The sequence below is a fragment of the Jatropha curcas genome, chromosome 9 (assembly GCF_041381405.1).
Source record: "Jatropha curcas cultivar XTBG-Jc1 chromosome 9, XTBG_Jcur_1.0, whole genome shotgun sequence".
NCBI classification, from domain to species: Eukaryota; Viridiplantae; Streptophyta; class Magnoliopsida; order Malpighiales; family Euphorbiaceae; genus Jatropha; species Jatropha curcas.
Genome location: NC_143159.1, coordinates 18,541,449 through 18,613,537, shown reverse-complemented (window position 1 = coordinate 18,613,537; position 72,089 = coordinate 18,541,449). Strand labels below are relative to the sequence as shown.

The 72,089-nt window shown below is 34.8% G+C and overlaps 1 protein-coding gene and 1 long non-coding RNA gene across 3 annotated transcripts; one reads left to right on the top strand and one right to left on the bottom strand.

The window, feature by feature from the left end:
• Nucleotides 1-15,489: 15,489 nt before the first annotated feature.
• On the bottom strand, nucleotides 15,490-30,191 carry LOC105631501 (DNAJ heat shock N-terminal domain-containing protein). The gene is made up of 11 exons (XM_012213677.4): nucleotides 29,554-30,191; nucleotides 29,137-29,453; nucleotides 28,670-28,747; nucleotides 28,371-28,473; nucleotides 27,405-27,493; nucleotides 26,809-26,920; nucleotides 25,669-25,722; nucleotides 25,528-25,576; nucleotides 16,432-16,529; nucleotides 16,103-16,215; nucleotides 15,490-15,991 (listed from the first exon to the last, which is right to left on the bottom strand). Exons 1-11 carry the CDS (start codon nucleotides 29,932-29,934, stop codon nucleotides 15,649-15,651), a joined length of 1,737 nt encoding a protein of 578 aa, XP_012069067.1. The 5' UTR covers nucleotides 29,935-30,191; the 3' UTR covers nucleotides 15,490-15,648.
• Nucleotides 30,192-35,999: 5,808 nt separating this feature from the next.
• Nucleotides 36,000-38,394, top strand: LOC105631585 (uncharacterized). 2 transcript variants are annotated; one of them, XR_002284113.3, is made up of 5 exons: nucleotides 36,000-36,288; nucleotides 36,451-36,576; nucleotides 37,366-37,449; nucleotides 37,625-37,997; nucleotides 38,178-38,394. It is a non-coding gene; the product is annotated as an uncharacterized LOC105631585 (long non-coding RNA). The 2 variants fall into 2 exon arrangements; XR_001046737.4 differs by having other exon boundaries at nucleotides 36,002-36,288; nucleotides 36,483-36,576.
• Nucleotides 38,395-72,089: the final 33,695 nt, after the last annotated feature.

The window sequence follows — 72,089 nt, the reverse complement described above, 5'->3', positions numbered from 1 at the left end:
GGCACTGGATATCTTTAAGAGGAATATTAATGTGTGGGTCAGTGCCCCCAGAGGTAAATTGTAAGGGCAAAGAGGAAATAGTCGAAACATCTACATTATTAAGGATTTGGGTATCAACTTGCACTAGTGGGATCTCAGTTGGAATATGGGAAATAATCGGTGAATTAAGGATTCCATTTAAATGAAGTTGTTGGTTGGAGGGGGTAGTGACAAATTGATTTGTCTTAATACTATGGGGAAGGTTTGAAGATCTGATCTCCTTTGGGGTTGGAGTCAGGTGGGGAGAGGGAGACACAGGCTGGCTTTTAACTAGTATAGTATTGGCTAAAGGGGACAGAGGAGGAGAAGGAACTCGATAATTATTGATCGCCTATTGAATTGTGACATTCATGCACCAGAGTTGATCAAGAATCGAGTCCTCCACTTTCTCAATTAAGGGCAGTAGCAGATGGAGGCGTGGAGCTTATTGGTTGAGTAACATTATCGGCTAGGCTACAATCAGTAAGGAAACTAGATTTGATAACCAACTTCCTCTTAGCTTCAGTGTCAACTTTGTCAAAAACAAAGACTTTTCTGTTGCATCTAAATGGGGATGCTCTCAGATTCTCTCCATATAACAACTTCAAAGTGTCTATTTCATCCTCATAGTCAGTATCCTCACATTGCTTGGAAGAATGTCCACATTTATCGCACACGTAACAAAAAGTTGTTAGGCTTTCATATTTTAGAGGAACCCAAGCCTTTTGTCTCCCAGGTTTATATTTGTACCTCTCACTAGAGCTTTCGAGAGGTCCAGTATTGCCTTAAACCGAATAAACTTACCCCATCCATTGCCTTCATCAATAAACCATTCCTTAAAGAGAGTAACTTTTGAACATATCAGCCTAGCCACAGTCTCATTCATGCATCTTAAAGGAAGATTATATGCTCTAACCCAAAACGGTGCCTTAGAAAAGTCGAGAGAGGAGATCATCACTATGCACTCCTATAGCACTAAAACATTTTTTTCACAAGTGCCAAGGTACATTATCTAGAACTGTTTCTGTGTCCTTCTAATAAGTAAATTGGAATAGAAACATATCCATCCTCCATTCTCATACAACCACCCTATGCGTTGCCTTCCATACTCTAACCATTGTCCATAAATGCAAACTTATTAAAGGCTTATTTGTCTATAGTTTCCCTGCCAAGCAAAGAGACTCATGTCTTTCTCCCTCTAAGACTAACTCTTCTACGATATTAATAAAATAAGCCTCAACTTCTATTGGTTGAAGAACCATATCCCCACTCATCTTCTACTAACCCACAATTGATTTTACGTCAAGGATATAGAGCTAGAGGACGAGGGTTGAATGCACCTACGCGGAAAGAAAAAATGAAACATGTTAGGGTTTAAGACAAATCAAAAAGATATTAGGGTTTAAAATAAAGAGGAGATATATGACATAGAGAGGGAGAAGGATAATAGCACAAGGGAAGAAACAAAAAAATAATGATGAATAAATTAACCAACTCGATGGGAAAGTAACAAATCTCTAAAGTGGAGAAACCCTAGCCGTATAAAAGCGATGAACCTAAACTCCCATAGAGGAGAGGACAATTTAGAGAGTTAGGGTTTTGATTTCAAATGATTGGGCAGATAAAATTCCAAATGAAGAGAAAAAAAATTCCTAAATTAACATCAAAGATTCGTCTCTGATCCAATCTTCATTTCCAAGAGATTTCTACGAAGTTCGAAGATCTAAAACTCGATTAAAAGCTACGTCTACTAATGTACATAAGGGTATTGGCCATTGAGCATTAGTTTTAAAGCATTAAATAAAGAATACACAGGTGCATGCATACACTAATTTTGTCTTTATTATAGAATTGTGTAGATTTAATTTGGTCTTTTTCAATCCAATGCCTAAAACTTGACACTATACATATTCATGATATATTTTCTATCTGCCAAGCATAAATTGCACTTATCAAAACACGATATCTGCACATGGTAAATTATCAAAATGCCCCTATGACACTGTAATTCACAAAAATCACTATAAATCATCTAGAATCATTATTAAATCATACTGATGCATAATTAGACTCTAAAATGATTTAATACATGCTAATGACATGTTATAGAAACGTGGATGTGACAAAAGTAGTCTAACAATTGATAATTTTCTGTAGCACTTCAGATTTGTCAAAGTGAAATAGCCTAAAATATGACCACTTTGCTCGACATTTTGCTTAAAGACAAATTGATTCTTATTGAAGACGCTATCATTTAAGGCGGTTGTTGGTGAACGTACTGTGTCAACACCCTAATTGAAAACTTAACAGACACAAAAGGCTTATTGAAGAAGATTTAGGCACCATATAAAAAGAAATCAAAAGAAACCCTAAAAGGGGGTAGCCATGAAAAGAGGCAGCAGACAACAAAATAGGAAAATAAAACAACAAATAGGGAGAGAACATAGATCACAAAGAGAGAAGAAAAGGGAAACCCATCAAGTAACTCGTGAAGATCTAAGGAACAAGAGCCATCGCTAGAATCAAATATCACCTCTCTAACACATTCATCAGAGTTTGAAATTTCTTTCCTACCAATCATCTAGTTTAACAGTGGCATATTTAATTTGGGGATAATCTTGTTTTTGTTCTTGTTTTTATTCTGTAAGAATTTCCTAATTGAGCATGAGTACCTATTAAATCTAGTTATGGGATTTATCTATTAGTCTTAATGTCACTTAACTGACTTTGATTATTTTTAATGAATGGTTTGTTTCTTGATTGAATATGTGTTTGCTTACTGATTGTGAATAAACAGGGCTCATTATTTACATCATCTTAGATATTTAAGAAGGTCAAGAGATACTACTTAATTATCAGATCTCACATCAATGAACCTAGAATATTAGATCTAGAGATATACTAATTCCTTTGAGGATTCCAGAAGTGTCACCGACTTAAGGGTTTTAATCAGTCTAATACCACGAGAGTGGGTATCTAATACATTCTTTATGCCTCGAGAAAGGATATTGAATATTTTAGGAATACTCCTCCTTGGAGAACAAATCATTTATAAATATAAATTGATAAGTTACAGTTACATTCGACTAATATGATATTCCAAAAGCTAGATTATTTAATAAATCAATACTTCCAAATATCGTTACTCATTTCCCTTGGTTGTTTGTTTAACTATTCAATTGAAATAATAAAATAGGTTCATTCTTTAAATTTCTTTTTTACAATTTAATTTCTTGATACCTATTTAACATGACGACTTACTCGATTAGTCCAATCCCTATGGAAATGATAATTTTTTTTATACTACTCTTGTGACTTGTATACTTGTGGAACGAACACCAAGCTCCATACTTTGCATCTTCTTCTATTTCAATATGCGATGCCTCAACACATTTGCATCCTTTACCTATTTATGTGTTGAAGTGAATGAACGGAAACAACCTTTGCAAACTATGCCACCAAAATCCAACAATGTATCCATGTGCATAAAAAACCTTTCTTTATTTCTTTCTTACATATTTAAAAGATGTGGATTGCACCACTATTTTATTAAGAAAAATAGTATTTCGTTCCTGAGGTTTACTATGATTATCTAAGTAGGCCCTGAGTTTTCTATAAATATTTATAACTTCCCTCAGATTTACTTCTATCACATAACTTAGTCCTTTCATCCAAAAAGCACACTTTTTACTGTTAATTTTTCATAAAACTATCCTAAATCCTCTAACTAACTAATCCTTTGAAGAAATAATTAAATAGTATCTTAATTGAATATCAAAATGTATATTGTTAGTTTACATTTGCTTTGATTTTACTCATCAAGTTTCTAAAGAGAAAGTGAAAGTAAAAAACTTTGATTCAAGCACAAAATAAAGACTTTAGAATGCAAAAATCATTACACGTTAGAGGCCCTTAATAGCAGCCAATATATTCAACCTCATAAAAGCAATTCTGAGATCGAAATATGCAATCAAAAATACTGTTGGTATTTTGAAATACTAAAACTACATATATGTATATTGGTACCATAACATTTAGAACGACAAAATGAGGTTACCAAATTCTCTAACCCACTGGAGACCCACCGAAACTTCGTTAAACCACCGTGCTAGCCACCTTGCACACTGGTCGCAGAACTATCAAGCCTATACATCAGATGATTTGAGATTCCATGAAGGGTTTGATTCTTTGATTAATTTTAACTATTCAACATCAATTTAGTTGGAATTTAGAAGAATCCCTTTTCAAAATTAACTTCACAAATCTCACCAATCACCACAAGAAACTAAAAATCGGAGGAGGGGATGGGGTCTAGGAGAAGAAGGTGATGTTTTGAGACCTACTTAACTGATTGCTTTTTCATAGGAAAAGGTTGGCTTTGTTAGAATTTAATGATTATTGCTACGATAGCAGTAAATCAGCAAAGCCTGCACTTTACAGCATCTTCAGCGTTGGGAAGAAGGGGAAAGCATCTTATTAACAGTTAGCGGTCGGACGAGGCTTCATCGGCCTGAGATCGATGAGATTGATCGGAAATGGGCAGTAGGTGATGGGTAGATGTTGTAATCGAGAGAGAGTTGGGTTACCTTCATCAGAATCTAACTAGAGGTGATTGAACGATGAGAAGAAAGTTTATAAAGGTAAATTTTGTCTTGTACTTTCAAATTAATGGAAAAAGTGTGTTTTTTTATGGAAGGACCAAATAGTACGAGAGAGGCAAATCTCAGGAACATTACAAATATTTTTATAAAAGATTGGACTACTTAAATAATTATGATAAACCTTAGAGACGAAATAATTATTTTTCCTTTTATTAGTATGCATCCATATGGCTGACAACTTGGCCTTTTCTGTGTATGGTATTGAAACGATCCGAAAAATCCTTTTCAAAAAAATTTTTCATTTAAAAATGTAATCATAAAACCTAACCAATGAAATCAACGGAAAAATATTTTATTAATACTGAATCGGACCCGTAAATCAGCCTGAATTTTTTGAAAATCAAGCGAAAAACTCAAAAACAAAGCAAAACCGGGTCAAATCTCTGAATTGAGCCAAATCGGTTCGAATCGAACTGAAATGGCCCAGAGAATTCTAGAAAGCCATTTTCATTTTTTCCCTTCTTCTTCACCAGGAGGGGGGCGCATTCTCTCTACGCCTCCCTTCCCGTTTTCGATCACCGCTCAATGAGAGCGAGGTGACGTTCGACTCGTCTGGTGTTGCGGGTCTCGTCTCCGGCCTCCTCTCACCCGGAAAGAGCTTCATTGATGCGAAATGGAGCTGTTCTTTCTTGACAATTGGCCTTCATCAACTTCCAGTGATTCACACCATTGCCGGTGATTGCAGCGTGAAGGGGGGCGCCGATCACTTCATCTCCTCAATGCAATCGTTTCTCCTCCCAATCACAGCAATGGACGTTAAAAAGGGAATTCGCCATGGATGGAAGCTCCAAGCACCTATCAAGTCAGATCCGTCCAATTAGAGGTCCCATCTCGCTCAATTGACATCGGAAATGGAACCATTAGCGAAATTTGATTGGAGTGGTGGTGTCCTTCCAAAATTATGGGCAAAAATTGACTTTCCAGCCTCCGTGGACGGTGGCAGTTCGGCGACCGACCGGCGAGCCTCCGGCGAGGTACTAAAGGACAGAATTTTCATCTCCTAGCGTGGATCGTGGAAATGTCATTCGATTTTCGATCAATTCATTCTAAGCCTAGTTTATTTTAATTTTTTATATAAATTCCAAGCTTAATGTATTGGGTAATTTAGTTGATTCCTAATAGATAATTAATTGTGGGACTTTGAAATTTTAGGTTGAAGTTTGTGATTTAGTTGGAGATTCTAGGAGGATTTAATCATAGATTTTAAAGGATAGAATTTGGAATTTTATTAGGTGCAATTAAGTGCGTATTTGGAGCTAACTAGCATTATAAAATAATTAGGATTATTGTTAGTATGATTTAAAATTAATTAAAGTCTTGGTTTTACACATACATATAAAATCTTGAATTAGCTGCTTTATAACATGAAATATGAACCCAATGGCAAGTAGTTGGCTATCTATTAACTAAATTGTAAATTAGTTGTTATTTGAAAATATATGGATACTTTAGACTAGAAGGATGTGGAGGTTAGGTAGATGTTTATGTTCATTAGTTACTTTATAAATCGGCTTAACCTTAGATAGCAAGGTAAAGAAGTCCTTGGTGTAAGTAGTAAACAGTCAATAATGATGCTTAAGCATGGAATATTAATAACTAAAGTTTTGTATTGTGATTAGATATTTATATTATTATTATTATTATTTGATATAGAGGATGGGTTATTTGGATTGACTGCCCGATGAATGAGCTGTGTGAATCGAGTAAGAGATTAAATGAATGATTATGGTTATGGAGGATGGGATGAGTTGATATGAATTGCCCGATGGATGGGCTTTGAAAATTTGTTATTGAATTATGGTTTGATCAAATTCTAGGGGAGATTCCGCCAAAATTTCGATAAAACCTAGGTTAGTCTTAATCAATAATTAAATTAATTGGTTTATTAGATTATTTCTTTAACTTAATACATAATAAATAAAGTTTTCTAATTATTTATTATTATTATTATTATTATTATTATTATTATTATTATTATTATTATTATTATTATTATTATTATTATTATTATTATTATTATTATTATTATTATTATTATTATTTATTTAGTTATTTATTTATTTATTTATTTTCAATGGATCAATTATTATAATAATATGTTGTTGATTACTATTTCTCTATTTAATTATAATTAACTATGAATGTCTACTTGTGTATTTGCATCATGTTAATCAATTGTTTTCTATGCTTGCATTTAATTGCAATACTTGATTAATTGTGTTGTGATAATGCTATGCCTTGTATGTGTAGAGTTGGGATGAAGTGGGTCACCATGGTTTGTGAGGGTGGTCTACGAGACCATTGGCCGTATGGGAGATCGGCGCCCCGTGTGCACCTGATGATATGATGTGGATAATATGGATAAACCACAGGGTGGCCTCCTGTTGGTATGGAAAAGAAAAGAGAGAATGGAAAAATAATGAGAGGGCTGGTCAAGTGAGGATTAGACCGGTCGGCCATGTATAAGAGATCGACTCCCTGGTACACACGTCATGAGAGGATGGGCCATGTGGGAGGATTGCTCATTGGGGGTTTTGGTGACGCTACTGACTAATTTCCATGTGATGTGATTATGTGAAGATGTTAATAATTGCGAGTGCTGTTGTTGTGCCATTTGTGTGACTTCCCGCGTGATCATATAACTGGTCGGATGACTAGATTTAATTATTTACACATTCGTGTGAATGCATGTGTTGTGCAATAATTATTATTCATTAATAAACTCACATCTCTTTTGTTTAATCTTTCAAGAATTAGATTCTTCTAAACCCAGTTAAAGCTCTGTCTCTTTCCTCGCAGAGCTAGAAAATAAATTTTAGAGTTAGCAATTAATTAAATAATGTAGCCATATGTACAAGAATCTATCTGCTTGTGAACTCCGCTGTTGTAGAATTTGTAAACTTTTAGTCGTGTATTAATGTAGATAAAATAATTCTGTGAGCCCATATTATAAAAGAGATGTATTGTAAATTTGGCTCGATCTGTGAAATGTTTAAGATGTTAAATTTTGGCCAAGATATAATATAATTACGAGATTTATTTTGCATAGTTATATGGGCTGAATGTTTGAAATTTATATTGAGAAAGTCAAATTTTAGTGATTCAGGCTTACTACGGGCCTCGGGGCCTTAAACTTACCTAGGCTCTAGTGCTGGTCCGGCCCATAGAAATGGATCGTGACAAAGTCGGTATTAGAGCTTAGGTTAGAATTCTAGGACACAACTGCGGAGTATAGGGAATTTCTTTGTGTTGGGATCGGCCGTAACCAACATAAGGAAAGGAGCTTTGGGACTTCTTTCTTAGGGATGGTGGATGCACTGAATCCTATGAAGGAAAAACCCATACCTATTATGTAAACCAATAGACCGTAGGAAGAGGCAAATTAAGGAGTTGAGTGAAAGTAGTGGCCAGTAGGATAAATCTATCACAATACCTGTAGAGGGTAGAGTAGGTATCAACTCTTAGAGGGAATATAGTAATACTTGGATGGTAGTGAATTGGCCTGATCACCCAGTACACTACTTTTCATGTGAACTCTATTCCTATCAGTAATCAACGTGTTTAGGCATTTAGCTCAACTACTGAATTTCTTTAGTGATTATTTAAAATATAAATTTTATCATTTTATTTGCTTGTTAATTTGAAATTTAAAATCCTATTTTTGATTTTGAATTTAAATTGTATTATGATAAATAATTTGAAATTGATTATTTATGTAGAAAGTTATTTCCGGAAGTTGTCTATTTATATCACGGGGCCGATTGGATGAGATAACTAGGTGAAATGATCATGAGTGTAGTTAGAACCTACAGGACGTTTGAAAAGAAGAATAAGATAAAGGGTGGTAATGATAATAACAATATTGATAAGTAAGCTGATAGTTGGAAGTTAAGTTAAGAACACGATTGTTGGAAAGGTTTGAGAGAACAACTTCGGTATAGGAATTTAAGTTACAATCAGATCTAGAGTATAGCACCGTTTAATGTATAAATGAATGAAATAACATCAGGAACGGATTTGAATGGTTTAAGGGTATAGGATTAATATATATAACAAGTTGTAATAAATGTTAGGAGCAAGTAGTAGAGAATTTGAGGAATTTACAAATACCTTGCTAGACTTGAATAAGAAAAGGATTGATTGGTTTCAAATAAAGGAAATAGGTAAGTTTGAACATGAATTAGTCATAAACTAACAATAGGTAGATGATAATCTTAAGTTAATAGTTCCACATAGGGAACTGAACATTTGGTTAATTAAGACTAATTAAAATGTTAGGACTATGGTTCGAAATTTTAGTCTAAGAAATGGATGGGAAAATGAAAAGTTAATGGTATATATAAGCTAGATAATAAGGAATTATTGAGATCAATTTGATGTGATATTTGGATGAAAAGACAACATTAGGTTGGGATGTAAAAATTTTATTGAAGACCTTTGTGTTGATGGTATTAGGTAAAAGTGAATATTTAGGGCAGGAAATAAATATTAGGGTGAATTATTGGTGAATAAATAAATCATTAATAATGATGATTGGTAGTACAAAAGGAATCAAGTAGACGAAATAAGTAATAAGAGGACTCTAATATCTTTAGGATGAATTAGTAAACAACATAGGTGTAATGGAAGGTTAGTTAAAGAGAAAAAGAGTTAAGAAAGCTGAAAGGTGAATTAGTAAAAGATGAATTGTGGAGCTTAATTATTAATGACAAGTTTTAGGGTTACTTGAGAAATTAAGCATTAGAGAGAAATTGATGGTTGAGTAAAAACATTATAATCTATGTAAATGTATGATAACTGGTGGTACAGTGAGGTCATTAGTTCAAGAGCTATCTAATAGATGTGTTAGTGTATGGTAAGAATATTATAGGGAGAATACGACTTGCATAGGTAGGAACCAAAAGAGTGAGTTCGAGTCGCCCTGTGATACTATAGATAACGAAAGTTACCAGATAATTTTCTTAAAGTTGTTAATTAAAGTCATAAGTTTTCAAATTTTTGATCGAGAAGAGTTTTAGTAATTATATATGTAAATTAGATGAGTTAATTCTTATTATTATAAATAAATTAAATTTCAATTGTTTTGTTGTTTTGTAAACTATGTGCTTGGTTTTCATGAAGAAATGCCTAATATAAATCTAAATTTTCAAATGGAATCATATAATCTTGGGAAAAATATATATAATATATATTATGCAATTTACTGCTAAACCCGGTTTTAAGGTAAAATTTTATTCAAAGAAAAATTTTCTAAAGATTTTAGTAGCTGTCTGAAGATAGTAATTGGAGATTTAAGTTATAAGCTTAAGTTCTTGTAAGTTTTAGCTAGGTGGCACTAAATAGGATGGTTGGCGATAGAAGTACAATTAGAATACCTGACCCCCTTTCTTTTCTCGGTTTATATTAGCCACTCTTGAGCTGTCTCCTTGGTATTGGAAGTAATTTCTTATGACTTTGAAATTCCCTATGTGTCCATTCTTATTCCTTTCTACTAGATTTCAATTCCAGGACGAATCGTTTTAAGGGGGGGGGAGATTGAAACGACTCGGAAAATCATTTTCAAAAAAAAATTTCATTTAAAAATATAATCATAAAACCTAACCAATGAAATCAATGGGAAAATATTTTATTAATACTAAATCGGACCCGTAAATCAGCCTCAATTTTTCGAAAACCAAGTGAAAAACTCGAAAACTAAGCAAAACTGGGTCAAATCTCTGAATTGAGCCAAATCGATTCGAATCGAACCGGAATGGCCCAGAGAATTCTAGAAAGCCATTTTCTTTTTTTTTTCCGTTCTTCTTCGCTAGGAGGGGCACGCATTCTCTCTATGCCTCCCTTCCCGTTTCCAGTCACTGCTCAACGAGAGCAAGGTGGCGTTCGACTCGTCTGGTGCTACGGGTCTCGTCTCCGGCATCCTCTCACGCTGAAAGAGCTTACATTGATGCAAAATGGAGCCGTTCTTTCTTGACAGTTGGCGTTCATCAACCTCCGGTGATTCACCCCATTGCCGGTGATTGAAGCGTGAAGGGGGGCCGCCGATCGCTTCATCTCCTCAATCCGATTGTTTCTCCTCCCAATCACGGGAATGGAGCTCAGAAATGGAATCCGCCATGGATGGAAGCTCCAAGCACTTGTCAAGTCCGATCCGTCCAGTTAGAGGTCCCATCTCGCTCAATTGACATCGGAAATGGAACCCTTAGTGAAATTTGATTGGAGTGGTGGTGTCCTTGCAAAATTCTAGGCAAAATCGACTTTCCGGCCACCATGGACGGAGGCACCGGTGGCAGTCTGGTGAGCCTCTGGCGAGGTACTAAAGGATAGAATTTTCATCTCCTAGCGTGGATCGTGGAAATGTCGTTCGATTTTCGATCGGTACGTTCTAAGACCCAGTTTATTTTAATTTTTGATATAAATTGTGACATCCTACCGAGTCGAGTCTTTGCATAGTCGAGTCTTTGCATAGAGTCGAGTCGAGTTGAGTCGAGTTGAACCAAACCCGGTTGGGGTAGAATGGGATTATTAGTGGACTTACTTGATTGAGAGAAAAAGAGCAAAGTGTAAGGATTAGGATTTAATGGCATTAAAAGAACAAGCTTGGGTGTATGTGCTTTATTGTTTCTTTCCTTGTTGAGATATCCACTGAGCTTTATTTGCTCAGCGAGTTACCTGTTTAACTCGCAGGTTTTGAGACTGGTCCGTAGAGGGTCCGTTTACAACTGCTGCCGTTCATCTGTAGAAGACTCGGTCTTCAGGGTAGAAACTCATTTTGTTATTCTTTTTATGGCATGTACAGAGCACACAGTTGGGCCCAATCTATTTTGTAACTAGTATCATGTCTTGTAAAGATTATAGACAGTATTAATATAACAGCATCAGCATGCTAGTATGTTCATATACAGGATGATGTCAGCATGACAGGACATACAGTCAACCAGTTTGTAGCGTCTCGACTCGGTTTATTCGGGTTTACGGGTGGACCGAGGAGGGATGTTACATAAATTCCAAGCTTAATGTATTGGGTAATTTAGTTGATTCCTAATAGATAATTAATTGTGGGACTTTGAAATTTTAGGTTGAAGTTTGTGATTTAGTTGGAGATTTTAGGAGGATTTAATCATAAATTTTAAAGGATAGAATTTGGAATTTTATTAGGTGCAATTAAGTGCGTATTTGGAGCTAACTAGCATTATAAAATAATTAAGATTATTGTTAGTATGATTTAAAATTAGTTGAAGTCTTGGTTTTACACATACATATAAAATCTTGAATTAGCTGCTTTATAACATGACATATGAACCCAGTGGCAAGTAGTTGGCTATCTATTAACTAAATTGTAAATTAGTTGTTATTTGAAAATATGTGGATACTTTAGACTAGAAGGATGTGGAGGTTAGGTAGATGTTTATGTTCATTAGTTACTTTATAAATCGGCTTAACCTTATATAGCAAGGTAAAGAAATCTTTGGTGTAAATAGTAAACAGTCAATAATGATGCTTAAGCATGGAATATTAATAAATAAAGTTTTGTATTGTGATTAGATATTTATATTATTATTATTGTTATTTGATATAGAGGATGGGTTATTTGGATTGACTGCTCGATGAATGAGCTGTGTGAATTGAGTAAGAGATTAAATGAATGATTATGGTTATGGCCGATGGAATGAGTTGATATGAATTGCCCGATGGATAGGTTTTGAAAATTTGTTATTGAATTATGGTTTGATCAAATTCTAGGGGAGATTCTGCCGAAATTTCGATGGAACCTAGGTTAGTCTTAATCAATAATTAAATTAATTGATTTATTAGATTATTTCTTTAACTTAACACATAATAAATAAAGTTTTCTAATTATTTTATTATTATTATTATTATTATTATTATTATTATTATTATTATTTATTTAGTTATTTAATTATTTATTTATTTTCGATGGATCAATTATTATAATAATATGTTGTTGATTACTATTTCCTATTTAATTATAATTAACTATGAATGTCTACTTGTGTATTTGCATCATGTTAATTAATTGTTTTCTATGCTTGCATATAATTGCAATACTTGATTAATTGTGTTGTGATAATGCTATGCCTTGTATGTGTGGCGTTGGGATGAAGTGGGTCACCATGGGTTTGTGAGGGCGGTCTACGAGACCGTTGGCCGTATAGGAGATCGGCGCCCCCGTGTGCACCTGATGATATGATATGTATAATATGGATAAACCACAGGGTGGCCTTCTGTTGGTATGGAAAAGAAAAGAGAGAATGGAAAAACAATGAGAGGGCTGGTCAAGTGAGGATTAGACTGGTCGGCCATGTATAGTGGATCGACTTCCTGGTGCACACATAATGAGAGGATGGGCCATGTGGGAGGACGGCTCATTGGGGGTTTCAGTGACGCCACTGACTAATTTCCACGTGATATGATTATGTGAAGATGTTAATAATTGCGAGTGCTGTTGTTGTGCCATTTGTGTGACTACCTGTGTGATCATATAATTAGTCGGATGACTAGATTTAATTATTTACACATTCGTGTGAATGCATGTGTTGTGCAATAATTATTATTCATTAATAAACTCACATCTCTTTTGTTTAATCTTTCAGGAATTAGATTCTTCTAAACCCAGTTAAAGCTCTTTCTTTTTCCTCGTAGAGCTAGAAAATAAATTTTAGAGTTAGCAATTATTTAAATTATGTAGCCGTATGTACAAGAATCTAGCTGCTTGTGAACTCCGCAGTTGTAGAATTTATAAACTTTTAGTCGTGTATTAATGTAGATGAAATAATTCTGTGAGCTCATATTATAAAAAAGATGTATTGTAAATTGAACTCGATCTGTGAAATGTTTAAGATGTTAAATTTAGGCCCATATATAATATAATTACGAGATTTGTTTTGCATAGTTTTATGGGCTGAATGTTTGAAATTTATATTGAGAAAGTGAAATTTTAGTGATTCAGACTTACTACGTGCTTCGGGCTTCGGGACTTTAAGCTTACCTGGGCCCTAGTGTCGGTCCGGCCCATGGAAATGGATCGTGACAGGTGTTATCTATTTGGAACTTTGATAATAGAAAATTTGTAGCTAAACTATTTTAACATATTCTAATGGTGTTTAATTCTTCATCTTTGGGGTTGTTCTAGTAGAAGGGTTGACACTTGAAAGATTACACGAAAAATCTGACTGGAAAAAGAATATTGTTTTTCTTAATTAAAATAAAAGGCACATTTTAAATACAAAGTATAATTTCACAGGTTGTTTTAATATAATAACTAGTAGTATACTTTGTATTATTATGCAAATTTAATATCTTTATCTATAATATTACAAATATTGTAATAATATTTTGAAATATATAATCTGATCGGTGAAAAAATTTATAATCTAAATTATTTAAATTTCATATTTAATAATTTTATTGGTTAAGGTGGTTCGCGACTTAAATCTCCGTAAAGGTAACAACACAAATTTGATCTCTAAAAGCTCACTTTGCTGACACAGCCAAATCCTTTTGCCTCTACGACTCGAAGGAATAAACCTTCTGATTATATAAAAAGAGAACAATATAGACAAATCATTTGAAAATCAAGTGTGTATAAAAGATATATAAAATTGAAAGAAAATGAAATATATATTAAAAAACCATTGATTTTAAATTATTTTTAAATAAACTAAAAATAATAAAATAAAATGAATGATAGACGTATACACAGTCCTCGTTTCATTCCACATAAATCGGTCTCTTAAGATTTAACAAAATCTTTCTAACTTGATAGGGTAACAGCAATTGATTCACAAAAATTCCTCCTACCTATTAATTCAAAATCCAAGACAATAATCTGAAACTAGCCAGAATCATATCAAGCCTCTAATAATCCCAAGCTTACATCAAGCTTGAACAAAAAGAAATGGTTTTATTTCAATTTAAATCTCTAAATATTTCAAAACTTACCTACTGTTTTATTTTTTTTTTCTACAGGTACGACGTTTCGATTAAGTCTAGAAAATATTTTTTTAAAAAATATATTCCAAATTTATCTTTTTTATATATTTTTTGCTCATTTTAAAGAAGAATGAAATGATATTCCAAGTAATTTTATATTTTCACAAATTTAAAATTACTCAGAAAAATAAGTTACTTAGTATAATTTTAATTAGTATGATTAGTATTACCAAATAACAAAAATAAGTTACTTAGAAAAAGAAATTTTACATAAAAATGTTTTTTCAAACATAAGTTATCTTCCAAAAATGATAGAAAATCTAAACCGATTTTCTGATATTTAAAGTTTTCAAGAAAATTAATCAATAGAAAATATTTTTAGAATTTAAAGAAAAATCAAATTCTTTAGGTTCCCTGTTGAGAAAAGAATAAAAAAAAAAAATTTCTAGACATGGATTATCGGTAGCCAATAACTCCAATCATCAATTATGATCACATTTTAACATTTTTTTTTTTTCTCAATGATTACCTACATTTAACATTTCTAATCATTTAATAATAAATTTGTAAAATATGAAATTTCACAATTCTTAATAGTCTCATGAATTAAAATTTTAATATTTTTTAACTAATTTTCAATACCGTAGCAAGATAATAAAATTAACTGTTTGGAAAATATTTTCTAAAATTAGAAAATATTTTCCAAAAGATAAGTTGTTTTTTATTGGAAAAAAAAAAAGTCTCGTTCCACAGAAGTCTCTTATCTTTTCTAGCTCATAATGCATATTCTCATTCTAATTTTAGAAAATATTTTCCAAAAGATAAGTTGTTTTTTATTGGAAAAAAAAAAAAAGTCTCGTTCCACAGAATTCTCTTATCTTTTCTAGCTCATAATGCATATTCTCAAGCGTCAAGACAACTCTACGTATAGCCAACACAAGTATGAAAAATCTGTGCATCTATGACTGTAGCATGCAGGAAACTACCACTATACATACACAAGCAGCCGATCCATGAACTAAAGGAAGTTCCTTTGAAAGTTTCCTGAGGAAAACCTGGAAGACAAACCCTGAGCCATGTTGTCTGAATCAAACTTTATACTCTTCCTTCCAGCCACGATGTCTTTCTCGCGATCCCAAGGCTTCCATGGATGCTGCCCAACCCAGTCTTCTTTCTCTGGCTGCTGCTGCTTGGATTTTTTCTTTGAACGAGTTACGACCTCTTCTTGGTGCTTTTGTACTAGAGATTTTGATCTTTTTGCTTTATTGTACTTATCTACCAAATCTGCATCTGCACTTACATTTTTCTTTTCTTCTTCATTTAAAGCGAGTGCCGCAGCCTCATTGTAAGCTTCCAAGTAACTGTCATGTGACATTAAATTCATTGGCGTGTCATTTTAACCATAAATGAATAAACAGAAGCAAGAAACAATTAAATGCACATTTCATTTAGAACATAACAAGCATTCTTACTTCATCTTTGCTTTCTGTGCTTTATCTAATGGGGTATCTGTCCAAACGCTAGTGTCACCACGTCCTTCCTTAGAGCTCATGCTGAATTTTGTGGAATGCATACTCATGCCGGGCTGGGAGTAATAAACACAAGAGGTGTTAGTGTTGGAGAGGAGACAACAGCAAATATGGAGAATGATTAAAAAACAAACTCAGCTATGAAAAAAAAAAAAAAAAAAGGAATTTTCTTTCTTTAAAGCATCTAATGTATTACAAAATGTATGGGACAAAAGGTTTCTGAAAACACATGTGCAACAGTGCAGGACAAGCAGAAAAGAAAAAGGCCTTACTTTCCTTTCAGGAGGCAGTGTTGTCATCCATTCATCTCTTCGGGCTACTTTAACTTCCACTTCTGCAAGGAGCTCATCATCACCCTCCATTGATATACCTGAAAACAACAGCTTTTTTGTTTTAGATGAAGAGCCTCCATATGTTATGAATCAATGAACCGAGACATTTAGGCAACACTTATTATCTGGAAACACATACTACCACTACAAAGAGATGGGCGTGGCGATGCAACAAATTGCATAAATCGTGCACTAGATGTAATGTCTAAAGATGGTTATGTTATTACTTCATTTTATTCCTTGATGATGTCAAATACACTTGCAAACATCAGACAAATCAAACAGTAAAGATACACACAAGCAACCACTTTTCATTTCAGAAACATTGTGGTACCGGTAAATTTTGACTCTTAATAATTCAGATGCTTACAGTGAACAAAAAAGAATTTGAGCTGCACACACACCGAAAAAAAAAAAAAAAAAAAAAAAAAAAAAACAACTCATGTGACTTTGACACGATACATTAGGAAGGCTTGTCAAAGCCTAGTAAATCACTACAAGTGCACATGAAGAAGTAATGCAGAATACATTCCTTCCCAGTTCCCACCGGCATAGTTCATGTTGTTAAGGATTAGTTGTAAATAGAACTCTATTAGGAGTTATAAATAGAACTCTATTAGGAGTTAGATTCCTAATAGGTTTATAGTATCTTGTATGTGTAAATATATGTGTCCCTAATGATGAATCAAATAGAAGAAAATATTTTTTTTTCCACATTAAATCTACATGGTATCAGAGCCTGTGGCTCTTAAACTTGATTTTTGCCGTTTGCATAGAAAATTCCGGCGTTCCCTCAAAATCCGGTCGCCGGATTTCCTGCGCGTGGTGGCTGTTCTAGGTTCACTGTTTTGTCTCACCGCCCACTCCAGGAGCTGCTCCAGCTGCCGACCGGTCTTCCCTCAAAATCCGGTCACCGGATTCCCTGCGCGTGGGCCTCTTGCGCTGATACAAGGTTCTGCTACAGTACCACGTGCCGGCGCGTGGCGGCCCGTCCGGCTGTTTCCGGCGATCGGAAATTGTTTTCTGGCTTCGTTTTTATGTCAGCAGTCTACTCAAGTAGTTGTTTTTCCGATCCGGCGAAGTTTTGGTAGGGAGCGTACTCAGTTCTGTCAATTTGGCATTTCAAGTTACCTTTCGCTCTTGTTTTCATTGAAAGACTATTTTTTTGTGTGTCTATTTCTGCATTGCTGGTAGCGTGTTTAGTTTTTATTAATAATGGATCCTTCACCTACAGATTCTAAAACTACTACCACTGAATTGATCCCAGCAATGAATAAGATCACAAAACATAAATTGAAAGGAACTAATTATTTAGATTGGAGTAAGACAATTCGAATTTATTTGCGAAGTGTTGAAAAAGATGATCATCTAATTGATGATACACCAACTGATGACACTAGGCAACTTTGGCTCAGGGAAGATGCTAAGTTATTTCTACTGATTCGCAATTCTATTTACAGTGAAGTGGTTGGATTAATCAATCATTGTGAGTTTGTTAAAGAATTAATGAAATATCTTGAATTCTTGTATTCGGGAAAAGGTAATATGTCTCGTATGTATGAGGTCTGCAAAGGATTTTATCGTGCTGACCAGCGAAATAAGCCCCTTACAGCTTATTTCATGGAATTTAAAAAGATTTACGAGGAACTCAATGTTTTATTGCCTTTTAGTCCCGATGTTAAGGTTCAACAAACGCAGCAAGAACAAATGGCTGTGATGAGTTTTCTTGCAGGTCTTGCTCCAATTTTTGAAACTGCCAAATCACAAGTCCTTTCAGGCAGTGATGTTACCTCTCTTCAGGAGACTTTTGCTAGATTGCTACGTACTAAAGTTTCTCATACGCCTTCCCCTTCTGATAATAGTGCCCTTGTGACTAGTAATCAGGTAGCTAGACAGCCAGGAAACAGAGGAAGAGGAGGAAATAACCGTAGTAATGGACCAATCACTCGGGAGACAAGCATTCTTATCTGCCATTTTTGCCATGAACCTGGTCACACTAAACGGTATTGTAAGAAACTGATAAATCAACCACCAAGGGTAAATATGGCACATCAAGATTATGCAGTTACTTCTTCTGACAACAATGTAACAATTTCTGTTGCGGAGTATGCTAAGCTCTCTAGATACCGTTCCTCTAAGTCTACTGATTCCTCAATTGTTGCTGCTGCCAACTCAGGTAATTTAATCGTCATATTACTCTAGCTGATGGGTCCACATCTCTTGTCAAGTGTATTAGCACCGCCAATTCCATTCCATCTCTTCCATTGTCTTCTGTTTTTTGTTTGCCTCGTTTTTCGTTTAATCTATTATCTATTAGCAAAATTACTCGTATGCTGAATTGTTGTGTCAAATTTTATCCTACATATTGTGTGTTTCAGGATCTTTTGACGAAGCGGATTATTGGTAGAGGACGTGAGTCTGGTGGCCTTTATCTTCTGGATGAACACGTTTCATTATCTTTGGCTTGTGCTGGTGCTCTATCTCCTCTTGAGGTTCATTGTCGTTTGGGTCATCCGTCATTGTCTACTTTAAAGAAGTTGTGTCCGCAGTTTAAGTCTTTATCAATTTTAGAATGTGAATCTTGTCAATTTGCCAAACATCATCGTTTACCTTTAGTTCCTCGAGTCAATAAACGGGTTTCATCCCCTTTTGAGTTAGTTCATTCTGATATTTGGACTCCATGTCCTGTTATTTCTAAAACTGGCTTTCGGTATTTTGTAACTTTTGTGGATGATTATTCTCGTGCTACTTGGTTATTTTTAATGAAAACTTATTCTGAGATATTCTCTATTTTCTGTTCTTTTTGTGCTGAAATTAAAACTCAATTTAATACTTCTGTTCGCATATTGCACAGTGATAATGCTAAAGAATACCTATGTAGTTCCTTCCAATCTTATATGTCACAAAATGGTATTCTCCATCAAACATCTTGTGTTGATACTCCTTCTCAAAATGGGGTTGCAGAAAGAAAGAATCGACATCTTCTTGAGGTTGCTAGGGCACTTCTATTCCAAATGAAGGTCCCTAAACATTTTTGGGCTGATGCTGTCTCTACTGCAAGTTTTGCATGCCTTCTTCTATGCTTAATGGTGCAATTCCTTATAATGTCTTGTTTCCTTCTAAACTTCTATTCCCCATTGAACCTCGAATTTTTGGTTGTACTTGTTTTGTTCGTGATGTTCGTCCACAGGTTTCCAAATTAGATCCAAAGTCCCTTCGTTGTGTTTTCCTTGGGTATTCTCGGCATCAAAAAGGGTATCGTTGTTTCTCTCCCGATCTTGACCGTTATCTTATTTCTGCAAATGTCACATTTTTTGAGAATACTCCATTTTTTCCTTCTTCTATATATAAGAGTGAGGGGGAGGATGATGACCTTTTAGTCTATGCTATCCAGCAAATTCATAACTCTCCTGCTCCTACTCGTATCCCTGACCTTGCTCCTGCTCCTACTCCAGCGTCTGCTGCTCCTATTCCCTCTCCTGCACCAACATCTACACGCCCTCGTTTTGAACAGGTTTATTCCAAGAGACCAGGAACTCTTGACTCACTTCCTCCACCGACCGTTTCAACAGAAGATCCGGTTCTCTCCACTCAACCTGAGCCTGTGCCTTCCACTCCCCAGTCAGACCTTGACCTTCCCATTGCTCTTTGAAAAGGTAAACGCAGGTGTACCTACCCTATTTCCTCTTTTGTCAGTTATGATCATCTTTCTTCTTCATCTCGTTGTTTTGTAAGTAACTTAGACTATGTCTGTATTCCTAAAACTGTTGTCCAAGCTTTGTCCCATCCTGGTTGGTGTGCAGCAATGAAAGAGGAGATGGCTGCCTTAGATACTAATGGTACTTGGGATCTTGTGCCTCTCCCGGCAGGTAAGAAAGCTATTGGTTGTAAGTAGGTTTTCACCGTTAAAGTGAATCATGATGGGACTGTTGCTCGTCTCAAGGCTCGATTAGTTGCAAAGGGCTATTGTCAGATTTATGGCCTTGATTATTCTGATATTTTTTCTCTTGTTGCCAAATTGTCTTCTATTCGTTTATTTATTTCTTTAGCAGCTACTTTTGACTGGCCTTTACATCAGCTGGACGTTAAGAATGTCTTTTTTCATGGGGATCTTCAGGAGGAAGGACGTTAAGAATGTCTTTCTTCATGGGGATCTTCAGGAGGAAGTTTACATGGAGCAACCACCAGGCCTTGTTGCTCAGGGGGAGTCGGATAAAGTGTGTAAACTTCGAAAATCTCTTTATGGCCTAAAACAGAGTCCTCAAGCTTGGTTTGGTAGATTTTGCAATGTGGTACATCAATTTGGCATGCAGAAGAGTACTTCTAATCATTCTGTATTTTTCAGAAGTACTAACACTGGTTTGATTCTACTTGTGGTTTATGTTGATGACATTATTATTACAGGGAGTGATTCAGCCGACATTACATCACTCAAGTCATTTCTCCAGACCCAGTTCCAGACAAAAGACTTAGGATTGTTGAAGTATTTTTTGGGTATTGAAGTATTTAGGTGTAAGAGAGGCATCTTCTTATCTCAAAGGACGTATGTCCTTGACTTATTGAAGGAAACTGGAAAGTTGGGTGCCAAGCCATGCAGTGCTCCAATGACTCCAAATTTGCAACTTTCAATTGGTGGTGAGCTATTTGATGATCCTGAGATGTATAGAAGGTTAGTGGGCAAATTGAATTATCTTACCGTAACACGTCCAGATATTGCTTACTCCGTGAGCGTCTTGAGCCAGTTTATGTCTTCTCCTACTGTTATCCATTGGGAAGCTTTAGGACAGATTTTGTGCTACTTGAAAGGTAATCCAGGTCGTGGCCCGCTTTACAGTAATCATAGGCATTTGAACATTGAATGTTTTTCAGATGCAGATTGGGCAGGTTCGAAGGTTGATAGAATATCAACTTCAGGATATTGTGTCTTTGTAGGTGGAAACTTGATATCATGGATGAGTAAGAAACAAAATGTAGTCTCATGATCGAGTGCTGAATCAGAATATCAAGCTATGGCACAATCTGCTTGTGAATTAATTTGGATTCGTCAGTTGTTAGAGGAAATTGGCTTCAAGTCATCCTTGCCTGCAAAGTTATGGTGTGATAATCAAGCTGCTCTTCACATTGCATCAAATCCAGTATTCCATGAACGAACAAAACATATCGAGATTGATTGTCATTTCATTCGTGAAAAGATACAACAGGGTGTTATCTCTACAGGACACGTTAAAACAAGTGAACAGTTAGGAGATATCTTTACAAAAGCTCTAAACGGACCCCGGGTTGACTATCTTTGTAACAAGTTAGGCATGATTAATATCTATGCTCCAACTTAAGGGGGAGTGTTAAGGATTAGTTGTAAATAGAACTCTATTAGGAGTTAGATTCCTAATAGGTTTATAGTATCTTGTATGTGTATATATATGTGTCCCTATTGATGAATCAAATAGAAGAAAATATTTTTTTTCCACATTAAATCTACACATGTTATGGACGTATAGCTGATATGGGAATTATGGAAAATTGATTAGTTAGATTATTAGCTTAAATAAGATTCAATAAAACATGAATTCCTAATTAGTATAGGAGCCCTAGATTTTAGTTAGTCTATCTATTCCTAAATAGACTAAACTTTCTATTTTTATATTTTCCTGTTTATCATTGTAACCTCTATTTGACGAGGTGTTACTGTTAGTAATAAAAATAAGTTAGAATCTTTCCCAAACACGACATTGGAGCTCCCTCTAATGAGGTTCAAAGGTGACAGCTCCCTCTTTGATGAGCTGAATCTCTTCCTTTAACAAAATAGGTAGATCCCGTAATAAGAACAAGGACCCAAATCCCTTGCTTGAGAAAGACAATGTAGTACAAGGACTCAAATCCCTTGCTTGAGAAAGACAATGTAGTACATCGCCCTGTGACACGATCCCTTACGCGAGCACATAACAATGTGGTATTAGAGCCAAACACCATGCACGATCAAGGATTGCATGAGGAATTGAGAAATTTGGTGGCAGAATTGGAAACAAAAACGAATGCACTGTTGCAGAAATTATCTCAACAATTGGAAATTCTCCCTACTCTTACCAACCAATTGCCTGGCAAGGGGCCAACTGAGGAAACAAATGCAGGGCACAACAGTTTAGGCCAAACAAGTCATGTGGAGGATAGGCTGCAACCACGAACGGAGCATAATGAAACTGTTGGTGGAATCAACAGCAACGGAACTGCGTCGCGATATACTAAGCTCGATTTTCCTACATATGATGGCAGTAATGACCCCTTAATCTGGTTGCATAGATATGAATAGCTTTTTACTAGTCAACGGACTGCAGTAGTGGACCGAGTCAGCCTAGCCATCTTCCACGTGTTGGGAGAAGCCCAACTATGGTATTACAAGTTGCAGCAAGAAGAACCAGACCTCACGTAGAACATGTTTACATAATATTGCACTCTTAGATTTGGGCACCCTTGCAAATTAATCCCCTCGAGGACTTAGTTAATTTAAAACAAACAGGGACAGTAGCAGAGTATTTTCAGGGGCTGTTGTCTCGAGCAAATTTGGTGCGCCGGGATCAACAGGTGAATTTATTCACAGCTGGGCTAATTGACACTATCATTAGAGGTTGAGATGCAATCTCCAGCCACTTGTGCAAGCCCCTAGCTAGGGCTTTTCAGATGAAGCAACAGCTACCTGCAATGTTGCACCACCGTGATGGTACCACCTCTTCCTTCGCCACCAAGTCCAACAACTCCATTCACAAACCAATTGCATCCCAAGGCAGCGCAGTACCAGGATACTCCAACAACGCCTCCTCTGCTTTTATTAAAAAATTAACAAAGGCAGAAATGGAGGAAAGGCAAGCCAAGGGATTATGTTACAATTGTGATGATCTATTTGTTCCAAGGCACGAGGCTGTTTTGGTTGGAATTTTATAGTGCACCAAACTCATCCATTCAAGAACATGAGACAACACCAGCTTGAGGACAAGCATTTCTTTCTTGAGGGGAGTAACGTTATGGTCGTATAGCATACATGGGAATTATGGAAAATTAGTTAGTTAGATTATTAGCTTAAATAGGATTCAATAAAACATAGATTCCTAATTAGTATAGAATCCTTAGAATTAGTTAGATTTAACTCAAACAATAAAGCATGGATTCCTAATTAGTATAGGATACCTAGATTTTAGTTATTCTATTCTTAAATACACTAAACTTCCTATTTTTATAATTTCCTAGTTTATTATTGTATCCTCTATTTAAAGAGGTATTATTGCTATTAATAAAATAAGTTAAAATCTTTCCCAAACACGAGATTGGAGCTCTCTCTCTCTAATGAGGTCCAAAGGTGACAGCTCCTTTTGATGAGTTGAATCTCTCCCTTTACCAAAATAAGTAGATCACATAATAAGAACAAGGGCTCAAATCCCTTGCTTGAGAAAGACTACATAGCACATTGCCCTGTGACACGGTCCCTTATGCGGGCGCCCTGTGACACGGTCCCTTATGCGGGCACATAACAGTTGAATCCTACATGTGACCCAAGCCTATTGGAAAGAATCATCTACTCATTACTTGCAACACGCATTGTTTAGTTGGTTATTTAGCAATTTTCCATCTAATTTTTCTATGAAAGGCACTATTCGACAACCATAAAAGCATATCCAAGAGATTTACGAAAATAAGTCATAATGTTGAAGTTGCTAATGCTTTTATTAATTATGACCAGTCTAAACAGCAAGTCACCACAACAATCAGCATGGCACCATAAAATCATTATTAAAAGTTAATTATAAAGATGGATAGGATCTGATTAGAGGAAATAGAATGAAATGGTAAATCTGACCACTAACCAATAAAAATTCAGCATTACAAGTAAAATTAAACCATTTAATCACTCGTGAAAAAGTTCTAAAAAAAGTAAATTCAATAACCACAAACAAAAGAAAATAAATTAAAATGGACAAAGAACAAAATTAAGTCCAACATATTAAAATTATCCCCACACCAAAAAACTCTTAAAACAACAAAGAAAATTACCTAAACATAAATAGATCTAATTTTAGATGAATGATACATGAAAAAAAACATCTTTGTTTTTCTTTTTAAAAAAAGAAATACATCTCAACCAAATTATATGCAAACACAATTTCTCAAGGAAATAAACCTCATAAGGAAAAAATATATATAACAATTTTCAAAATAAAAAACTGGATTTGCTCTACATGATAGGAGAGGGAACTTTGATGAGATATTGTGATGAGAGAATGACTAATTAATGCATAGGTTCTGTATTAAGCTTTACCTTAGGCATTCTTGAAACTACAAAAATAGAAAGGGGTAATATAGGAGTTACCACCAAAGATATTAATAAGGCAAATAACTTTACCACCTCATCCCACTGATTTATGTTCAAATTTGTGGGGTTCTAAGGAATTTGGGAGGTTCTAAAAGACCTTATAAAAGCTGCACTCTACTTTACCATGTTCTTTTCCAAACACAATGTCATGCCTTATTCAACCTTCATAAACCATCCAAATAGAGCACAAAGCTCTGTTTGGGTTGAGTTCGGAGCTTCTTTTCATAAATGCACTTTGCTTATATATATATATATATTTTTTTTATAGCACATCAGAAAACTGTGGTCTGGGAAAACCCAAAAAAAATCTAGCATTTTAAAACCATGAATTTTTGCTATATCATTAATATTGCAAATGCAGTTTGCCAAACGCACCTCAAACACAATGCTAAATAGACACTACCTTGTTCTTGATAAATACGCTTGACATAATTGTCAATAAAAATTCAACATCAACTATCTCTAGAGGCATACTGATGTTTCACCCAAAATTGAAAGCTCCAAATATATATTATTATGATCCAGTTATCAAAAGAATTGGAAGATAAATGTTCGGCAAAAAGTGAATCTAGTTCATCCATAAAATCAAATCTACCCCTAAACACTCCAACCCATGCACAGGGAGAGGGATTATAGCCTTCAAAAGTAAACAACTATCTGCACAAGTGATTAAATACCTTGTGATCTTCTCCATTGTGCAGCTTCACGCATAGCTTTCAACTCAACCTATCGAAGTAGAAATCACTAACATAAAATGTTGGCCTTTAAATAAATTTAGGAAACCATAAGGATGCTAGTAATTTGTTAGAAGTATAAACCTCAAATGCTTCCTTCTCCTCCTTGAGTTTAATTTTCTCATCCAGCAATTTTCTCTACAAAAACAAACAGGGATAGGAAGCAGAAAGATCAAACCCCTTGAACATACAAAAAAAGGTTCAAAGCATATGATCGATAAATGAAAACACACACATGTAAATGAGCAGCAAGTACCAACTAAATGCCACAAGCAAGTTGAAAACATCAAAAGGCAGAATGCAAAGTCCCTAATTGCTTAACACCAAAAAAAGGAGAAGTTACTTTCAGCAGTCACTAATGGCATTTGAACAACTTTAAAAGATGCCAATTCCAACAGTCCCATCATGTTCCAAGTAACTTCATGTTAAGGTCTTGGCATCAATTAGAGGAACAAGTCATCAGCACAAAAAGATCGTTATGTTTTCTGTTCCAAGTAACCTCTTTATGCTAATGTTAACAGTCTCATTAAGAAACGCCTCACTCCACATCATTGTTTCAGATATTTCCATCAAACAAAACACAACCATGTCTATGGTTCAGTCTATGTTGCCCTTCCTTCTCTTTAGTAATCTTTTTTATTTTCATTTTTAAAACTATCCTATTCACTACCACCACCAGTAGACACTGACCATACCCCATCACCCAACCCCCAGGTGAGGAGAAAGATAAATTAATGATCATATACAATGGAAAATCACAACAGTTTCATCTATAAACCAGTCTACCCTAGGATTTGTTTGCTTCAATATTTTATTTTATATCTGCTGATCTCATGACACAAACATGCAAAAAATATTTAGTGATAGTGAAGATTTACATGCGTCTTCTGCAAATTTCTTAGCAAAAAAGATGGTTCAAATAGCTAGACAAAAGACACAGATTGAATAAAGTAACTGCACCATATCACAGCAATTAAACTCAGGCAATAGAGAAGCAGCCCAGGTAAAAAATCTACATATTAAAAGCAAACCAAAAAAAAAAAAAAAAAAAAAAAGATTACTTCAAGCTGCCACTCAAGCTTTAGCTCATGCAGTATAGGGATAAGTCAAGTGTTAATTCGTTTCCAACCTTTAAGCTTTATGATATAATACAGAAAGGGAGAGAGAGCACAAATTAATGAAATCATAATCAACACAAAAATCATGTGGATATGAGAAACTTACCTTCTCTGGATCTTGTAACTCTTTAAATGCTTTGTTCAGTTTGATAAATGCTTGATGGGCTTGAGGATGAGAACACTTGTCTGGATGCACCAAAAGAGACAGCTTCCAGTACCTAGGGAATGACAGCATTATTCATCAACATATAGATTTGACAGAAAATGATCAGGGATTTTTCAATTGAAGTACAAGAGTCATACATATGAAATAAGCCTGACTGAAAGGTATGGACCAACACATAAATGTTCCGGTTACTATTCATGCCTATAAATCCTATCTCCACATGTAAAGAAATACCAATAGACTGTTCCAGCATGTCCATGAGGAATAAAAATCATCACTGACAAATATCCTATCAAGAAAAACTTCTTCGCAAGATCTCCCATTTCTATGTTATTAACCATAAAGAAGGATATAATGTGGGTTCTGAGAGTGTTCTCTTTGTAACTTAAAGTCTCATGTCATGATTGATGCCTCTCACACTACTTGCTCACTTTGGAATGAGATTAATAAAAAACCAAATTGCTGAGAAAAAATAAAGCAACCCACAAGTAATTGACATCTCATTTTTTATTGCATACAATAATTCAACAACTTACCTCTTCTTTATATTTTCGGCAGACATTTTATGATTTACTCCTACAATATCATATGGGGAATCATCTTCAACGCCCATAATTCTTGTGACCTGTTCAAATAATTAATCAAGTTAGATGCACTTCAGAAATGAAAAATTCCCTAATGTTGTAAAAAAATAAAAGAAAATAAAAGAAAATAAAAGAAAAAAGAAGAAATCCATCAAAAAAGGAGATTAGTAACAAGATTAGGACCACGAAGAGCATATGAAGGTAAAGAATCAACTGCATCTCCCTTTAATATTTAAGCTTCTTTCCACTCCATGAACGTATGGCATATAGATCAGGACACAACAATGAGAGGTCCTCAGCATAAAATACTGCTCACCAGAGAGGGGCTAAGAAAGTAATAATTCCATAAAATATGTTTGCAAGGTTTTCAAAGAAATCTCTTAAAACTTGCTACCAAAAAGGACAAATACCTACATACATAACAAGAACCTTAATAACTAAAAGGGGCAAAGGGAAAGGGAAGGGAGAGAGTGGGATGGAATGCAAAGGAGAAAATTCTTGTCTTATGATGTTTGGAAAATCAAAAATTAGATGTGAAAGAAACGAGAAAGATATATTTTTATTTTGTTTAGATAGGTGGGAGGGGAAGGGAAGTTATATTGAAAAGGAAAAAAAAAAAATCCATATGCATTAATTTAGTTTTAAGTGTAGTAAAATTATAAGGTTAATGAATCTTCATTAAGTTCCCTTCTCCTTTTACAAAAATTAAATGCCAAACAAGATAAGATGGTGATTTCCCCTCCTTTCCCTTGCTTAACCCTTTAATTCACCAAGGCGATGCATAGGGTAAGTGCACAGTTGAGAATCCAAAAAAAAAAACAGAAATGGAAGTTTATGATTTGCAAGTTAGGTATAATTAGCTTGAACATATTCAGTAAATATAAACTATCAGGATTCAAGATAAGTAAAATCAGGAACCTCTTCAAACCGCTCTGCTTCATTTGCTGATTCAGCCTCAGCAACCACAGCAGGTGGGGGAGGTCCTATGAATAGTTCAGTATTTTCCTCCAACTCAGCATCTCTGGAATTTTACATCCAAAATCACCATACAGCCACAACATCAACAAGCAATTACATCTTGACACAAATGCAACAAAAAATAACAGCAAGTCTAGTAATCATATGTTAAAACCAAAATCATATGTGTGAAACCAAACTAAATTGATAGTCAAACAAATGAAAAATTATGGTTAAATAAAAGCATTTAGTGCGAGTACCTCAACTCAGCTTGTGCTTCTGTTAATTTTGCCGCAGCAGCAAGTAATTCAGCAGATGGCATTTCAGGGCCGATCATCCTTCAAACAAATGTAAGTAGACTAACATGAAACTCATCTTCTTTTGTATCCATAAATCTATAAACAAATGCATAACACATGAAGGTTTTGGCAATTTAATCAATTTCCCAAGTATCACTAACGATATCCAAGACCCAGATTTCACAATGAAGGATGCAACAAGTTTATCATAATATGTGCCTTGTCTTTTGTATCACAATTCCAAATTCAGCTTAAATTTTCGAACACCAACTTTCTATGGCATTAAATTTTTATCAATTTAATATTGAAAATCATGATTAATCACCAGAAAAGTCACCAAGACATGAGATCATATCTATTGAATTCCATCCATCGAACGTTAAAACTAAGTTCATAAAACAGAAAAAAAGAAGTAATAACAATTTCACCTTCTTCTTGGTGGAGAAGAATTATCTATTGGAGATGGCATTGACAAGTTACTATCATCTGAAAGTTGTTTAACTTCTGCAGCTGGCGGTTCAGAGTTCGTATCATCAATCTGTTGCACTTTAGATTCTGAATGGGCCAAAATCAGAGATCCAACAATCTCCAAAGTAGGACAAGCATTCGAAGGCAGCAAAAAAACTCTATCTCCATTTTCTTTAAGGTTCAAGGAGATGAAAAGCTTCTTCAAGTGCTTAATTAAAGACCTCTCAGAAATTCCCTTTATGTCAACGGCTTGTCCATCATCAATCATTTGTAGCAGCTATACAAAATAAAAAGAGAAAACTTTCACAAGAAATACCAAGGAAAGAGAAAACAACTGTCTGAATACCCAAAAGAAAACAACTGTTTGAATCATTTACCTGCTTCAAGTCACCTCCAACGTTAGGAAACTTCTTTAACATCACTTTCACTACATCTTCTGGCTTGACTAGCTGCCCCCGAAGCTCCTCCGAATCGGATCCAGAACTTGACCTGGATTCTGAGTTATAAACCCTTTTCTTCCTTGATTTCCTTCTTTTTCTATCTTTTTCTCTTTCTATTTCTTTTTCCTTTCTTTCTCTCCTCTTTCTTCTTCTCTCTCTCTTCTTCTCCTTCTCTCTTCTTGAAGTCCCATCGCTGCTTCGCCTGTCTTTCTTGTGCCGGAGGCGTCTCTCATCCGAGGTTTCTGATTCATCGTCATCAGAGTTCGAAGGTGAAGTTGGCGTGTCCTCTCTGTGTTTCTTCTTTGTTTTGTTAACCATCTTTTCCAATCAAAAGAGATTATTACAGGAAGGTAAGAAAATCTACATAGAGAATTGGAAGGTGTTAAGAGGTCCGAATATCCCTGCCCGACCCGCTAGCATATTTGGTTGGGGGGCTTCGTTCTTGTTCTGAGCTAGGTCCACGTGATTGAGGTCTCCTTCTGAGATGGATATCCCAGTTGTAGGCACTGCCGTAGCACCTCGAATTCAATTTATAACGGTAAAATTATTAACTCCGATTTGTGTAACAAGCAAAGCTCAATTTTTTGTTTTATAGTTTTAATGTCATGTAAGTCTCAAAAAGTCTTTTTCTCTCTTTTGCCCATTAAAGTGCTATTGCCCTATTTTCTCTCTTCCTAATTTCAATGGTCTCACAAAAGGCTATTGGAGAGAGTCTCATAGACCAACAACAAAGGAAAAATTGTTAAAAAAAAAAAAAAAAAGGTCTTCTATCTGTAGATTCTTCATTAACTTGCAAAGCAACAAGAGAAAAAAAAATATATCTATCTGTATTATTATATTATATAATAAATATGAGAATAGAAAGAATAATGGGATTATCGATATCAACTTTAATGAAATTTAGAATATTTTAAAATAGCCTTAATTATAGTCAATTAGAAAATTACACTTTACTAGTTGGTTAGATATAGTTTTTAAATAAATACATATAAATAATTAATTTCATTTCAAATTTCATCTTTTTTAAATTTATCTTTTTTATATTTTATTTTTTAAAATATTTGGTTTTATTTTGATTATAATTTAAAATATTTTATTTAGGAGAGAGATAAAAAAAAAAGAAAAAAGTATATTCTTTTTTTAATAGTCTTTTTTCTTTATATTTGTATGATTTAATTGGATATATTTTTAAAAAATAAATTTTCAGATATAATATAGATAATATTTTATTTAGGAGAGAGATAAAAAAGAAAATAGTGTATTCTTTTTTTCTTTTTTTTTTGTATGGTTGTAGGAAAATTTAAGGGTTTATTTAAACTGGATAAAATGTTTTTTTATGTAATCTTTTTTTATTAATTAATTAACTTATTTATTTATTTAGATTTACAACTTAGAACAATAGAGAAATAAAATATTTGAATAAACAATCAATATTAGATCTTAACATTATTTGCTTTATAATTTCCATTTATTAACTTGGCTTTAGTCTTTTCTTTTTTCTATCAACATCAAGTTTCATTGAATTATGACATTTTCCGGCCGAAGAAATGGTTGGTTTTTGAAATTTAAATTGGTAATTTTTTAATATAATTCATTTCTTATTATATGTCGACTTCTAAAAAGAGTTTTATTCTTAATGTTAATTTTTTTATTTTTTATTTTTTTCATTACTAAATTAATTTGTAACTACTATCATTTTAATTTAGTAAGAAATTTAATTTTCCTTGCAATAAATAGATGGCATCTTGATTATTAAGTATTTTTAATTTTCTTGATATTTTTTCTCTTATATTCTATATCTGTTTGACTTGAAAGAAAATAGTGTTTATGAAACTAAAAAAAAAAAACTAAAAGTATATATTTATATTTGGGTCACTTTTTAGAGTTTCAAGAATTTGTGTGTCTATACATATATTCCTTTCTCTAATGCATTGGGTAAGTAATACTGACACTATAGTCAAACCGATTACTATTATCAATTCAGATTATCTTCTCATTTTTTTTATTTACTTAGCAGTAAAAAATAATTTATTAGTATTTTTCATTATATATATATATATATATATATTAATTTGGGGTTGAAGGCAGGGTTTGAAGATTGAATGATGGCTGAATTTTCGTTTTTGGCACTATTAGGGTTTAAATAATCTGCATTTATAAATTAGAGACTTAAGGATTATGTTTAGAGATTAGGTTGAACTTTATTTTGAGATCAATTCATTATGTAAAAATAAAATTAAGTAGATAAGAAGTAGCATTACAAGTAGCTTGACAAATTAACTAATTGCATTTATTTTAATCTAAATAAAAACTTTAATATTATATATATATAAATTAAAAGAATAAATAAAAATAGAAATAACGAACATAGTCAACGTGCAACGCGTGCCATAAAAAAGATAGTAGAAAATAAAAAAAGGAACATCACAGAGTGGGTACTATCTTCCAAATGGATAAACATTAAGAGAGTTACCTAAAAATTTAGTTTTTAACTTCGATGTCATATCATATGTAAAATGCTCCAAGCGGCGACTCTGGTTTGCTCATGGAAGGAGGCATTTTGATTTTTAAATGGATAAGATTTTGATCTTAGTGTGTAAGAGTTCTTGAAAACTATAAAAAAAAGAGCAATACCAACCCTTTTGATAGAAGAAGAAATTGGTAGTGCTCCTTTTTTATATTTTTTTTTAGTTATTAGTAAAAATAAAAAAGTTTTTTTCTTTATTCAATAAAAATAAAAATATATATATAATTTAAAGAAAAAGGAAGGATATTGTGTTTTATGGGAAAAAGCTTGTGTGTAGGAGTACGATTAGGGCAGATCAAGAAAAGAGAAGAATAGCAAGAAGAGGCTTTGATGAAAATAGTTGTAGAGGACTAAATGACGATCAATTATTCAATGCTAGAGGTAAGAGGGGTTATGGAAAAAAGGGGAAAGAGAATTTGAGGAGAGAGAATTGGGCATGAGAGATAAAAAGAGAGATAAGTTTCACACTTTTGAAGGCTTACATGGCATTAGAAACAAAGAAATAGCTAAGCTGGCACGCACTGTCAGTTTTCCGGCGTCTCTTCCTTGAAAATCAAATAAAAATGTCTTTCTCGTTACAGAAATTAGAATTAAAAAATTTTCCTGTTACAAATTGAATTCCATGAATGATATTATGATAGTCCCTACAGTTGAGGGACATCGGATGAAATTAAGCCCAAATGGATCAGATTTTAACTTTATGCTTATAGCAGGGAAATTGTAGCATATGTCAGATTTTTAAACTTTAATGTAAAAAATATTACTTCTATTGATACTATTACAATAATGTATCTCTTATTAGTGATTTACCAAATTACCCTTTTATATTACTATCCAAATTATTTTTATTTTGTGTTAATTATAAATTTAGTGTCTTAGCTTTCAAAAATTTTCTATTTTAATGTCTCAACAGAAAACGTTTGCAATCAGGTGTTTAAACACAAAAAAATTTTCAATCAGTTGCCTCTAGCTTACGTAGCGAGTCGAAAATATAAATAGGAAAGAGATGTTGTGCCACAATTGATTTTTTTTGCTGACATGGATTGAATGTTGACATGGCACCTTCTCTAATTCTTTCCTTCCTTTCTCTCTCTCTCTCTCTCTCTCTCTCTCTCTCTCTCTCTCTCTCTCTCACTACTTACAACCCGCCAAGCTTCCAAAAAACAAATGAATGCTGACATGGATATGAACGCCATTTCCACTTGCAACCCTCCAAGCTTCCAAAACAAATAAATTCAAATCATAACCAGAAAAAAGGAGAACGAAACGGTTGTTACAGATTCTAAAGTAATCTCTCAAATCGAGGTGGAGGAGTCGCCATTGCAACCTGACCAACAGACAAATAAAAACCAGGCTCTTGTGTCTCTTAGTAGGCAATCCTCAATCTATTCTCTTACCCTCGATGACTTCCAACATACACTTTGTGAGAGTGGCAGGAATTTCGGTTCCATGAACATGGATGAGTTTCTTACCAGTATTTGGAATGTAAAAGAACATCAAGCTACTACGATTCGATACGCTGTTGAGGAGAAGTAGCAAAAACCGCAAAAGCCATTGATTTTCCATCTGGTTTTTAAACCATAAAATCAAGAAGAAACAATAACACTATTTAATGAAAAAATCTCAACAATTAAAGATATGAGATAGAAAAAATCTCTTTATAAATATACCAGAAATGAACGAATATAAATATTTCTGTTAGCTGAAGCGTTTCTAATAATGGGTCTATAGATATGGCAATCTATTGATATGTATATGTGCAAAGAAGGAAAGAGAGAGGAGGTGAGCTTGGAAAATGGAAAGGAAAGGAAAAACACAGTTTATTTGCCTCGATGAAAATGAACATAAATGGTGGTTCCAATAGAGAGAGAGAGAGAGAGAGAGAAAGGAAGGAAAAAATGAGAGTGAAAGAAGGTGCCATGTCAGCAAAAAAAAAAATCCATTGGGGCATAACATCTCTGTTCTATTTGTATTTTCAGTTTGCCATGTAAGCCGGAGACACCCGATTGAAATTTTTTTTGAGGTTTAAACACCTAATTATAAACGTATTCCATTGAGATACTAAAAGAGAAAATTTTCAAAAGTTGAGACACTAAATTTATAATTAACCCTTTTATTTTTTATTTTCTATTTGGACTAGTTTTAACATACTGTTTGTTATTAACATTCCATTTTTTTCGTTTCTTCTTCTTCTTCTTCTTCTTTTTATTTTAACGGCAACTGTGAATTCTACCTGAGGCAGCAGGCCGTCGCGTTAGAGTTGTTGTCACAGGCGATCACTTCACCGAAAAATCAAGCTTAATTGTGGAGATCGATTCACCATTTTTTTTCGTTTCTTCTTCTTTTTGTTCTTCTTTATGTATTTGACTGTTTACAGTTGATTTGATTCCGTTTAGATTTCGTTTTTCTTGCCTATTTTACAATCAATATGATTTTGGTTTTATTCAATTTTACTTTTTTCTCTGTCGGTGTTGGCTGCGATTCCAGATTTTTATAGATTTTAGGTTTCAAATGAGTAATTTTGTTGATTATTATATAATTTTTTTGCATTTCGCATAATTGTGTTTGATGGATTTTCTAGGATTTTTCTTTTAATTTTGTGTGTGTGTGTACATATACCCTATTTATTTCGTTTGATCTAATGTATTAATTGATTTATATACATATATACCATATATTTATGGGTGTGTGTGTATATATATATTCTGTATTCAATGTGTTAATTGGTATATATTTTTACAATATCATATTTATCGTTGATCAGAAACATACTTTTTAGTGGTTTGTTTCTTCAATTATGGAAATAAAACATTAGATTTTGTTTTATAGTTGTCTAAAAATGCCAGTTAGAACTTTTACTTTCGATGTCTAAGGTTTATGCGTCATGGTGATCAAAGGATTGAAGATAGTTTTTGTCGGTTTGAAGAAGATTTTCGTTTGTAGGTGACATCGCTTGTGAGTGTTTGTGTGTGACGTGGATTCATTATGATATTACTTTGGGGTTTATTATTTTATTTTATTTTATTAAAAATGACATTCAATTAATTTTAAAAGTTTTTTGATATTTTGTTAATATTAAAATTTAATTCGTGACATTTATTTATTTATTTATTTGAAATATAATTCATTAATAATAATACCAAGAATGACAAATAAGCATATAGACTAGACATAGAACTTTATTATTAGTAGCTACTAGAGTTCGTTGATCTTTTAATGAAATAAATTTTTGAATAATGAAATTAAAACTAAAAAATATAATATTAGATCTTTTCTCTTGAAGGCAATCTTGATAAAAGATATATATCTTCATATCAACAACTAGTCCGTTAATTGATTTGAACGTCGAAATAATAACTCATTTGGATCTTCTATAATTGGATTGTTTTTCCAATAATTTGCAACATATGATGAATACAGATGAGTTTCCGCCGCTATGCATCAATAGTATCAATGGAAAAACGAGCCGCACTACCAGGCTCCATTGATTGAAAATTCACACTTGCAAATCAAGATCTAAAGTCTCCAATCAAATAAAATCAAATATCATAATTTATTTAGTGATAAACTGAAACGACCTGAAAAATTATTTTCAAAAATTTTTTATTTAAAAGTTTAAATATAAATTCTAAACCAATTATATTATAGGGCATTATTATATTTAATAATAATCAAGTCAATGTATTGTAATTTATTTAACAAATTTATTGTAAATATATTTTATATTTGCTAAACCAAATCCTAAATTAAACTAAACCCTTTGAAAACCCATAAATCAATTGAAAAACCAAGCTAAAACCATGATTTGAACCAAACCAGACTCGAATTGACGCAGACCTCATTTGACCAATGAGAAAATTCTAGAAAAAAAAATAAAGAGAAGAGAAAAAGAAAGAGACCAGCGTCTCTCTCTCTCTCACCATTTTCTCTTCCCCTCCCCTTTCTTCCCGTTTTCCAGCCAAACGGCCACAATTTCCGGTGAGTGAGGGCTCTAAAATCATCTACTCGTCGCAAGGAGTTCGATTCAAGCATTGGATTGCGTGATTTGAGTCCGGAACGAGAGAAAACTCGACCGAAAGGGTGCGATGCCATCGTAGCAACTTTCCTGGCCATTCATGCCATTTTCGGCGACCTGAGGCTTCAAGGTAGGTGTCGATCGATTCCTCTCCTCTCCCTCTTTCATTTGACTGCTTCGTTGTTGAGTATGGTGGCCGAAATGGTTCACACTCACCTTGATATGATCACACATTAGTGATCCTCTCATTGAGACAAATAAAATGATGTATTATTTGTTAATTTTGGTGAAGGTTAGATTTCTAACAACCGTGCACGGTGGCAGGTGGTGGGGGACCGGTGACTGGCCGGCGAGGCTCCAAAGGCAAAATCTTCTCCTCTTCCCGTTGATCTCGAATATGTAATCCAATTTTTCATTGGTAAACCTAAAATCCAATGCATTTTTCCTCTAGAAATCAATTTGAATTTATTTCCTTATTTTACAATTATTTGATGAGATTAAATAAAAGTTGTAATTAGTTAAAAAATTGTTTAACTTGGTTAATCCATTAAGAACCTAGATTACTATAGGGTAAGAATATTATTTTTGGTACCTTAAGGGCTAACAAGAGATTAATGGAAAGCTAAGTATTTTAATAGAAATTGCTAATTAGGTATATACGTATTATCATGGTATGAACTGAATCCGTGAACATACCTTTGCTTTGAGTTGGGATTAATTGTTGATATAAATAAATTGATTCAAGTTGATTTAATGATGACATAATGGAGGATGGGCTTTGATTAAGGATTTGCCTGATGGATGGGCTGTGTGTGATGTGTGCGATGTGTAAAATTGGAATAGTCTAGTTTATAGAGAAAATGCTGCCGAATTTTCGGCAAAACACTTAATAAAAAACTAAATTAGTTGTATCCGTAATAGGTGGTAATGACTAAAATTTTTAGTATTATTATTATTATTATTATCATCATTATAAAATTTTACTTACCAAATAATTAGAAGCTTTATTAAAAGTTATTAGTTAGAATAAATAAATAAATAAATAAATAAATAAATAAATAAAGAAACAGTGTATATATATAGTTTAGTTCGATAAGTTAAATAAGTGATTAGTAACCAAAAATAAATAAAATATTATTAAAAATTTGAGTTTGGAAAGGACAGTTAGAATTCATGAATAATAAACTTATTTTGGTTCTTTCTTTAGACATTATTGCAGGTTCAGAGGAATTAATGGATGAGTAACCGGATGGCGAGAGAGGAGCACAACTTCTAGCTAAACTATAAAACTGTGAGTAATGTTAGATAATTCGCATCATCCATCTGCATTTGCATATGTGCGTTCACAACTAAATGTTAGCCATGCATTACTTATTAAATTGTTATTTTGTGTTGCATTAGTTGTTGCTATTGGAAATGATTTGATTAGTTGTGACGTGCTTTATATTTGCTTTGCTTGTGTGTAGTTGGGATGAAGTGGGTCACCATAGGTTTGTGAGACAGTACTGGAAATGATGAAAATATGAAATGCAACCGTCGGCTAGGTATGGGGAGATTGGCACCCCCGTGTGCACTTGGTGATATGATATAGATGATATAGAAAATCACAGGGTGGCCTCCTATTCGTATGGAAAAGAAAAGAGAGTATAAAAAAATGATGAAATGAATGAAATGAAAGATGAGAGGGCTGGTCAAGTGAGGTTGAGATCGGTCGACCATGTATGGGGAATCGGCTACCTGGTGCACACGTGATGAGAGGGCAGGCCATGAGTGAGGACGGCTCGTCGAGGGATTTGGTGACGCCACTGATCAATTTCCACGTGATGTGATTATGTTAAGGTGTTAATATTTGTGTTTGTTATTGTTTTATCATTTGTTTGATGGACTGTATGATCATATAACTAGTCAAATGACTAGATTGGTTTATTTATGCATTGTGTGATTGTGTGTGAGGTGAGAGGGTTATCTAATCCTACTCATTAAGTTTGGCGCTCACCCTGCCTCCTTATTTTTTTTCAGGTACTAGAAGGTAAGAAGAACCCTTGGATCCAACCAAATCACATACAAATATAGAAAATTAATAATAGTTGTTAAGCATGTAAATGTAAAAGATTGTAAATAATGGAGTTTCGCAATTGTATTCCAAATGGGTTGTAATTGAATAATATGACCATATACATTAATTATATGAATTGTATTTTTAATACGTTTGTGGAATAAAGTTATTAGACCTGAAGCCACAACTATAAATAGAATATGAGTTTAACTAATATAAGATTACTACGGGCCTCAGAGGACTTAAGTCCACACAGGTCCTAATGTCGGTCCGACCCTTAGAGACGAGTCGTGACATAAACCCTCATAAAGAAGGGACAAAAAAAAAATCCAAATATGGAGACAACCAACAATAACAAAATAAAAAAGGAAGATCTATTGTAGCAAAAACACATGTGAATTTCTTAAAACAAAAGAAGATTAAAAGCAAAAGAGGGTGAAGCAAAAGAAATAATAAAAAGTAGGAGGTATGTGCTACCGCTGATAAATAGTATGAGCCCCAAACTAAAATTAAGGTTAGAAAACTGTTTGTGACATATATTAAGTTACCATCATAAAATAAAAACCAAAGTAACCATAATGAGTCCTTGTCATACCTAAACCCTTACAAATGATGTTATCTACAAATGGAAATCTTCTGCAAACTAACAAAACTACCCTCACTACTACCCTCACTACTTCGATCACCACGACGCATAAACCTATAAATCAGAAACAAAAATTCTAAGCATCATTTTCAAGCAACTATAAATAAAATTTGTGGTTTCGTTTCCATAATCAAAGAAACAAACATTTAAAGACTATATTTTTCTATTTAAAAGAAAAGTCCTAGAAAATCAATCAAACACAATGCCTCAGAATGCAGAAAGAATTCATAAAATAGTCAATAAACTAACCCACTAGAAATCTAGAAGTCTATAAAAATCTGGAATCTGCCAACACCGATAGAGAAAAAGACAAGTAAAAAGGAATAGAAAATTAGAATTAACTTGATTGTAAAATAGCTCAAGAAGAACGAAATGTAAACAGAATCAAATTGATACAGAAAAAAGAACATAAAGAAGAGGAAGAAGAAGAAGAAGAAATGAAAAATACAATGAAGAGCGTTGCAATCAAGCTCACATTTTCAATGAAACGATCACCCGTGACAACAACTCTCACGCTAGTCCTACCGCCAGAGGTGAAATTCACACATGCTATTGAAACAGGAAAAAGAAGAAGATAAAAAATAAAAATAATCTAGATAATAATATAAAATGGCAATTAGGTAATTACCAATAAAAGATATATTATTTTAATAATTTTAGTTAAAGTGACATTTTTTAAACTATAGTTTAAAAATTTGGCATATTCTATAATTTTTCTATTTTATTTTTGACAAAAAATTATACTCTCTTAATTTTTAAAATTTGTCGACATTTTATACATATTAGAATTTAATTTTTGACATTTATTAATTTGCCCCGTACAACAACAAAATCAAAGAACAATAATATTTGCACAATCAAATCCAATATTAATGTTTGTATAATAAAAAACTAATTGTCTTTGAAAAAAACTTATATAACAACAAATCATTATCAACATTTGCTCATTCCATTTCGTACATAATAAAAAATATTTACTTTAATTCAAAGCTAAAAACTTTTACCAGGAATCAGAAATCCATTAATCACTTATTTAAAATGAACAAGATAGACAGTTCCATGATTCAAAAGAAGACTAAAAACAAATATGAAACTTATAATGCTAAAAAAGAGATAAATTTTGTTTGTATAAAATCTTTATGACCTTTAAATAATATAATAAAAACATATAAGGAAACCCCATATACATGAGAATCCAAAATTCAAAAGCTAGGAATGTCAAAATGGGTTGGTGTGTCGGGTTCAACACGAATCCACCTAACACAGGACATGATTATGTTCAACATGAACACTACCTGTTTAATGATCGCATCAAATGTTTAAACATGAACATGACACGTGTACTCATTTAATTAAATGGATCATATATGAATCAAAAATTTTAATTAAATTTCATTAAATGGGTCGTATATAGGTCAGAAACAGGACACATATAACCCACATAACCCGTTTAATACACACACACACACACTATTTAAACTCGTGTTATATACGGGTCACCCATTTGTGACACGAACCTATTTAGACTCAACCGTAATCTGTTTAATTTATATGTTAAGGGAATCGTGTTTCCGTGTAATGACCCATTTTGATACCCTATCAAAAGCTAACTAGCTACCTTTACTTTGTTCACTAGAAAGGAAATACAAATAGAATAATACAAGCACATGTTTGTTCATCACCCTCTCAAAAAATTAAAAGGATAATCATATTCAACAATAATTAAAATGATAATCATATTCAATGATAATTAAAAATCCCATAAAAATAAAAAATCTCGAAATAAAGTACCTGAATTTTTTGTATTTTAATTATAGATCACCATGAGTATTGGACCGATTAGGGATTGAATGTGCAAACGGTAGACTGATAATTGATAAGTACACTTGAGAGAGAGTAGAGTATGATTTGTGGCTTTAGGCTTTAGAATGAAAATTAAAACGACTTAGCTTTATATAGGTTCAAAATTAAAATAACCTAGTTTTATATAGGTTCAAATCCAATTCGCTCTCACCAATCAGCTCGTCAGCTAATAAATGAAGCTCTCATTTATTAATCACTTGTCATTGCTCCTTTTTTATACTCATACTTTATTTTCTTTATAATGCAGTCAAAATTTTTTATTTGATACATACAGGAGACCTAATGAGATGGAAAAATATTGTGGGCTACACAATAGGGTTAGCAATACCTTTTGAATAATATTCACCAAATTGGTAATAAACTTTATAGTGGAGAGGGCTCAAACTCGAGACCTTCTACTCCTCAAATCTTTCTACAAGATGTAGGAAAACCAACCAAATCACATCTGATTGGTATAATGTAATCTAATTATGCATCATACTTCAATCCCAGCAAAATGTCTATATGCATATATAAGTTTCTGCTAAAAATTTATTATGCAATTAAGAATGAATAAAAAATTCACTTTCTGCCTAGCAAAGTGTTAAAAATATGGGATCGAGGAGTAATTAGTGAAATTTATTTACAATTAACAATTCATTTAATGATTGAGCTTATAATGAAAGGCTCACCTTAGTTGGTTCACCTTCTTCATCATATCTCATTTACTCAATTTATATTTAACCAATGTATGATTACCCATATACTTCTACACAAAATAATGTAAAAAAGCAAAAAAAAAAAAAAAAAAAAAAAAAAAAAATTATTTGTATATATCCATTATTGTGGTTTGCAAACATGATGAAAGGTAAAAGAAATTTAAACAACGTAATACCTAAAATTTTTTTAATAATCTAACAATTATCTTTAACATTTATCTATAAATATGTGTTAATTAATTAATTATTATATAATAGGTAAATAAATCATCCAATCAAAATTTTTTAAAATTATTAATTTTCAAATTTGTAAAGAGAAAATAGAATATTAAGAAAACAGATTACCAATTTAACGTTTGAAAAACTTATATATATATATATATATATATATATATATATATATATATATATATGTAAATTAAATATAAATATATACAAATATACAAATATTATAGTTAAACATTATATTTTTTTAAATTAAAAAAATTATATACATTATAATTTTCCTTATCACTTGTCTAATTAAAATCTTTAGATTATAATCAAATATTAAATATATACTTGTTAACACGTTAAAAATTAAAATTTTTAATTGATTATTTAAAATATTTTAAAGCATTGATTGACTGATTCAAGATTGTGGTTCCTACTAATCGGCTCCTTGTGCTTGTAGGCTGGATGAGTTTTGTTGGGTCCGATTCTGTCTTGGATTGATACTTACTTTAACCTTCAGAATATGGGACTTTCCAATCTTACTTTTTTGAAGGATTACTCATGACACTCAAAGTGTTCAGTGATAATGGTTCATTGATTTTGGAATTGCAAGACTAGAGAGTGACTAGCTTCATCTGTTTCAAAACTTGTCATTTTTCTTGTTTGATCGATAGGGAAGATCTAAACATATAACTGAATTCAATGGGACTAGGTATCCTTTAGGTACCTTGAACATTATTTTGCCAAGGGAGGTGGTAATATTGCCTTCAAGATGCCCCATTCTTTGAAAATCAATATTGTTTGATTAAAGAAGGGTAGTTGCTAGATGATGCTCCATTTTTCTGCTTTATGGTACAATCTTCATTTCCTTGTAATAGAATGCAGTGCAATTTTCTCTTTCATACCAAGTAGATCAATTTCAAACTTGAGCATATGACAAAGCAAAAAACTAGACTCAAACTTGAATTGTAACATCCATTATATGGTCCCGTATGATTAGATAATAGGCACCACATCTCATATCGAAGGCACAAGACTAACCATGCTAATTACTGAACTAAACCTAAAACATACAACATTAAACTACATTATTTATTATTTTACTACTCCAAAATGACTAAGAAAATTTTTGAGAAATCTTGCGTAAAAACTGCAAGAGTTGCCGTCTACATATTCAATAATCCTAAATTTCAAACTTATTAAAAACACCTCCAATAATTCATACAACTCAACCAAACTCCAACATGCTCAACCCATCATCATTGATCAATCGATCAATCAATCGACATCAACACAATCTCATTAAAGATCACTAAGTAATCATACTCAATATTCATTTCTAAATATTTAAAACATACTTAATCATATTCCATTTCACACCAATTAATTCTCAACTTCAAATTTCTAAAATAAGCATAATTGTGGTACATCATACTTAATACAAAATCTCATCATTCATATAAGACACTTTAGGGTATTTGATTATATTTAAATGCCCGACATAATTAAAAGAAACGAAAAATTGGACTAACTCACAAGGCTAATGATTGAAATATCGACTCTCTGATGATAAGTATCTGTTATAGTTCAGAATCTACTACCTGCATGTTGACTTGCATAAAGCTCAGTAGTGCTTCATATCCTCAAAATTAGGATATTCATCCAAGCATATTCAATGACAATATTCACATCATCAACTTGAAATAAATATCTCAATCATATATTTAATTCAGCTCAGTCATATATTCAACATTTAATCACCAATCATATTTTTAATACACATCTATCATCCAAAAATATTCAGTTCAACATATATGTATTAATCATATTATTTTAATCATGAAAATTATACTTGAGCATTTTTATTCATGTCATACTATTAAATCTCAAATCCATAACAATAATCATAATTTAAACATATATAATTCAAGAAATGTTTCATTATTTTCATTAATTTATAAAATATTATTAATTTTTTGACCTTAGGCACATTTAAAAAGATCAAATAGCAGACAGAGAAACATAAGCTTATAATATAATCATATAGCCCGGAGACCAGCTCAAAAGCCTCAACATAATCATAGGAGCTCATTAGCTCAACATAGTATCAGGCGCCAAAAATCCATAATCACATCCGAAGGATATACATACTAATAGCAATACTGTACAACATATAAGACATGATATACACCTATACCTCTAACAACATCGGCCAAGAATACTAAGGCCATAAATGTAGATTTTCATTATTTATTTATTTTTATTTATTCAAATCAGAGTTCATAATTAGAATTTCGACCTTAAAATTACACCGAAATATTCTATCACAGGCTGACAAATATTTCATTCATGAAAATTTCATTTATTCTTTAAAATCACATTTTCCATTCAATTTATTCAACCATACTTGAACTTCATAATTTAATATTCTTATCACATAATCATACTTATAAATTCATAAATTCTCTATTTCATACATAAATTCATGTCATCATATTATATAACATACTATTTCATTAAATATTCTATCATAGCATTTAATTTGTGCTGATATAATTGGAGGTTTGGCTCATAGGGGTAAGATTATCTCAATAACCTTAAAGCGATTTGTATTGTTTTACCATATTAACCTTTGATTATGTGGAGAGAGAATGATAGAGTGGTTTTGAAATTCAAAACCACCATTAATATTTGTGGCTTTGTTTGACAAAAAATCCAATAGGAATATAACTTCTATAGATAAACTAGACACATGCATCAGTAAAAAAAACGTTCATTTATTACTTTATTTTTTGAAGTGAAGCTAGTTAAATGTTTAGGAAGCAAGTGATTTTTTGATTGATTTTTCAATACTCTTTCATTCATCCCTAATCTATCTCATTATGCTCACTATGAATAATCATAGAAACGGTAACAAAGGTAAGTTTTAAGTTGTATTTAGAGGGAGGAAGTAGATTTATGATTCTTGGCATGGTTGTTCATCTCTAGTGATTGGCTTCAGGCATAGTGTTTTCATATCATACTACACGATGGAAGAGGCTTTGAAATCTTATAATTCTTATTGTAAATATTTTATAGATTTAAGAAGTATTGATATTTGTAGAATACCTAGGAAAAATACTTCATTAATCGATAAATGGCTTAAAGACAAGTTATATATACAAAGCAACAAACTAAAGATAAATAGATGTACACTTGGCTAATGTAAAGGTAACCAACTATTAGCTAACTATTTATGTTTTGTCTGTATGTGCTAACACACCCCCCCCCCCCCCCCCGGGCAAGCTGGAGAATATATATATTTGTCATTCCCAACTTAACAAGAAGATGTTTGAAGGATGGAGCAGACAAAGCCTTTGTAAAGATATCAGCAAATTGAGATGATGAAAGAACATGTAGCGACTTAATAAGATCCGAATGCAGCTTTTCACGGACTAAATGACAACCAATCTCTATGTGTTTGGTTCTCTCGTGAAATGTGGGATTGACTGCTATTTGTAAGGCTGATTTATTATCACAAAATAAGAGTGATGGCTCTGAGTGAGTGATGGCAAATCTGCCAATAAGATAACTATTAAAGCTCACATGTAGTAAAGGCTAAAGCTCTATATTCAGCTTCTGATGAAGATTTAGAAATAATACTCTAGTTTTTGGCTTTCCAAGAAATTAATGACTTACCAAGAAAAACACAATATCTAGAAACTGATTTTCTAGAATCCACACACCCGGCCTAATCAGAGTCACTAAAACTTTTAACTGAAAATCAGAATTTACAGGAAAGAAAAAACCAGCACCAGGAGAAGCTTTAACATATCTGAGAATTCGGTGAGCAGCTGGTCTATTTAAGAACTGGCTGTGTTGTTGGAAAACAAATATTTGGTCTTGTAGACTAAGGATAAAAAAGTCGACCAACTAATCTTTTAAAAGAGGATATCTCAGATAATGGAGTGCCTTGAAACATACTAAGCTTGGTTTTGCAATCCATAGGTGTAATAGCTGGTTTAGAATCAAGAAATCTAGAATCTATAAGAATTTATGGAGCATATTTCCTTTGTGTTAAAGTGATACCAGCCTTAGATCTAGCAACTTCTAATCCCAAGAAAAATTTCAAATCTGCAAGATCCTTGATTTTAAAAATGTTATCAAGATGTGATTTAACATGCTAAATTTCAAGCAAATTATTTCCTATCAAGATCATGTCATCTACATAAACTAACAAAACAGTAATATCATATTCCATTTTCTTGAAAAAAAGAGAAAAATTAAATTGAGATTGTATATAACCAAGAGATAAAAGTTCTTGAAACAAAGAATACCATTGTCTACTAGCCTGCTTGAGGCCATAAAAAGATTTCTTCAAATGACAAACTTGATTAGGCTTTGAAGAAGAAAAACCTTATGGTAATTGCATATAGACATCTTCATGCAATTCACCATGAAGGAAAGCATTGTTTACATCGAATTGTTATAAATGCCAATTACAAGTTGCAGGAACAGCCAATAAAAGTCTCACTATGGTAATTTTGGCTACAGGAGAGAAAGTCTCAAAATAATCTACTCCCTTAATTTAAGTAAAACATTTGGTAAAGGAAAAAAAAAAAGAAAGCGTGTTAATGCTCTGATACCATGTAGAATCCTAGGAAAAATACTTCATTAATTGATAAATGGCTTAAAGACAATGTTATACTCCCTCCGTCCCAAATTGTGTTTACTTGTTATTCCTTTTTTGGATGTCCCAAAATGTTTGCAAGGTTTCTAAATTTAGATATGTAAACAATTATTTTTTTCTATAATAATCTTTATGATTGTTCATTAAATGAAGGACTTTTATTAATATCTTAATGAATTAAGGGTAAAAAGGGCAAAATAACTTTTGTTGACTAAATTCTTAATATGCATGTTTTGTCAAGCCATGCAAACAAAATGGGATGGAGGAAGTATATACAAAGCAACAAATCAAAGATAAATAGATGTACACTCGGCACTGTAGCTACACTTGGCCAATATAAAGGTAACCAACTATTAGCTAACTTTTTTTATTTTGTCTATATGTGCTAACAGTAAAGTATTGAGGGAAGCTCGTTTGCTAGAGATGGGAGGTCTGTAATTGATCTAGGCAGTGCTAGATTTGAGGGAAGCTCATATGTTGGTAGAATAGTGATGAGATGTTGAACAATGATTCTAAAGATCTAATGAGGGATGAACGATTGAAGATGAGAAGAAGGTTGAATGCATCACAGAATCAACTTCAAAGAAGCTAGATGGTGGATATGCTAAAGCGTTAAGATCAAACTATAAAGTTAATAAGTTTACAGATTGCAAATTATTTTTGGGTATCTTAGTTAGATTTTTTCTATGAGTGATATCATTTGGGTTTTGTAATAGGAGTGATATCATTTGGTTTTTGTAATGGAAAGAATAACATGTAGACATCACACCAAGACTTAGAGATTCAATATTATGGGAAATGTTAATTTCTAAATCTAAAAAAATTATTTTGTGGCATTTATGCTGATTACGGTAGTCATCATGTTTGTAGAAATTTCATTGTTTATGCGATTGTATAGAAAACTGCTAATTCGAATAGGTAATCCATGGTGATGTTTTATGATTAATTAGACATTATCATGGAGGACTTCTAATGTTTATTCGAGAATCATTATATTTTTTATGTCCTTTTCTATGAGATGGTTTATGCAGGCCTTTATTGAAGCCCACAGTAGGCTTCATCAATTAAAGTGTAAGTTGAAATTAGATGTAATAGTTTATTTGTCCCTGCTGAAGTATACTGGAAGGCTTACTTGTATGAGAAAGCCCGTTTATGATTCCTATTCTAGGCCATATATGTGTTGTGTGAGGCCGGTAGAAATTGATTATTATACTGGTAGAGATAAACTAGTTAAGGTTGAATCGATGTTGAAAATAAGTTAGATTTGGGATACCATACACTGATGTACATAACTGGGTGTGTTTTGGTGTGGATCCAGAGTTGTTTGTATGAAGGGAAAAGAAAAACTTAGGCTGAAGATATTATGTTTAGTAAATTAGCTTATACATAAGATAATATTGCCATGTCAGTGCAAAAATATAGTTAAAAAATTAGCAAAAGCAAATAATTGAGAATTGAAATGTTGATTAAAATTATATGTCAATTTATTCATACTTGAATAAACAATTAGTGTTATTAAGTAACAATGTGTAATTACCCAACAAAATACGAGTTGTTGAATAATTTATGGTCAAAAGTAAGAATGAATTTTATTAACAATAGTAAATTGTTTTATATATCTGTGATTTATATGTTATGGAATGATAAAGTAACTAAATTAGTGTTAATCAATATTAAGAAATTTTCTGATGGTGTTATTATGAACAAGGAAATAACTATATAAATCGAAGATAAGATGAACTTCAATTTTTTATTGAAAGCACGTGAATTTAGAGTTTTACAGTGTATGAAAAACACTATAATGACAATCGAAGCCCTATTTCAAACTTGTATTTGTCTCAATATTACATGGAGAACAAAACAGATTTGTAAGATAAATAATTCAAAACTAACTTCAAATTAGACCTCACGTGATGCACTAGTATCATTATAAGCAATTGTGACCAATTTCTCTTTTGTTTTCTTTATCCTCGTGAATATCAGTAAAAATGTCAAAGGCTTTCTTTAATGGATGATCTTCCAATAGCATGGCTTTGATGTAAGGCTCACCAATGTCTTCATTCACCCTTTACATGATCTCCTTAACCTCCTTTTTCAATGTTGTTGCATACATGGATTTGATGGCAGCAGACAAGGTTGGCAATGATAACCATTTTTCTTTCTTCCTTGTTGGTGTCTTATCCATTGATTAAGGAATAAAAGGAATAAACAAAGATGAAGAGGTAAATGAAAGTAAATATGATAGCAACTGGTCTGTATTTATATAGAGAGAAAGTGGAAAAATATTAGGGACGTTATAACTTTGAATGGAAGCATAGGCGGGAAGTGCAACCCTAAAAATTTTCATTGAAAAATATGGCAACTTGTCATGCGAGGATTGATTATGAGACTCAAAGATGGTGCAATAATGATGGTCTTACATCTACATTTATTAAGCCACAATGAAAACATATATTATCCATGTTTGGCACATGGCATAATTTATTATGAATGCAATGAATGAACCTAATTGGGACGATTAATTAATTTTCCACATAGGAACTCGGTTCGATTTATTCGGGTTGGGTTTAATTAAATAATTTGGCTTTTCCAAAATAAAATTAATTAGAAATCGTAGGTTAAAAGAGGCCGGTTTTCCGGGCGTCGGCTTCCAATGGGCCGACGTACCCAATTCTCTTACCTAGAATCGTACGTGGTACGCCTGACCAGTTTTTCAAATAATTAGCCTTAAATAAAAAATGGGTTAAATGGAGTCATTTTTATGAAATAAAATTGGAAACGGTCCCATTGCCGAAATAATGGGTGGCGACTCAAAATAATTTTTAAGACCGATTTATCGGCACCACGATCCCAAAAGGTTTTAACACCACTAACAAATAACAAATAAAAATAGTTTTCCGAGATCCTTTGCCGGGGTTTTTAAGGGATCGCCCATGGGGCAAAAATTGTTTGGCGACTTCACTGGGGATTTTGCACCCACTAATCCCCAGTTGTTTTTAATAAATAATTTAGTGGTTGCAATTAGGAATTGACTCTAAAAAAGCCTACTTTTCTAAATAAAATTGGTTAGAAAAGCCGATGGAAAATTGTTAATCGTCCGTATGTGCTTAATCGCTTTATTTTCTTTTATAGGATTTTTGCATTCATACGCATTTCTCTCTTCTCACCACATTCTACCCTTATCACCCTTCGATACTGGTGTTAAGTTTGACGGTGGATCTAGCCTAAACCTTGCGTTTTAGGTGCATCCATCCGAGAATTAACATTACTACCAACTGCAAGCCTAGTACCTGAAAGGTGCGTCAAAAGGAGTAGGCCCAACAAAGCCCGAATCCTGTTTGCGGAACCCAGACCTTGTAAAGCCTAATAAGACTAAAGCCAATGCATATAGACAAAAGCCGTAGTTACTTCCCTTAAGGAAATACCCGGTTCTATTTGCTGTTGTTGTGCCGCATTTATTTCCGAGAGTTGATATCGTCAATCTCAAAACCCCCTGTTGGTTGTCGAGATTAGACCAATTCCTAGGGAACAGATGTCGGAATTTATACCAATGGAATCCGTGTGTGGGAGAAATAAGGTTGGAAGGCATGCATTTCCTAACTCCCGTTCCCCTGTATGATATAAACTGTACATATGTTGTGACATTCACGCATCATGTAACATTTTCTTTTTCAGCCATGCATTAATAAGAGCTAATGATCGGTATGGACATTTGACCTTGGTCTTGAGACTGGACCTCAAATTCGTTTTGAATAATATTATGCAATCACTTGTAGCGAATTTATACCCAAAAGAAAAGGGAGATATAAGGGGTTGCGATTCCTTTGTATTTTTACATTTCTCGCATTATTTGAAAATAAGTGAGAGATTACAAAATTTTGTAACAAAATAAAATGAAAATCCTACTTGGGGCCATATGTTCCAAGGCAAAAAGTAAGGATATAAAAAAAAAAACAAACACATAACAAAAATAAAAATCCCGCTCGGAAATTCTTTCATTCCGAGGTAAAAGTTAGGGATTCGAGAGAAAATAGTTGATCGTAAATCCAAAAGGAACGGTCGACGACAGATAATGCCCGAAATGTTCAAATATGAAATAAGTTATTGACATAGTATTCATACTGAATTTTTGGTCCAGTCGTCGAAATCGAGATCTTATTTCCATGCCGATCTTAGCACATTAGAAATGCATTTCCCATCCTATGTGCTTTCATTTTCACATGCATACATGCAGGACCTACTTTAACTCAGACATTTTTTGTCAGAATTGATCCTTCCCGGGAAATAACCTCAAGAGCTTGGCACCGACACCTTGGTCAACGTTTGGTTCGAGTGTTCCCAATCCCCGAGCCTGCTTTGATTAATCCTGTGATTTATTCAAGTTCTTCGGATTCAGTTTTTGATTCAGGTTTGGTAGAGATGGCTGACAACATTGTGAATGAGACTGGCTTTTCTCTGGCCCAGTTAAAGACCATTACTGAGATGGTAGCTGCTGCTTTTGCTCAAGAAAGGGCACGGAATCAAGGTCCTCCTGCTCCAAGTAATCAGCCCATAGTAGAGGAAAGAGAGACTCCAGAACCCGCTTTGGGTAATCAAGCCTCTGCTGGTCATGCTATTCCAGCTGAGAATGATCTGATCAAGCAGCTAGCAGAGCTGAAAGATAAGGTGGAGAAAATGTCTGTTGCCAAAGAGAAGGACCCAGTTACTAATTTCCACGTGACTGAATATGTCTTGCATCCTACGAGTTCTACCTCCTTCAAGACCTTCAAGCATACCATATTTGAAGGGGATGACGACCCAAGGTCCCATTTATCGGAGCTCATCCACGCTGCTCAGATGAACCAATATGGCTAAGGGAATGTGTTGCGAGCATCTCCTCAAACATCGTACAAGAATTATAAGAAAAGATATGACAGCCTGGATCTGGGAATACAAAGGGCTGGATTGAATTTGGAAGGACTGTGCAACGAAGAGAGGAAGAAAAGTCGAAGGTTCGGTAATTACTGGTCTTCCCACAGAGATCGTAACAGAAATATTGGTCATGCAACTACAAACCAGTCAGGGAATAGCAATACAGTTGGGGCTGTTGACAAGAAAGCGAGAAGGGAATTCACTAATCTTGGCAGATCTTTAAGCACAGTCATGAGGTCCTGCATCGAGAATGGCGTATTGTCAAAGTTGCCAATTAATCCAGTTAGGCCTATCCGAGGTAGACTTGTTGATCAGAGCTGTGAATATCATCAGTGTAAAGGTCATTCTACTGATAGTTGTTTCAAGCTTCAGCATGACATACAGGATTTGATAGATAGTGGGAAGATCACTAAGTCCTTGGAGTGCAATACGCTGATGCCCAGAAACCATTAAAAGTCAGCTGTGACGAGCGAATTGAACAAACTTTTTTTTCTTTCTTCTTATTTTTCTGAATGGTTGCTTTAAGAACAATATGGATGGATTTCATTTACTATTTCAATCAATGGGAATGAATTTTGATTACTTATTCTCTTATTTCTCCTGATTGTTATGTTCATGGCATTGATTATACCACACGCATATTTGGCATAAATGCATTGCATCATTTTGCATTTAACCTAAGCACCGCCCAAAATCTCAGAAATAATCGAAATCGGATCAGACTTTAAGCTTGAGCTCAAAAACGATTTCCAAGAATGTCTCAAGTTATCCTGATATACCGGGGGTCAATAAGCCAATTACAGGGCATGTTGTCCCTACCGATCCGAATATCAAGCTGGTAAAGTGGAAAAGGAGACGAGACAAACTAGAAGTGGCAAAACAAGATGAAGGCTGTGGTTCAAAAAGAGTAAGATGCAAGTTGCTGGGAAAGTAATGCATTACCCTGAGTGGTCAGCGAAAATAGTCCCTATACTCAAGAAAGGGGGAGACTAACAGTCTGTGTCGACTACAGCCTCGCATAAAGATAGCTTCCCTCTTCCACATATAAATGTTCTGATCAATAGTACTGCCAGAAGGGGATGTCATGCTATTACGGACAAAAAAAAAGGAGGGGCAAGAAAAGAAAAATGATGATAAAATAAAAAAATGATAATGTGATGGTTAAAAAAAAAAAAGGTGAGTCTTCCGAAAAAGTTCGTTTTATTCACTGACTGCCAGACAGATGACTAGAGTTGTCGAGCGGAACATTTTCTGTCGCTATGGTGCTTCCCATCACATAGTTACAGACAATGGTTCTCATTTTCAAGCAGACGTCATCTTGGAAAGAAATTTAGACCCGACTGGCATGAACCGTTAAGAATTCAGAAACTGTTGGACGAGGGTACTGCTGAACTGGCCACTTCGGAAGGAAAACCTTCTAATCGGATCATTAGTCGAGACCAGATGAAAAAGTCCTATATCTGAAATGATGATCTCGATTATAAAAATAAAAAAGAGGGTTAGGTTGAAAACCCGAAAGGGCGACCTAGGCAAGAAATGAGCTCGCTAGGTTGAAAACCCGCAAAGGGCGGCCTAGGCAAAAGTTAGAGCAACGATAAAAATATATATATATATATATATAATAATAAATAAATAACAAACTTTGAGATTAATGCATGGTGCTTAGTTTAAATGCGAAATTTATACCATGCATTCGTGACATACTTGCGACTGGTTACTCAATGCCATCAACCCGACCAGAAGGAGAATGGGCGAATGAGTAGTTAAAATGAACGACCATTGTATTAAAATAGTTTCTCTTTACTTCTATATGATGTTGAAAGAAGTAAGATCAATAAAAAGCTCGGTTCTCAAATTCTTCCTCCCTTTTATTTCTGGAGCATGATCGTTGATTACAAGATCTTCCTCTCTGCCTATATGGTCAGCATTTGCTCGTTTATTCTAAAGATTTTTGACTATTGGTCCTGCCGGGTATTGGATTCTCTTAGACAGTGATCAGAAGGTCAAATACCATTTTCTCAGTGGTTTCCTTGGAAGGATCGATAAAGAAAAACCCATGAATAAAAAATCCCTAGCGCTTAAATAGGTTCATGCATACATAGAGGAGTTACATTTGTAATTTTTGTTTGATCTGTGCAGGTAATAAAATAGTCACCCCATTTTTTTGTTATCTCCAAGTGTAAGCTTTTGTTTTTGCATAATAATCTCTTTCTTATGAGCTTTCATTTATTAACCCGAGGGCAGGAGGCCCAAATAACTAACGCAACAAATGATTTCGAAAGAAAAGGATTGTTGTCTTTTGTTGATTCGTGTGTGCAGAAAACAGGAATTCATAAAGACAGAGTCATCAGGGTCATTAATTAAAAGAAAAGCAGATACATTAAATAAAAGCTCATGGCCTGAGCATATAAGAGATAAAAAAGCAATAAACAACAGTTTATTCTAGTGGGGCCTATCAGCAGAGGCCAATCTTCACAGAGCATGACGTCATCATGGGGTAAAGAACCAGTTGGCATATGCAGGTGTCACGGTGTCCTGCATCGTTCCTTCATCTAAGTACATGGTGTCTCGATTTTGCCAACGGTCAGCCAAATTGGTCAACAGATGCGGTGTTATCAGACCACTCTCAAAGTTATGGATTCTGGGAACATGCTGTATCATCCCATACTGACGGCTGATCCTATCTGGGAAATAGGCCATGGAACGGTCTAGACTGGCATACAACACATAATTGAGGTTCATACTTCTGGTTGTGACCAGTCTGATCCTCCACCAAGGACAAGTCCACCGAATTGTAGGGTTATCCCCAAAATCGAAGCGTCTCCGAGACCGAGATTGAAAGTTGGCAGGTCCATAGGTTGGAATTAAGCGAGCTGGGACCGGAGGAATCAGGCTTAACTTGTCCAGAGCCCAGGCTTGCAATAACAGTGGACAACCGCGATGATGAACATTGAAGTTGGTGACATGAAGGGCAATATCCCTAACCCAACACATCGTTTCTCCCATGATCATCATGAAGATAGTATGATGGTACATTTGCATGTCACGGAAAACGGTCAGAAGTCGGAAATCCCCAATTCCGGGCTGGCAATTCTTCATGGCATACACATTCAACAGCAAGAAGCAGTAAGCTCGAATCCAAGAGAGATTTAGATCAATGGACAAAACCCTACTCAGGAAAGGTTCCAAGGTGAGGCCTTGATCCGTGTTTATACCATCAGGGAGGTAAATCGGACACATGGCCATAATCTCAGCTAGATTATACCTAGGACCTGGGGGTAAAGCCGGAGTTTCATCTTGTTCGGGATGATGATCCATCACGGCACACATCTCCTCGTAGGTCGGAGTTACTTCAGAGTCTTCAAACCAGAAAACCATGGTGTTAGGATTAAAATGAGTAACGAGCCAAGACAAGAAGCCATGGTTAGGTTTTAAGTCTTTGAAATATTTCAGCCAAACGAGTTTGTTCATAGGAGGAATTTGCCATAGGTCGTCCGGGATGGATTGGACAAAAGATGAGACTTGGTTTCTGAAGGCCATGGAAAAAGGTTATTTAAGAAACTGATCTGCTTTGAATGCTGGAAGTGAAGAAGATGTAAAGAGAAGCTTCTATTTATAGAAGTGTAGAGGGGCCGATGAACGGAGGATCATCATTACTCGACTTGATATCCACTGTCAATGGTAGTTGGAAAGGTACTCATGTGGACTGCTCGGGTTGGTGAGCACTTAAACCCGCATTAATCAATAAGAAGGACGGTTTGTACAATAAGGAGGTTGAGTTTTTATGATCGCATTAATCGCCCTGTCAGGTAAGTACTACGATCCACTTCTGCTTACGAATTGATTTTTTGTCGTATTTCATTTTAAAGTTCATTATTTTATTCATTATTTTATTCATTATTTATTTTATTTCATTTCATTCATTTTACTTACAATAAATCAGTTTATTGACTGCTAACAAGGTTGACCATTTTTGTGAATAAACGGGACACAGCTATTTTGTGTTTTTGTTGTGTTTGTATTTTGTTTTTGCAGGAATAAGGTCTCACAGTTGTAAAACATAAACACATATGACAGTGTAATAAAAGCAAAATATTGTAAAAATATAAATGATATCATAAAAATAGTATAACTGTACAACCATCCTAAAAAAAAATTATTAATTACTAAATGTTCAAAATGTTCCAAAGTGGCTGAGACACGAGGGCAGGGCTACCGTCGCCTACGACTCGGACCAACAACCATCTGAGGGGGTGGAGATGGTGGTGCGTCATCGGAAGAGCCGTCATCGTCCTCATCAGAGGAGTCTAAGGGGATCCCCTCTACCTCCAACCTCGTCCGGAGCCGGTCCACCTCCGCCTGGAGTCGACTCACAGCACTAGACTGGCGAGACTGATGCCTCCGCGCCTCCCTATCTCTAGGTCCTGTAAAAACAGAGATATGTAAGAGAAGGTAAGCAAAGAATGAAGAAGAATGCAAAAACACATGAAGATCATGCACACCCTCTCGTGGCGCTCGGAGTAGAGCTGGGCGATGTAAGACCGAGCGAAGCCGAATCTCTGGCAAACCTCCAAGTATCTCTGAGTAGGCACCTGCAAACATTGGAAGACGTTCTATAAGGACTCATTCAGGTAAAGTACCCTTGACTTTGTAAATACAGTTTATTACTTAATGTGTGTGGCATGCTCAGGATCCAGCTGCGGCAATGGAGGAGCCCGTCTGAGGTCAGCAGGAATAGTGATGCCCGACCCTAGACCCAGATCAGGATCCAGCACCACCTCCATGCCAGGTGGGAATGGTACATCGCCCGGTATAATCCTTGCAGGTCTAGCCGGAGCAACCGCAGCCCCTGCCTCAGTCACTACCTCTGCTCTGTAATGGGCTGCAGTCTTGTGCGTCTTCCGCTCCTGCAACAAGTCACAGAGGAAGAAATGATATCAGTTGGTTAAAACAGTGAAAAGTGATGAGAAAAAATGAGACTGAAGATAAGAAAGTTACCTGGGTACACTCGAGGATCTCGGGAAGTCGCGCCTGCATCCGAGAGGAGAAATAGGCAGGGAAATCGCCAGCGGACAGGAAATCGTTAGCTGAGAAGCCCCTATACTCCACCTCCAGATCCTCCCGGGTCAAGCCCTCCAAAAGGCACATGTGACGAGGAGTAGAATGAGGCACTCGTCGCTGCACTGGGGCCACAGGAGTGTCATAAACTCTCTCCCCGAGAAAGTACCGATCAGCCCAGTACCCCTGCTCAGGAACCTCGATCGGGTTTGCAGCTCTGCCATCTCTCGGCCCGGATAGGTCCTCCAGGCATCACAGTAACATAGAGTCAGAAACAGCTGCAAAAGAGTAAAAGAATCAGTGGTTATGTAGTATAAAAGAAGGAAGAAAGCTAAGCTAAATGTTCAGAGATTTTTGTACTTACGTCAGACAGCTCCTGGTCGTTAAGGAAGCTCCTCCAGTACTCGGGGTCCTCGCCACTGGCATAAGTATGGTGACAGTGGCCAGATAACGAGGAATCTGTCTAGAGTCTACAGGAGTATCACCGCTCGGACCGCCTGGGTAGATACGGTACTCATAAGCCCATACCTGCAGTAAACATTACAGTGATGTCAGTGTACAGTTGGACAGTTGAAAATGACAAAGAAGAAGGTGAAGAGTGAAAGACTGTTACCTCCAGAGGCCGGATAAACAGCCAGTTTGACTCACCGCTACCACGGGTCCAGACATCCAGACCGTGATAGAGATGACCCAAAGCTAAGGTGGCCCAGTCGAAGTACCCGACCTGACTCAAGTCCCTCAGGCATGCTAGCACCGCCGGGTCTCCCTTATTCTGGGAGGTGCATAGCAGCTGGGATGATATGATATAGAAGAGGAAGGACCGAGCAGCCTGGTCCCTCTCCTCCCGAGTATATGCCGGTGCAGCAGGTCGGGCCTCCACTAGCAACTCCCTCCAAGTCGCCAGCCTGGTCCTGATCCTCTCGGCCTAGAACCGATAGACTACCTCGTACGACACGCATCCCTGCGCAGTGTACCTAGTCTGTGTGGTCACACCGAGCAGAGAGCGGACTAGCTAAGCTCCTAAAGTAGCCGTCTGGTACCGAGCATCCAGTGGGGGAACCAGACCGGTAAAGCGGAGGCCGGTAATGGCAGCATAATCGACCGGCGTCAGGGTCATCTCACCGAACCCAAAAACAAATGTGTGAGTGCAGTCATTCCACCGCTCCATCAACGCGTATCTCATAGCGGGAGGAAAACGGGGCTGTGTGCGGCGAATCCCTTCAGCATAATCTCCAAAGCCCGCAGCGATGACCCGAGCTCGCATAGGCGGGTCCAGCAAGTCCCAGAATGCAGACTCATCAGTGGCTGATCCACCCGAGCGGGCCTTGCCCAGATCAACCTGTGCAAGAAAAATATTCAATTTAAATAAATATTGTACTAACAATTATTCATTTTTATTCTACGGCAGGAAAAATTAAAAATCCAAATCTCGGGTCGAACCGTAGCTGCGTCACGCAACTACATAGCCACGTCACGCGTCTACATAGTTGCGTCACACAACTTTGCCCAAGTTTCGTACCCTGAAGCACAGCTGCGTCGCGCACCTCAGAGCCCGCGCCACACAACTCAACAGCTGCGTCACGCAACTGTTCAAAGTTTGGCATCCTAAGAACAGATGCGCCACGCACCTCCACAGCTGCGCCACGCATCTCAATAGTTGCGTCACGCGACTGCTCAAGGCTTTGCCTCGTTGATGAACAGTCACATCACGGAACTGCTCTTCTAAAGAACAGTTGCGTGACGCAACTGTCGCAGGTAAGCAGAAGTTCAATTACGCCTAATTTCACTATGTTTGTGTTATTCTCATGCAATTTTCAGGACAAAATCAAGTCATCTAAAGATACCAGCAAATAAACATCAATAAATCAAGCTTCTAACGCAATGAAAGGGATTAATCCTAAGTTCAGGGCAAGCTAGGGTTTTCTGGCGCTTAGAACAGTTGCGTCACGCAACTGTTCACGCAGGAACAGTTGCGTCACGCAACTCCTTCTTGCGTGACGCGACCGTTAACGCATGCACAAACTACAAATTCAACTACGCCAACAGAATTACAGATCAAAAGCAAGAAAATTGAAGAAAATTTTATTTACCTCGGCCTGAAAGCTGCGCATCTGGCTAGTCTCGTATCTCAACGGGAACTCAGTACCCGGCAACGGGAGGAGCTGCAGTGGTCGTATCCCTGAGGTCAGCGGGTTCCGGCTCACCGGCACCGACTCGCCGTCAAATGTCGGGATACCCGGTAGCGCCCCGAGAGTCTCCATCTCCGGAGTGTAGGCGGAAGCAGGGATTTTAGAGGTTTGAGATTGTGAATACCCAAATTTTGAGGCTCAAAAAGCCAGTTTTCCTGGACTACAAACAGTCCGGCCGGACTAGAGGCCATTTTGGAAATTTACCGGAAGTATGCCAATATGGTACTTGAAACGTCCGGAAAATTACGAGAATCGCAGAACTGGTCCCGAAATATTTTTTGGAGGTCCGAAACTCCCGAAAAAGACGCCAGAACAAAAGACTTGCGCGCCCGCGGCCACGGCGGCAGCGGCCGCCGGCCTGCAGCCGGGGCCGGCGGCAGCTGCCGCCCTCCAGCCCGATTTTTGCCTATAAAATCAGTCCCGGGCACTCAGTTTTACTCACTCAGTCTGTGTTGACGGACGCTCCTTCTCCCTTACGCTCCTTGCGATTCTTTTACTGCTTTTCTGCATTTTAGTTAGCTTTATTGCTTTCTTGCTTTGTTAATTGGTCACTAAAATCGAATTAATTAATATTCCCTTAACGAGGAGCTTAACCTGGAGCTAAGAAGTGGCCGACGACTGACTCAGGTAATAACGAAACCCTGTCTATTTAATTTCAGCATAATCTGCATAATTTCTCTTCTACTCCAATTCTGAATTCATGCATAAAGGCATTCATATCATCAATATGGCAAATAAGTTGCCTCAATTAAAATTCGATTAAGCTTAAGTGCCCGGTTAATTAATAATCGTGGTATTAAAGCCTAAAGTCCGACAATATTGGCCAAAGAACCTAATTAATTAATAACTACGGTTTAATCACTTTTATTTCAAATAATCCGGCTTAGGTCCAATTAATCAATAATTGTGGCTAAATAGCCTTTATTAAACACGTTTTTCTTGGCAATCAATTGCCTACATTGCAATTCAGTTGATCACTTTAGGCAAATAAATTGCCTATAAGTAAGATTAACCACTTTTAGCGACAAACCGCTTAAATCAATTTTTGGCAAAATGCCTTGAATTAATCAATCTTTTGGCTAAAAGCCTTAAATCAATAATTTTGGCGACAATCGCCCAATCAACATTTTTTTGGCAAACAAATTGCCTAAATCAACTCATTTTGGCTTAAAGCCTTAAAATTAATCATTTTGGCGACAATCGCCTAAATCACAACATTTTTGGCAACAATTGCCTAAGTCAATCTCTTTGGCTAAAAGCCTTAAATCAACATTTTTGGCAACAAACGCCTAATCAAATCAATTAATTCTTTGGCAAAATGCCTAAACAAAATACACAAAGCATACACACACTCATGCATTAAGCATACCCATTCAAAGCCCTTTTAAAAAGGCCTGTCGAACTACATTGACTTTGATCTTCCATTCAAACGGAAGTACGTAGGCACGTTTGGGATTTTACCCCGAGCGGCAAGTCGAAATCACCGAAATCACATAAACATTTCAATTGGTCCAATTACATCATTCACCTTGCAAAGCATTCATTCATTCAGGTTAGTTCATAAACATGACATAGTCTCGGGATCCACCTCAGGTTTGAAGATTGTGCCTTAGACATTGGGATAATTAATCTAATAATTAGGTTAATTAAAATTGGAGTCAACTTAGGATTTTTTCCTAGTTTACCCTAAAACAATTAAACAAGGTGGCGACTCATACATTCACGTGCATTTCTGCCCTTTAGTCACATGCATTTTTATGCCTGATATTTGGGGGAGGGGTTCACAGAGACATCGTTTTCAGTTGAAAGTTCAGAGAATTCTCAATTGCTTTGGGTTTGTGATAAGTGAAAACGAATTGGTTAAGAAGAAAGTTACTTATAGTAAGTAACTGGGCCCAAGCCCATTTCTCCAAGCCCAAAGCAACGGGCCCATCATTTTCTTTCGAGCCCAATAGGCCTGTACGACCCATCTAAAAGCCCATGATGGCCCACTTCAGCAATTTGATGTCGGTATGCGGCTCGCACACCTCATCAATTTTATCTACTCACCGCACAAGGGGCAGGAGCATCAAATTGCTCAGATTACCCTCAGGTAAGTTTTCTTTCAACCACTGCATCATAAGAGGTATACCTAAAAAGGCAGACAAAAAAATTTGCTTGTTAAATCTGTTATACTAGAATTTTTGCTAAAATTTTTGCAAAATGATTAAACCAAATTTTGACAATAAATAGTGAAAAATATGCCTACGAAAGTGAATATTTTTAGTCCTAGGTCAAAATTCTGGACTAGGGGCAAAAGTATAATCTTTTGCCCTGATGCAAATCTTTTATTTTATGATTAATATATGGGGACATGTGATGTTCCAATATTTTCTAACAGAAGGCAAGGTCTGTTTGTACATAGATATTGCTCTTTTTCTTGTGAACAATTTTTCAGGCCAACCGGTGATGGTTTTTCGAAGCCGATAGGTCATACTGATTAGTGATGGTGCATTGTGAAGCTAGTCAGAACAATTTCAACCTCCAAATAGTGATGGTGTATTGCGAAGCTGTTTGAACTCTCTCCCCAGTCAATGATGGTGAATTGCGAAGTTGACTAGGGCAAAACCAACGTCTTTCGGGCCGATCAAACTGAGCTTCAAGGATGTCTCTTCTGATCCAACGGAAGCCGACAAAGCCGATCAAACCGAGCTGAGGAAGTGACCAGATATTCAAATCCTTTAGGCCGATCAAACCGAGCCTTAGAGGTGTCTTCAAAGCCAATCAAACCGAGCTTTGGAGTCATTCACAGATTCAATGGGAGCCGACAAAGCCGATCAAACCGAGCTGAGGAGGTGACTAGATATTCAAATACTTCAGGCCGATCAAATTGAGCCTTGGAGGTGTCTTCAAAGCCAATCAAACAGAGCTTTAGAGTCATTCACAGATTCAACGGGAGCCGACAAAGTCGATCAAACCGAGCTGAGGAGGTGACCAGATACTCAAATCCTTCAGGCCGATCAAACCGAGCCTTGGAGGTGTCTTCAAAGCCGATCAAACCGAGCTTCGAGGATGTCTCTTCTGATCCAACGGAAGCCGACAAAGCCGATCAAACCGAGCTGAGGAGGTGACCAGATATTCAAATCCTTCAGGCCGATCAAACCGAGCCTTGGAGGTGTCTTCAAAGCCGATCAAACCGAGCTTTGGAGTCATTCACAGATTCAACGGGAGCCGACAAAGCCGATCAAACCGAGCTGAGGAGGTGACCATATATTCAAATCCTTCAGGCCGATCAAACTGAGCCTCAGAGGTGTCTTCAAAGCCGATCAAACCGAGCTTTAGAGTCATTCACAGATTCAAAGGGAGTCGATCAAACCGAGCTGAGGAGGTGACCAGATATTCAAATCCTTCAGGCCGATCAAACCGAGCCTCGGAGGTGTCTTCAAAGCCAATCAAACCGAGCTGAGGAGGTGACCAGATATTCAAATCGTTCAGGCCGATCAAACCGAGCCTTGGAGGTGTCTTCAAAGCCAATCAAACTGAGCTTTGGAGTCATTCACAAATTCAACGAGAGCCGACAAAGCCGATCAAATCGAGCTGAGGAGGTGACCAGATATTCAAATCCTTCAGGCTGATCAAACCGAGCCTCGGAGGTGTCTTCAAAGCCAATCAAATCGAGCTTTGGAGTTATTCACATATTTGATGGAAGCCGACAAAGCTGACCAAACCGAGCTGAGTAGGTGGTCAGATGATTAACTCAACATCTTTCCAAGCCGATCAAACCGAGCTTTGAGGATGATTGCCAGATCGAAGGCGCATCAATGGACCACTTTAACATTAATTGTTTATACAATTAATGATAAAGTGGGGGGGGGGGGCAAACTGTTGACGCGTAATTTTATGCCCCCGCCTGACCCGGTGATGATATGAGGATAAGGGATAAAGAATCGAGAGCAACCAGAAGTGTTTGAACCAAAAATTGAATCAAACAGGCCCAAAGGAGTCTGACCTGCGTTAGGGTTGCGTCACGCAGCTATTACCTGCGTGACGGCACTCATAGTTGCGTCACGTAACTCTAACCAGGCTGACACCTCTAGCGCGCGCCCGTGCAACTGCCTGCACTGTTTGTATGGATACGCGACAACTGTACGAAAAGTAAGCTGCGTCACGCAGCTTGAGGTTGCGTGATGTAGCTACTACCCGCGTGACGTAGCTTTGTTCTGTTGCCCTACCCATATAAATACCACATTTTATCTTAAAAATGAGACTTTTCTCTCATTTTCTCTAGACCTCAACGTTTTAAGCCAAGATTTTTGATTTACGGCTAGGGTTTCTTCCCCAAGAACTCAAGTGAGTAACCTTGAGGAAGATCAAGCCATTAGATATATAGATTTATAATTCAAACACAAAAAAAAAGAACATAAGAAGAGAAAAAGAGAGAAAAGATAAAAGAAACGTTTATTGTGCAAAACTTAATAACAAACACCTCTGGGATCGTGAAGTATTGTCCCTGAATCAATCAAAATGCATGCAATCCTCGAATCTAAGGTTTAGGTAATCCCTTAAACCTTCTCCTTTCATTTTTAGTCTTTTATTTGTTAAAAATCTCATTTTCATAGTATTTAGTTGGTTTGTTATTGGTTAAACGTAACTTTGCCCATTTCTAAGTATTTCTGAGTTGTTTTTAATCATTGTTAACAAAAAGAACACGTAAAAAAGAGTAGTTTGAATGGTAGTTACGGACCAGAGCAGCTGCGTCACGCAGCTACTACCTGCATCACGCAACTGTTCATGTCCAAAAGGCTTTAATCTGGACCGGACCACTCGCGTGACGCAACTGTTTAGTGCGCACAATCTTTATTTCATTTTTATAGTTGTTGTTTAATGTTACGCTTTCAATAAGTAGTTAATAAAACTGGGCATTTTAATAAGCTCACGAATAGTCGCGCCACGCAACTAAGAGTTCCGTCCCGCGACTGTTCTTCGTAGAACAGCTGCGTGACGCAACTGTCTTAAAGCTCCAGGATAATAACTAAGAGTTCTGTCACGCGACTGTTCTTCATAGAACAGCTGCGTGACACAACTATCTTAAGTTCCAGAATATTTTTCTTATCTCATTTTAATTTTATGTCATTAAGTAAATTTTTAATGTTAATTCGGAAAATGATCAATAATGGGCAAATTGTGTTCTAATCAAATCAAATCAAATCAACTAATTTACTATGATTATAAGATTTTAGGATTTATTATTTATTGTTGATTATATTATTAAATATGGTTTGTGGCCCGCCTTTAACCATAAGGCAAGAGCGGGTCTTTTAATTATATTTGCTATATTGTGGATGGATGGTGAATGTGATGATTAATTTATTATGAATGCAATGAATGAACCTAATTGGGACGATTAATTAATTTTCCACATAGGAAGTCGGTTCGATTTATTAGGGTTGGGTTTAATTAAATAATTTGGCTTTTCTAAAATAAAATTAATTAGAAATCGTAGGTTAAAAGAGGCCCGTTTTCCGGGCGTCGGCTTCCAATGGGCCGACGTACCCAATTCCCTTACCTAGAATCGTACGTGGTACGCCTGACCAATTTTTCAAATAATTAGCCTTAAATAAAAAATGGGTTAAATGGAGTCATTTTTATAAAATAAAATTGGAAACGGTCCCATTGCCGAAATAATGGGTGGCGACTCAAAATAATTTATAAGACCGATTTATTGGCACCGCGATCCCAAAAGGTTTTAACACCACAAACAAATAACAAATAAAAATAGTTTTTCGAGATCCTTTGTCGGGGTTTTTAAGGGATCTCCCATGGGGCGAAAACAACTCCCAATCGGACACAGCTAACAAGTCCACAGTATGATCCTTAATGAGTGAGCTAATGACCAAGAAGTTTGATTGGTCACAATCCATTCACGATCATATGACTGGCATGCAAAATTTGGCAGCCAAAATGAAATCGATGGGTATGGATGTGAGTGAGTCCTTTTTAGTTTAATTTATTCTCAACTCACTTCCTCTTGACTTTGGTCAGTTCCAAGTGAATTACAACACCCTTAAGGAAAAATGGAACATTCAGAAAATCAAGACCATGTTGATACAAGAGGAAGGGAGATTAAAGAAAATGAAGGAACGGTCTGTCAATCTCGCATTTCATAATGGAGCTAATAGCAGCAAGAACAAATAAGGGAAGAAAGGCAAGGAAAAGGACAAAGTTTGAAGGTTAATAAGGGCCAAATCCGTAAGGAGTTGAAGTGCTACTTCTGTAAGAAGACTGCTCACTTCGAGAAGGACTGTCCTAAAAGGAAGATTTGGTTCGAAAAGAAAGGTATACTCTATGTTTCAGTATGTTTTGAATCAAATCTTATTGAAGTGCCTAATAATACCTGGTGGTTAGATTCTGGTGCAACTACTCATGTATTTCATATTATACAGGGATTCCTTTCGATCCATCCCATAAACGAAACTGAAAAGTTCCTGAATATGGGAAATAAAATGAAGGCATGAATAGAAGGAATTGGGACTTATAGATTGATCTTGGACACTGGATGCTATCTGAATCTTGAAAAGTGTCTTAATGTTCCTGAATGTGCTAGAAATTTGGTTTTTGTAGGAAGGTTGGACAATGTTGGTTTTAGTTTTAAGATTTGTAATGGTGTTTTTTCGTTGTACAAACATAAGCACTATTATGGTTCTGGTACTTTGATTGATGGTTTGTATCATTTTAATCCTGATGCTAAATTTGTTGAATCGCTGTTTAATGTTGAGCACAATATAGGTGAAATCTTAGTGAAAGGTGAATTCTTACCTCAATTGGATTTTACTGACTAGGACGTGTTTATAGATTGCGTTAAAGGAAGCAAACTAAACACACATTAAAGAATCCAACCACAAGAAGCAGTGAACTTCTTGATCTTATACACACTTATATATGTGGTCCTTTCGATGCTCCCTCTTGGGGCGGAGAAAAATATTTTATCACTTTTATCGATGATTTCTCACGGTATAGTTATTTATATTTGCTGCATGAAAAGTCTCAATCAATGGATATCCTAGAGATATTCATTAATGAGGTAGAGAGGCAGTTAAATAGAAAAGTTAAAGTTATGAGATCTGATAGAGGTAGTGAATATTATGGTAGATTTAATGAAAATGGACAATGTCCAGGCCCATTTGCAAAGTTCCTTGAAAGTCGAGGCATTTGTGTGCAATACACAATGCCCGGTACACCTCAACATAATGGTGTAGCTGAGAGGCGGAATCATACTCTTATGGAAATGGTTAGGAGTATGTTAAATAATATTATTGTACCTTTATCATTATAGATGCATGCATTAAAGACTGCTACATAGTTACTTAATAAGGAGGCTCTATTAAAGCAGTTCCTAAGACCCCTTATGAACTGTAGACTGGAAGGAAACCTAGTTTAAGGCGTCTTCACGTTTGGGGTTGCCCAGCAGAAGTTAGGATATATAATCTACATGAAATGAAGTTTGATGGTAGAACGGTTAGTGGATTTTTCATAGGATATCCTGAAAAGTCAAAAAGGGTACAGATTTTACTACCCTAACCATAGTACGAGAATTGTTGATTCTCGTAATGCTCGGTTTATTGAAAATGGCCAATTTAGTGGGAGTGGTACACCACGTAAAGTGGATGTGCAAGAGATTCATATTAGAAATCCAACTCAGGTGGATTCTCCTAATGTCTCTTCTTCGGTTGTTGTTCCTCTTGTTGTATCATGGTTTAACAACATGGTTGAACAACAAAACAATATTCCAAACCCACAAAATGACTATGTAAATGATGAACCAGTAAATAATGAGCAAGTCATGAATGAACAAGTGGTTTTACAAGAAATAACATTATGGAGGTCAGAAAGGCAAAGAAGGCCAACTATTTCTAGTGATTATGTGGTGTACTCACTTAAGCATGAATGTGAACTGAGCATTGATAAGGATCCAATCTCTTTCCAGAAAGCCATGGAATGTGATAATTCTGAAACGTGGTTTAATTTTATGAAAGAAGAGATGCAATTAATAAGTGATAATAAAGTCTGGGACTTAGTTGAGTTGCCTAAGTATTCAAAAAAAGTTGGTTGTAAATGGGTCTTCAATACCAAATGGGACTCTAAGGGCAACATTGAAAGATATAAGGCCCGACTTGTTGCTAAAGGTTATACTCAGAAGGATGATATTGACTATAAAGAGACATTTTCTTCAGTTTCCAAAAAGGACTCTTTAAGAATTATTTTGGCGTTGTTGGCTCATTATGATCTAGAGCTTCATCAAATGGATGTAAAGACCACCTTTCTTAATGGTGACTTAGAGGAGGAAGTATATATGGACCAACCGGAAGGATTTGTGACCACAGGAAAGGAAAATTTGGTGTGTAAATTAAAGAAGTCAATATATGGGTTGAAGCAAGCTTTCTGGTAATGGTATCTTAAGTTCAATAATACCATCACTTCATATGGTATCTTAAGTTCTATAATACCACTGTTCATGCATTGTGGTTACGGAACTTTGTCTCAGGTCTAGGTATTGTCGACAATATAGCTAGACCGTTGAGAATTTACTGTAATAATTCCATAACTATCTTCTTCTCTGAGAACGATTAGGATTCTAAGGGTGCAAAACACATGGATTTAAAGTACTTATCTGTGAAAGAAGAAGTGTTAAACATAAAGTGTCAATTGAGCATATTGGTACTGATCTGATGATAGCGGAGGATCCGTTAACTAAAGGCTTACTGCCTAAAATCTTTACTAGCCATATTGAAAGGATGGTATTGTAGATAAGTCCTTGTTAGCATGATGTTCAAACATGTATATATGTACATATGGTTATTTTGCTCATATTATTGTGACACTTAGGAATTCAATTAAAGTTGTAATTTTGCTTATCTATTTGTTATCCACATTATAGATGTATACAATAATTGTTTGAGTGAGATAACAATGATGTTGATTGCAACAATGTATTATTTATTAAATTATTTCTTGATTAAGGTTCTTATGAATTGAGATGGTTTGTGATGTATGGAAAGAATCATGTAAATTAATGACTTGTGACCACCATAATCCGATCATTTTAATTCTAATTGAGGCTAATATCATAGATTCAAAATGCACATGGGCCAAGTGGGAGATTGTTAGATTATTTTAATAATCTATGTGGCTCATGTAATTATTTGGACCAAGATGATAGTTATTAGGCTAAATAGAATAAAGATCAGTTTGGATTTAAATACTCTTCCCTCTACCTTATAAAATTGACATGAAAAAGGAATAAGGAAATTAAAAAAAAAGTATACGTGAGATACAGTTACCTCACGTATAACATACGTAACATACATTTTTTATTCTCTAACCATTTTGAGAGAAAACTAAAAGAAAAGACAAGAGGGTAGAAATAGAAATCTGCTGTAACAGTGTGAATCAAATTACTGTAACAAGGAAATCAATGACCATATATCAAGATACGCTTCCGATTATTTATTCTTTCTATCAAACAATTTCCAAACAAGATGATCTAGCCTTTTATTGCACCAGTATAGTCTTACACTTTATTCATTTTTAGTTTAATCATTTGTCTTCCTTTATCCAGTCATCTACAGTGTATCAATGATTAATATTTTTATTTCATTGTAATTATACAGCTGGAATTTACTACTATAGTGGTTAAAGGTTCTTCAATTGCATTTCGTCGTACATAAATGCAAAACCTATTTTTACTTTGTTCTTTTTTCTTGGTACTAATTAACCTTTCCCAAATTGCTATATATATCACATCTACTGTACTTTGCTTTTCACCATACTATAATATTTTTCAATTTTATATCTTTCATTATCAAATCATCTACGATGTTCTAAAAATTATTGGCTTTATTTTGATGTGGAAGAAACTATGCAGCTGCAGCTACCAATCGTGTACAGTTCTCTAATGATGAACAAATTTACACCAAGGGAATGTGAGATTTTATTTTATTTTCTTGTTGTTGTTAATTGTTGTTCAATATTTATATATCACATCCAATTTGCTTTGCTTTCCACCATACTATAATATTTCTCAATTCTATATATTTCCTTATCCAATCACCTACGATGTACCAAAAATTACTAGCTTTATTTGGATGTTAAAGAAACTTTGCAGCTGCAGTTTCCAATCGTGCACGGTTCTTTGATGATGAACAAATTTACGCTAAGGGACAATGAGATTCAATTCTTCTTGTTGTTGTGAAGTGTTGTTTAATGCTTGGAGCTTTGCAAAGTAAATTCAATTGAGAACAAAAAAAAATATATATCTCAACTGAATAGTACAAATTTAATACTTGATTAAAAATTTAATTTAATCATGATTGCAACCTTTTTTCTGTTAATTTTTTCTTTGTATAATTCTTATAATTTTCTGAATTAAAGGGATTATTTTTATATTCTTATGTTATTATTCTTTGACTTTAATATCACAATTGTGTTTTATTGATTATTTTAACTCATAAACTCTACAACTTATCATTCTCCTTTTTAATTATAGAGATATTAATTATTTTAAATTAGGAATTTGATTTAAAAAAATTAAATCATGACTATAATAAGTATTGACAATGTGTCATGTGAATTTTAAAATATTATTGATATAAATTTATGTATGATATAACAAGGAAGAAAGCAAAGTATAATCAAGACGAGATAACAGAATATCAATTTATAAGAGTATTTGATCTCTCAACAATTAGAGAGTGCACTAGAAAATATTTTCTAAACAGTGCTAGAGATCTCATCAATAGAAACAACATCAGGGGAAGAGACCGCGACCATTTCCTTAAGAGTTATGTGGATGAACCGCTGAAGGGCTCTATTTTCAATTACATTCCTATTAGAGAAGTAAAATAATGTTTATTGTTTTTTAATATTATTTTGACATTTTATTTATTTTGTATTTTTTTTCAATTGTAATTGATAGGATAAAGGAAGTTAAAAAAGAGAGGGTGGAGATTAAGATGTTATCTGAGGGGCCTAAGCTGTGTTGCTTAGTAATGTCATGCATGTGCGACTGTTCTTTGTTCTTGAAACTTAGTTCAATCAGTTTATATATATAAGTAGATTTATATATTTCAAGATTTTTTTTTTTCCCAAGTTTAGTAATAAACCTACTCACATTATTTGACATATTTAGAAAAATCATCACCTACTTTTTTTTTTTTCTCGTGTGAAAAACTCAAGTTTCAAGCTGATCATATTATGGTCCAAGAAACATTTTTTAAAAAATTGTGCATTATGATGACCCCCGTCGAAATGACCAAAATTGAGACAAGAAAAATAATCCATGAATCATGCCTTCGAATCTATTAAATGGAGACAGGCCACTAAAGATTGATACTAAACATTCATAACAACTCTCAACACAAAAATCTCACCACAAGATATTATAATAATTATAATTCCAAAATCATAGTTTGAGTTTTGGCTCTTAGTCTAAGCATTTACGATCACGATTTATAATTTTTTTTAATTTAAGAGAACAATGGGGAGTTTTGTCTTTTACATATTTTCTAACATAATGATGATTATTTATATAAGGGAAAATTATAATTTTATGTTTATATCTTGCCAAAATTTACTAGCATACCTTTTATTTTGAATATTACACTAAAATCTTCTTATGTTTTGCCTCCGTTAAACTCTTATACCCTTCTGTCTAATTTTTGTACTTTTTTTTTTATTAATTTTTCTATTAAAAAGATGAGAATGCCCTTATTTTAAGTGGGCTCCATCTTGTTTCTCTCTTTATCTCTCTCTATTCCGTAAAATTTTCTTTCTCCCTTCAACAGTTCAATAATATATGCATTTTCATTTCTTAAAATCGTAAAAAATCAAAAGCAATTAAAATCCAAATCAAGCTAAACAAAAACTCTTTAACTCAACATTAAGGAAGATTCCCGAGAATCTACAGCTGTGGTAATAAATTATGGGACTATAACCATTTCACAAAAGATGGCCAACTACAAAAAAATCAGATGTAGAATTTTTTACAGCAGCAATGACAATCATAATTTCTTTAAACGAATGTGCATCTCTTTTTGATTTGGATTTTAATTGCTTCTGGAGCAAGGACATAATTTTACCATCTTTTGTATTGACATTAAACTTTCGTTGACTTCACATGTTGAAATGAAAGTTTAATGTGGATTTTATATTGACAGTAAACTTTTCGTTTACTTTGCATGTTGAAATGAAAGTTTAATGTGAATTTTGTATTAACGGTTTACCATAATTTTACCATCTTTCGTTTCAACTGATCGCCAACGTGCACAGTAATATATGTTTTTTTAAGAGACACACATTTGTGTTTTCTTTTTTTTTTCTAGGTTACTGAGTTAAGATGAAAGAGGGAGAGAGTTGAGATGTAGAATATGAGGGCAATTTGTCATTTTATTTAAAATTAACAGCAAAAGGTACAAAATTTAGACGGAAGGACAACATAGTTTAATGAAGGCAAAACATAAGGAGATTTTAGTGTAATATTCAAAATACGAGGTACGCTAGTTAATTTTGGTAAAATATAAGGCTAAAATCATAATTTTCTCTTTATATAATTATGACATAAGTAATGAAATGGTCTCTTTTTAATAATAGAGTACTATGTTAATTATATCTCATGCAATATGTAGGCACATGACTATTACAGCAAGAATTAGGGCTGTAAACGAACCAAACTGTTCATGAACTATTCGAGGCTCGAGCTTGATAAGAGTTTGATTCAGTTTGAGTTCGGTTTCTAAATGAACCAAACTTGAAATTAAAATAAACAAACCAAACTTGAGCATAAGGGAGTTCGACTCGAACATATTAAACATTCACATTAACATTAATTGCTTTGTAATTATTATTAGGCTAACCCACCAAATTCTAGCTTATGAACATAAACATGCACCACATTATCATTAATTGAATGAATGTATGTCTTTATGATTCTGTGAATGCTTATTATGTTCTATGGATTTTATTATTCATTGATGTTAATTATGTTTATGGCTTTTATTATTTTAAGCTTTATGTAAAGGGTCCATAATGGATTCCTACTAATTATTTGCTTATAATAGTTAATTGGGTTTGGAAAATTTTAAGGGGATTAATGGGCAGAATGTATTTTAGGAGATGAGTTATAATTCTTTTCTCCTTTCCCCCTTCTTCGGATGGTTTACATTATGCTTTATATGCTTATTAATATGCTTATTTGACATGTTTTCCAAAATTGCATTAAAATATATTTTACATCTCAATTAGAGTTAATTCTATTATTAATTATTATGAATTAATGGACAACGAGGAGGTTGGTTCAACTGGGAGGTTCGGGTGTCTAACACCTTTTCGATACTGTACCTAACTCTCTTATCCAGTCTCTGGTTTAAAATCGAGTTAGTCAATTCTAATGAATTGATTGACTTGAGAATTGTACCTAAAGAGAGTGGCAACTCTAAAATAAAACTCTTATCATAGTACGAGGCACTTTTGTCGAGGATCAATGAATGGATCTAATAACGAAAATCGCTTTTTCTAAAATAAAATCAACCAAACCTGTTCAATTTTCCTTTAGCAAAAATAGTAGCATCCTCGTATATGAAATTAATACTTTTAAT

Coding starts and splice junctions, on each gene's coding strand:
- LOC105631501 (XM_012213677.4), bottom strand. CDS start 29,934: ATGGTTAACAAAACAAAGAAGAAACACAGAGAGGACACGCCAACTTCA. Junction 28,474..28,669: donor GAAGCACAAGCTGAGTTGAG/GTACTCGCACTA, acceptor GTAAAATTCCAG/AGATGCTGAGTTGGAGGAAA. Junction 25,723..26,808: donor AGTTACAAGATCCAGAGAAG/GTAAGTTTCTCA, acceptor TTGTTTTTGTAG/AGAAAATTGCTGGATGAGAA.